This window comes from Rhinopithecus roxellana, chromosome 7 (assembly GCF_007565055.1).
Source record: "Rhinopithecus roxellana isolate Shanxi Qingling chromosome 7, ASM756505v1, whole genome shotgun sequence".
Taxonomy (NCBI): domain Eukaryota; kingdom Metazoa; phylum Chordata; class Mammalia; order Primates; family Cercopithecidae; genus Rhinopithecus; species Rhinopithecus roxellana.
In genome coordinates this window covers 138105675-138177763 of record NC_044555.1, presented here as the reverse complement: position 1 = coordinate 138177763, position 72089 = coordinate 138105675, and the positions used below count along the sequence as shown (strand labels likewise).

At 42.4% G+C, this 72089-nt stretch overlaps 1 protein-coding gene across 1 annotated transcript; it reads left to right on the top strand.

Moving 5' to 3' along the window:
* Positions 1 to 40960: 40960 nt before the first annotated feature.
* On the top strand, positions 40961 to 62370 carry GABRE (gamma-aminobutyric acid type A receptor epsilon subunit). Its single transcript, XM_010364285.2, has 9 exons — positions 40961 to 41075; positions 45220 to 45437; positions 45887 to 45954; positions 52921 to 53141; positions 54200 to 54282; positions 55545 to 55682; positions 59632 to 59784; positions 59928 to 60127; positions 60411 to 62370. The coding sequence occupies exons 1-9, from the start codon at positions 41020 to 41022 to the stop codon at positions 60792 to 60794; spliced, it is 1521 nt and encodes a 506-aa protein (XP_010362587.1). The 5' UTR covers positions 40961 to 41019; the 3' UTR covers positions 60795 to 62370.
* Positions 62371 to 72089: the final 9719 nt, after the last annotated feature.

Below are 72089 nucleotides of genomic sequence, written 5' to 3'. Positions count from 1 at the left end.
CTTGGAGAAGTCCCATGAGTGCACATACACACTTCTTACTGCCGTTTTTAAAGCTTACCCAGGTACACCACAGGGCAAGCTGATGCCTCAGGGAAAAGCTGCTCTTTGCTGCAGACTTGATGAGCCAAGATTCAGCCATTCTGGTCATAGGGCCAGCCCTGAGGCGATCACCAGTCATCCAAGTGTGGTTCTGCCTGGCAAGGCTCTACCTCTGCCAATTCTGTAGCAGCTGTAGCACCAAGGGAGGCAGACATTCTAACACTCACATAATGCTTCCCACTCAACAACACCTTCTGAGTGGGTGCTAAGTTACCTACAGGAACCCTACAAAACTGGAGAAGGAAGGTCTCTGATCTTGGTACAGTCCTTAATGTCATGAAATCCCTCATCTTTTTCTCCTTTGGCACTCTGGGCTGATGTTAAAGTCGATGCAACCTTATAGAAAGCTTGGGATGCCACTATGGGCCTCAACTGACTCTGGTTCACAGGTAGCCTGCAACATTACTTGTGCCTGGCTTCACTCTCATAAATAGTGACTATACTTCCTACTTCACTCAGAAGAATAGAAGTAATCAGAAGAGAATTTCTATATACTACCCTTATTATATCTACTCCCTACAACTAACTACCTATATATCCTGTCTTATGCCTATTACTATAAACTAACTCCCCATGATTATACCTAAAGTCTATCTTTGTACTTCCACAGTAGATCAATTTCTCTCTCTTGTACACCATAAAATCTTCACTCTTAACCTCTTCTTTCCCACCAATATACAAACATGCGGTTATTTTTCCCAGATCAACAAAACATTCTCTTCACCCACTTCCCCTGCCAGGTACTGCCTCACTTCTATACCATCTATAGTGTCTGTACTCATTGTCTACACCATCTAAATTTCCTCATCTCCAATTTTCTCTTGCATCTACTCCAATCAGTCCTTGATCCCTCCTCACCACAGCTCTCTCTCTCTCTCTCTCTTGCTCTCTCTCTCTTTCTCTCTCTCTCTCCATTGGAACTGCCCTTGAAGAGGTCAGTAATAACCTTTATGTAACTATAACTATTAAGTCTCAGTATTTATCTTACATGGCCTATTAAAAAGCATTTGGCACTGTCAATCATAGCCTCCTTCTTGAAATACTTTTGTAACTTGGTTTCCAAGTTAACATGCAATCTTGGTTTTCCTACTACCACAGCGATGGCTCAGGCTCCTTTTTTTTTTTTATACTTTATGTTCTAGGGTACATGTGCACAACGTGCGGGTTTGTTACATATGTATACATGTGCCATGTTGGTGTGCTGCACCCATTAACTCGTCATTTACATTAGGTATATCTCCTAATGCTATCCCTCCCCCTCCCTCCATCCCACAACAGGCCCCGGTGTGTGATGTTCCCCTTCCTGTGTCCAAGTGATCTCATTGTTCAATTCCCACCTATGAGTGAGAACATGAGGTGTTTGATTTTCTGTTCTTGCGATAGTTTGCTGAGAATGATGGTTTCCAGCTGCATCCATGTCCCTACAAAGGACAGGAACTCATCCTTTTTTAAGGGTGCATAGTATTCTATGGTGTATATGTGCCACATTTTCTTAATCCAGTCTGTCATTGATGGACATTTGGGTTGGTTCCAAGTCTTTACTCTTGTGAATAGTGCCACAATAAACATACGTGTGCATGTGTCTTTATAGCAGCTACCAATGACTTTCTTCACAGAATTGGAAAAAACTACTTTAAAGTTCATATGGAACCAAAAAAGAACCCGCATCGCCAAGACAATCCTAAGTCAAAAGAACAAAGCATTTCAAAGTCCAAGTTGCCCAAGACAAAGACCTTAGCATTATGCTTGCTCTTTGGCTTTCAATATAATCTATCAAGAAATGCTATTGCAAATGACTTTAAAATATATCCAGAATCCAGTGATTTCTCAACATATATATTGCTACCATCCTGGACCAAACCATTATCATCCCTCCTTACTGTTCTCTCTGATGCCACTCTGTCCTCCTATAGTACATGATAGCAGCCAGAATGATCTTCTGAAAAACTAAGTTGTAGCTTTCAGTTGTAATAGAGTAACTGGTACTAGACAGGCAGTTCAGTTACTAACAACCATAAAACAGTACAAAATATATAAGACAATTGTTTTCAGGCACTAGAAAACAGGAAGCATATGACTCTGACTAAGAAAACGCACAAGGTATGCCTCAGATTCACTTCCTTGAGTGAGGCCTACTCTAATCCCACCAAAATCAACTCTCAAACTAAACCTTGATGAGTTCTAGAGGTTAGAAAGTGTTTGAAGACTGAGTTCTAAGTGAGATGGGCATGTGAAACACCTTTGGCTTTCACAGATCCCCCTAAACACAGAATAAAGCCGAGCCCAAATAAGTTCAAGGCGATCAAGCAGATCATACAAAACAAAAATTAACTCTCTTCAGAGAAACATAACAGAATTTAGAGACTCAAAAATGTGTCATTCACAATGCTTATTATGCAATCAAAATTTACCAGATATAAAAAGTAAATGGGAAAATATGACCCATAATCAAGAGAAAAGCAATCAATACAAAATTATCAGACAGTTCAGAAATTGGATTTAACAGATAGCATTAAAACAGTAATTAAAAATCTATTCAAATAATTAAAGAAAATGAGGTCTTAAGCAGTGAACAAATAGAAAATATAAGCATAAAAATAAGAAAAAGGAAAAGAAATAAAAGAAAATTCTAGAACTGAAAAGTACAATGATTGAAATATATAATATATAGGTAAAGTATCTCTAATCAAAAAATCTGAAATCCAAAATGCTCCCAAATCCAAAACACTTTTAGCACCAACATGACGCTCAAAATTCAGATTTGGGATTTTCCTATTAGGGATGCTCAACTGATAAGAATAATGCGAATATTTCAACTTTTTTTTTTTTTTAAATTGAAAATCCAAAACACTTCTAGTCCCAAGCATTTCAGATAAGAAATACAAAATCTGTGTTATGTATAATATATACATGTAAGTATAAATTTACTTTATTTTTTTATTTATACAAACTTATGGGGCACGTGTGAAATATTATTACATGTATATAATGCGTAATGATAAATCAGGGTATTTAGGGTGTCCATTACCCAAATACAATACATTTTTTTAAGCATAGTCACCCTACTTTGCTATCTAACATTGAATTTTTTCCTTCAGTCTTTATCTTTCTACCCGTTAAACCCACTTCTCTTCATCCTTCCCCTACCCACCTTTCCCAGTCTCTGTTTTCTACCTTTCCACTTTCTACCTCCATGCCATTAAGCTTTTCAGTTCTCACATATAAGTGAAAACATGAAATATTTGTCTTTCTCTGCTTGGCTTATTGGTCTTAAGATAACGACCTCCAGTTCCATCTATGTTGCTGCGAATGGTAAACTTTCATTCTTTATATGCCAAATAGTATTCCATTATGTATATGTATGCCACATTTTCTTTATCCTTTCATTCATTGATGGACATATAGATTTATTTTGTATCTTTTTTATTGTAAATAATGCTGCAATAGACATGCGAGGGCAGGTATCCCTTGATACAATGATTTATTTTCTTTGGGGTAGATACCTAACAGTGGGATTGCTGGATCCAATAATAATTTTACTTTTAGTTCTTTGAGAAAAAATAAAAGCCTTCTGTACCACAAAAGAAATATTCCACTACTAGGTATCTAGAAGTTGTACTAATTTACATTCTCACCAACAGTGTATAAGCATTCCCTTTACTTAATGACCTTGCCAACATGTTATTTTTTGTAATTTTAATAGTAGCCATTCTGACTGTGATAAGATGATATCTCATTGTGGTTTTGATTTTCATTTCTCTGATGATTAGTGTTGCTGAGCACTTTTTAATATACTTGTTGATCATTACATGTCTTTTTTAAAGAAATGCCTATTAATGTCCTTTGTCCACTACTTATTGGAATTATTTGTTTTTATTCCATTTAAGTGTTTGAGTTCTTTGTATATTTAGGATATTAGTCTTTTGTCATATGAATAGTTTGGAAATGTTTTGTCTCATTCAACAAGTTGTCTCTTCACTTTATTGATTATTTCTTTTGTGGTACAGAAGCTATTTAGTTTATTTAATTCACATTTGTCTATTCTTGTTTTGTTGCCTGTGCTTTTGAGGTCTTAGTTACAAATTCATTGCCTAGACCAATGTCCAGGAAAGTTTTCCCTAAGTTTTCTTCTAGTATTTTTATAGTTTCAGGTCTTATGTTGAGGTCTTTAAGCCCTTCTGTGTTGATTTTTATATACAGTGAGAAAAGAGAGCCCTGTTTTTTTCTTCTGCATGTGGCTATCAAATTTTTCCCAGTACTATTCTTTTTTTTTTTTTTAAGTGTCCTTTCCCCAGTGCAAGTTCTTGTCATCATTTTGCTATAAATATGTGTCTTTATTCCTGGATTCTCTGTTTTGTTTTATTGATCTATTTTATACCAATGCCACGCTATTTAGGTCACTATATCCTTGTAATATATTTTAAAGTCAGGTAATGTGATGCTTCCAGGTTTGTTCATTCTGTTAAGAATTGCTTTGGCTATTTGGACTTTTTTTTTGTACTACATGAATTTTAGGATTATTTTTTCCAAGTTTGTGAAGAATGTCATTGGTATTTTGATAAGGATTGCATTGAATCTGTAGATTGTTTTGGGCTATATGGTCATCTTATCCATACTAATTTTTGTGATCCATGAGTATAGGCTGTTTTTCCATTTGTTTATGTCATCTTCAGTTTATTTCATCAGTGCTTTGTAGTTTTCCTTGTAGAGATCCTGTTCTCCTTGGTTAGATTTACTCCTAAGTATGTTATGTTTTGTAGCCATTGTAAATGGAATGGCTTTCTCAATTTCTTTCTCAGCTAGATCACTACTGGTGTATAGAAATGCTACTGATTTTGTATGTTGATTTTGTATCCTGCAACTCGACGTAATTCATTGATCAAAACTAAGAGTGTTTCTGCAGAGTCTTTAGGTTTTTTAGATATCAGATCATGCCATCAGCAAAGAAGGATATTTTGACTTTCTATTTTCTCATTTGGGTGTCTTTTATTATTATTTTTTCTCTTGCCTGATTGCTCTGGCTAGGAATTCTAGTACTATGTAAAATAGGAGTAGGCATCCTTGACTTTTTTCAGTTTTTAGAGGAAGGGCTTTCAAATTTTCCCCATTCAGTATAATGTTAGCTGTGGGTTTGTCATATATGGCCATCATTCTTTTGAGGTATGTTTCTTTCATGCCTAGCTTGTTGAGAGTTTTTGTCATAAAGGGATGATGAATTTTATCAAGAGCTTTTCTTCATCTATTGAGATGATCATGTAGGTTTTGTCCTTCATTTGGTTGATGTGATGTAGCACATTTATTGATTTGCATATTCTGGACCATCCTTGCATCCCTGATCTATCTCACTTGACTGTGGTATATTACCTTTTTGACGTACTGTTGTATTCAGTTTGTTAATATTTTGTTGAGGATGTTTGCATCTATGTTAATCAGGGAAATTAGCCTATAGTTTTCTTTTTCCATTGTGTCCTTGTCTGGTTTGGGTATCGGTGGGATGTTGGCCTTTCTTCAAGAATGCAATAGAAATAATTCCCTCCTCTCTGATTTTTTTAAATCAAAGAGGATTGGTATAGTACTTCTTTGTATATTTAGTAAAATTTGGCTTTAATACATCTGATCCTGGGTGTTTCTTTCTTGGGAGACTTTTTATTACTGATTCAATCTTGCTACTTGCTACTGGTGTATTCAAGTTTTATATTTCTTCTTAATTCAGTCTTGGTAAGTTTTGTTTCCAGGAATTTATCCATTTCCTCTAGGTTTTCCAGTTTGTTTGTATATAGTCGTACATGATAGTCTCTGATGATACTTTTGCATTTCTGAAGTATCAATTATAATATCTCCTTGTTTTTTTATGATTTTTCTTATTTGGGTCTTCTCTCTTCGTGGCTAGTCTAGCTAGTGGTTTATCAATTTTGTTTATCTTTTAGAAGAATCCACTTTTATGTCATGTATCATTAGTATTGTTTTTTAGTCTCTACTTCATTTAGTTTTGCTCTGATTTTTGTTATTTCTTTTCTTCTGCTGATTTGCAGTATTGTTTGTTCTTACTTTGGGACTTCCTTAAAGTACATTGTTAGATTGTTGATTTGTAATCTTTCTACCTTTTTATATAGGCATGTATTGTTATAAATGTCCTTCTTAGCACTTTGCTATTTCCTACAAGTTTTGATATTTTGTATTTCCATTTTCATTTGTTTTTGTATTTTTGTATTTCCATTTTCATTTGTTTCAAGAAATGTTTGATTTTCATCTTAGTATCTTCATTGATCCAGTGCTCATTCAGGAACATTTGTTTAATTTCCATGTGTTTGTATAGTTATTCTTGATATTGATTTTTTGTTTTATTCCATTGTGGTCTGAAAAGATACTTGACAGTATTTTGCTTTTTAAAAATATGTTGAGAAATGTTTGGTGGTTTAACATATGGTCTATAATGGAGAATGTTCCATGCGCTGGTGCAAAGAATGTACACTCTGTAGTCATTGAATAAAATGTTCTGTAAATGTCTATTAGGTCCATTTAGTCTAAAGTCCAGGCTAAAACTTATTTTAAAAATGTATTTTCTGTCTAGATGATATGTCTAATGCTGCAGATGGGGAGGAGGGACCCCATTCTCTACACATAAGCCCAAGCACAGAGGCTGTTCTACAAATGGAAGAGGATTTTGTTCTCCTTGCAAAGCTGAGCACAGTGTTTGTTTCACTGCTGAGGCAGCATCACGTCTCATGCCCCTCAACAAGGAGCTCTCAGGGTGTGAAAAGTTAATGCTTTGGATTCTTTTGTCCCAGGGGTTCTGTTTTTGTTGCACTGCACTCTCCTTTCCCCAGGGAGTAGTACTCCTTGTGGGCTAAAGTACTGGGCACTCCCGGAACTTTTGGGTACAGCTAGCACTGTGTCACTGCAGCCCTTCAGGTAGATAATAGAGGACGTTAGTGGTTAGAGGTTAACACAATTGAAAAATTCAAAGTAAGACTAATTAAGGAAAAAGAGAAAATATAAAATTTTAATAATAATAATGAAAAGAGGTTCTCACCAAAATTTCAACATATTTTAAAAGGATAATAAGTAAATATTATAAACAAATATATGCCAATTAATTTTATAACATAGATCAAATGGAAACATTTCTGGAAAACAAAATTTACCAAAACTGACTTAAGAGGGTATATACAATCTTAACAACACATGTCTCTTAGACAATTTTAGTTTATATATTTTTTAAACTGCTCACAAATTAAAATACAGGGTTAAATAATTTTGATGGTATATTCTTTCAAACTTTAGATAAATAAAACCAATCATATACAAATCATTTCAGAAAACAGGAGGTGGAACACTTCCTAAGTCATTTTGTAAGGCCAGCAAAAATTTTTTAGAAATAAAAAATTATAGACCAACATTCTTCATGATTATGAATGCAAAAAATCCTCAATAAAATACTAGCAAATTGAATCCAACAATATATTAAATGTTAACACACCATGCCCAAGTAAAGTTTATAATATGAATGCAAGGCTGATTTAACATTCAAAAAGCAATCATTATATTTTACCAAGTTAAAAGAATAAAGAAGAAAATTCATATGGTTATCTCAATAGAATTTTAAAAAGCATTTGACAAAAATCAGCATTCATTCATAATAAAGGCTTCTAGGAAACAAAGAATACAAACATTCTCAATCTGATAAAACATATGAATGTTTTCCCCCTAAGATCAGGAACAAGGCAAGGATATTCACTCGTACCATTTCCACTCAACGTTGTACTGGAGGTCATAGCCAGAGAAATAAAACAAGAAGAGATTAAAAGCATACAGGCTAGAAAGGAAAATGGAAAATTGTCTTTATTCACAGAGAATATAACTCCCCAAAGAAGAATTCAACACACACACACACACACACACACACACACACACACGTCCTAACAGAATTTGTAAATAGGTAAATAAATTTAACAAAATGCCATGATGCAAGGTCAATGTGCAAATAGCAATTATATTTCTATATTCCAGCAATAAACAATTAGAAATAAATAACAAATATCTTTAACAATAGCATCACAATATAAACCACCTAGGAGTAAATGTAATAAAAGTTATGATAAACTCCCACACCAAAAACACTTCTAAGAGAAATTTAAGATTAAAAACAGAGAAATACTATACTCCTGGAATGGAAATACAATATTGCTAAGATGTCCATTCCCCCAAATTGATCTCTACATTTAATTCAATTCCAATCAAAATTACACTAGGGAAAAAAAAAAACAAAACAGAAATCCGTTCCAAAATCTTTGTGGAAATGTAAAGATACTAGAATAGTTAAAAACCTTTTGTAAAAGTAGAACAGAGTAAAGGACTTCCACTACCTGATTTTGAGATTTAAGATAAAGTTGCAGCAAAGCAGCAGTGTGGCATTGTGTAATACTTACACATAAAAATCATTGGAACAGAAAAGAGAGTTCAGAAAGAAACTTGTGCATATAAATTTACTTGACATTAGACCAATGTCTTAGTCCATTTGGGCTGCTATAACAAAATGCCATAAACAGAGTAGTTTATAAAAGACAGAAGTTTATTTCTCACGGGAGGCTGAGCAGTCCAAGAACATGGAGCAGGCAGGTTTGGTGCCTGGTGAAGGCTTGTTCCTCATAGATGGCACCTTCTTGCTGCATCCTTACATGGTAGAAGGGGCAAGGCAGTTTTCTGGAACCTCTTTTTTAAGGACACTAATCCCACTTATGCGGTCTTCATGTTCACGATCTAATCACCTCCCGAGTGCCCCACAACCTAATACCTCCTTGAAGGTTAGGCATCAACACATTAATTTTGGGGAGCATACAAACATTCAGACTATTACAACCAAGGTGTAAAGTCAATTCAACGATGAAAGAAAGTCTTTTTCTTTTATTATTATACTTTAAATTCTAGAGTACATGTGTACAACATGCAGGTTTGTTACATATGTATACTTGTGCCATGTTGGTGTGCTGCACCCATCAACTCGTCAGCACCCAACTCGTCATTTACATCAGTTATAACTCCCAATGCCATTCCTCCCCCATCTCCCCTCCCCATAATAGGCCCCGGTGTGTGATGTTCCCCTTTCCATGTCTAAGTGATCTCATTGTTCAATTCCCACCTTTAAGTGAGAACATGCAGTGTTTGGCTTTCTGTTCTTGCGAAAGTTTGCTGAGAATGATGGTTTCCAGCTGCACCCATGTCCCTACAAAGGACACGAACTCATCCTTTTTCACGGCTGCATAGTATTCCATGGTGTATATGTGCCACATTTTCTTAATCCAGTCTGTCACTGATGGACATTTGGGTTGATTCCAAGTCTTTGCTATTGTGAATAGTGCTGCAATAAACATACGTGTGCATGTGTCTTTATAGCAGCATGATTTATAATCCTTTGGGTATATACCCAGTAATGCGATGGCTTGGTCATACAGTATTTCTAGTTCTAGATCCTTGAGGAATCGCCACGCTGTTTTCTACAATGGTTGGACTAGTTTACAATCCCACCAACAGTGTAAAAGTGTTTCTATGTCTCCACATCCTCTCCAGCACCTGTTGTTTCCTGACTTTTTTTTTTTTTTTTACACATATATAAGGGGAGTTTATTAAGTATTAAGTCACATGATCACAAGGTCCCACAATAGGCCATCTGGAGGCTGAGGAGCAAGGAGAGCCAGTCCGAGTTCCAAAACTGAAGAAATTAGAGTCCGATGTTCAAGAGCAGGAAGCATCCAGCATGGGAGAAAGATGTTGGGTGAAAGGCTAGGCCAGTCTCTCTTTTCACATTTGTCTACCTGTATATATTCTAGCTGCACAGGCAGCTGATTAGATTGTGCCCACCCAGATTAAGGGTGGGTCTGCCTTTCCCAGGACACTGACTCAAATGTTAATCTCCTTCAGCAACACCCTCACAGACACACCCAGGATCAATACTTTGTATCCTTCAATCCAATCAAGTTGACACTCAGTATTAACTATCACAAGTTCACCCCTTGTCAACTTGAACCCATACACATCTCCTGAGATCATATATAATTTTCAAATAAAGATGATAATAAGGTCATAACTATGCCTAATGTAATATAACTATTCTTCATACAACCCGAAACACACCAATCCCCAACCCGAATACTATTACATAAAGTTAACAATACTTGAATGCTGATGTGAAGCCAATAAATCTTATATCACATGATAAAGGAGAAAGGAAATAAAATGAAGATATTTTCTTAGTACATGTGTATACATGCAGAAACATGTTTTTAACAAAAGAAGAGGAAGTACTCATGACAATTACAGTCCTCTTTCTGCAGCTGGTCATGTGGTCATAGCTGGTATTAATGACTACATTATTCCAATACTCATTCTGTATTCCCTTTGCCTTCAACAAGCACCTAAGCAGGTTGTGGTTTTTTTCCTGGTAGAGTGACCCAAACCTTCATTCCTGAAGGGTCTGGGCCATTTGTAGTCCATCCTGGATTGGGGTGCTGTAGTTTCCCATTGATCTTAATCACAGGGCATGGTAATACTAAGAGACGCCCTAATGGATCTCCTGTATTCTGTGCATACTCTTCCTTACCTCCATTGTGGAGTAGTAGACTGATTTCATCTTGATAATCTGGGTCAGTCACCCCAGCCAACACTGTAACTCCCTTCTTAGCCTGTTGACTTAAAGGTCAGAGGATCCCAAAGTGTCCAGGTGCCAATCTTAACTTCCAGTTGAATGGAATCGTGTCTCCTGGTGGCAGCGTTCCTCCCTCCAGAACTAAGACGTCTAGGCCAGCAGAGCATAGTATAACAGAAACAGGAAGCAAAAATTGTGCTAGTGGATCACTAGGGGTGATGGTGAGTGGTGCCACTTCCATTTTCACCCCTTGATTCCTGGACCCATGAATCCTGGCTATGGGAGAAACAGTACCATATATTGGATGCTGATTCAGAGCATACATGGCCTTCTAGAGAACTTTGCCCCAGCCCTGCAAAGTATTGTCACCTAGTTGACATTGTAATTGTGACTTCAAAAGGCCGTTCCACTGCTCTATCAATCTAGCTGCTTCAGGATGATGGGGAACATGAGAGGACCAGTGAATTCCATGAGCATGAGCCCACTGCCACACTTCTTTAGCCATAAAGTGAGTGCCTTGGTCAGAGGAAATGCTGTGTGGAATACCATGATGGTGGATAAGGCATTCTGCGAGTCCATGGATGGTAGTTTTGACAGAAGCATTGTGAGCAGGATAGGAAAACCCATATCCATATCCGGGAGTAGTGTTTATTCTAGTGGGGAGAAACCTCTGCCCTTTCCATGATGGAAGCGGTCCAATATAACCAACCTGTCATCAGGTAGCTGGCTGATCACCCGGAGGAATGGTGCCATATTGAGGGCTCGGTGTTGGTCTCTGCTGCTGGCAAATTGGGCACTCAGCAGTGGCTGTAGCCAGATCAGCCTTGGTGAGTGGAAGTCCATGTTGCTGAGCCCATGTGTAACCTCCATCCCTGCCACCATGGCCACTTTGTTCATGGGCCCACTGGGCAGTGACAGAGGTGGCTGGAGAAAGAGGCTGAGTGGTATCCACAGAATAGGTCATCCTATCCACTTGATTAATAAAATCCTCTTCTGCTGAGGTCACCCATTGATAAGCACTCACATGGGATACAAATACCTTTACTTTTTGACTACTCAGAGAGGTCCATCAACATACCTCTTCCCCAATTTTCCAAACATGCTTCTTCCAAGTCCCTGACCATCCAGCCAAACCTTTAGCTACAGCTCATTAATCAGTATATAATTGCATATCTGGCCATTTCTCCTTCCATGCAAAGCGCACAACCAGGTGCACTGCTCGAAGTTCTGCCCACTGGGAAGATTTCTCTTCACTGCTGTCCTTCAGGGATGTCCTAGAAAGGGGCTATAGTAGTGTAGCTGTCCGCTTTTGGGTGGTGCTTGCATATTGTGCAGACCCATCTGAGAACCAGGGCATAATCTTCTGTTCCTCTGTCAACTGATCATAGGGAACTCCCTCTGAGGCCATTGGTGTAGGCTGGGAAAGAGCAGACAGGGTGGCAGAAATGGAGACCATGGGAATTTGAGCCAATTCCTCATGTAACTTACTTGTGCCTTCATGACCTGCTCTAGCCCGATCACGAATATACCACTTCCATTTGATGATGGAAAGCTACTGTGCATGACACACTTTATGGCTAGATGGGTCAGAAGGCGCCCAGTTCATGATAGGCAGTTCAGGTTATATGGTGACTTGATGACCCATAGTCAAATGTTGTTTCCATCAAAGCCCAGTAACAGGCCAAGAGCTGTCTCTCAAAAAGAGAGTAGTTATCTGCAGAAGATGGCAGGGCCTTGTTCCAAAATCCTAGAAGGCTCTGCTGTGATTCACCTATGGGGGCCTGCCAAAGACTCCAGACAGCATCCCTACCTGTCAGACACCTCAAGCACCATTGGATCTGTTGGGTCATATGGCCCAAGTGGCAAAGCAGCTTGCACACCAGCCTGGACCTGTTGGCCTTCTCTTGTTCTGGACCCAACTCAAAACTGGCAGCCTTTGGGTCACTCGATAAATGGGCCAGAGTGATACACCCAATTGAGGAATGCGTTGCCTCCAAAATCCAAATAGGATCACTGGGCATTGTGCTTCTTTCTTGGTTGCAGGACGGGCCAAATACAGCAATTTATCCTTCATCCTAGAGGGGATATCTCAACAGGCCCCACACTACTGGACCCCTAGAAATTTTACTGAGGTAGAAGTTGCCTGAATTTTAGTCCCATCCTGTGGCATGCAAATGTCTCACCAATAAGTTCAGTGTATTTGCTACTACTTATTCACTGGATCCAATCAGCATAATGTCATCAATGTAATGGTCCACTGTGATATCCTGCAGAAGCAAAAAGAGATCAAGGTCTCTCTGAATAAGATTATGACACAAAGCCAGGGAGTTGATATACCCTTGAGGTAGGACAGTAAAGGTATATTGCTGGCCTTGCGAGCTGAAGACAAATTGCTTCTGGTGGGCCTTGTAAACAGAAACGGAGAAAAAGGCATTTGTCAAGTCAATGGCTGCATACCAGATACCAGGAGATGTGTTAATTTGCTCAAGCAGTGAAATCACATCTGGCACAGCAGCTGCAATCAGAGTCGCCAGTTGGTTAAGCTTACAATAATCCACTGTCATTCTCCAAGATCCATCTGTCTTCTGCACAGGCCAAATGGGAGAGTTGAATGGGGTTGTGGTGAGAATCACCACCTCTGTGTCTTTCAAGTCCTTGATGGTGGCACTAATCTCTGCAATCCCTCCAGGATGCAATATTGTTTTGGATTTACTATTTTTCTAGGTAGAGGCAGCTCTAATGGCTTCCATTTGACCTTTCTTACCACAATAGACCTCACCCTACCAGACAGGGAGCCAATGTGGCAGTTCTGCCAATTGCTAAGTGTGTTTGTGCCAATTATGCATTCTGCCACTGGGGAAATGATGACAGGATAAGTCCAGGGACCCAGTGAACCCACTGTAAGTCGGACCTGAGCTAAAACTCCATTAATTACCTAAGCTCCATAAGCCCCTACTTTATTTTTTTATTTTTTTATTTTTTTTATTTTTTTTTTATTATACTTTAAGTTCTAGGGTACATGTGCATAACGTGCAGGTTTGTTACATATGTATACTTGTGCCATGTTGGTGTGCTGCACCCATCAACTCATCAGCACCCATCAATTCATCATTTATATCAGGCATAACTCCCAATGCAATCCCTCCCCCCTCCCCCCTCCCCATGATAGGCCCCGATGTGTGATGTTCCCCTTCCCGAGTCCAAGTAATCTCATTGTTCAGTTCCCACCTATGAGTGAGAACATGCGGTGTTTGGTTTTCTCTTCTTGTGATAGTTTGCTAAGAATGATGGTTTCCAGCTGCATCCATGTCCCTACAAAGGACGCAAACTCATCCTTTTTTATGGCTGCATAGTATTCCATGGTGTATATGTGCCACATTTTCTTAATCCAGTCTGTCACTGATGGATATTTGGGTTGATTCCAAGTCTTTGCTATTGTGAATAGTGCCGCAATAAACATACGTGTGCATGTGTCTTTATAGCAGCATGATTTAAAATCCTTTGGGTATATACCCAGTAGTGGGATGGCTGGGTCATATGGAACATCTAGTTCTAGATCCTTGAGGAATTGCCATACTGTTTTCCATAATGGTTGAACTAGTTTACAATCCCACCAACAGTGTAAAAGTGTTCCTATTTCTCCACATCCTCTCCAGCACCTGTTGTTTCCTGACTTTTTTATGATTGCCATTCTAACTGGTGTGAGATGGTATCTCATTGTGGTTTTGATTTGCATTTCTCTGATGGCTAGTGATGATGAGCATTTTTTCATGTGTCTGTTGGCTGTATGAATGTCTTCTTTTGAGAAATGTCTGTTCATATCCTTTGCCCACTTTTTGATGGGGTTGTTTGTTTTTTTCTTGTAAATTTGTTTGAGTTCTTTGTAGGTTCTGGATATTAGCCCTTTGTCAGATGAGTAGATTGCAAAGTCTTTTTAATAAATGGTGATGGAAAAACTGGATATCTTTGGGGGGGGGGGCGGGAAATGAATCCTAATCCTTACTTCACACCATACACAACATTTTAATTTAAAATTGAACATAAACCTAAATGTAGAAGCCAAAACTAAAAAACTTCTATATAGAAATGGAGAAAATTCCCATAATCTTGGGGTAGAAAAATATTTATTCACCAGGTATAAAAACCATAAAAGGAGAAAAATGATAAATTGTGCTTTCTTAAAATCAAAAGCCCCCACAAAGAATAAAGTTGGAGGTCTTATACTACTAGATTTCAAGATCTACTTTTTAATCAAGACAGTGTAGAAATGCCATAAGGATAGACACATAGATCAGTGGAACAGAATTGAGAAGCCAGAAATAGACTCATGCACAGTCATTTGATTTTCGCAAAGGTTTCCAAGCAATACAAGGGACAACAGAAAAAGTTTGAACATATGGTGCTGGAAAAACTGGGTAGCTATATTGAAAAACATACACCTCCAATTTACCACACACCATAAATATTAGTTCAAGATAAATCACACACCTAAATGTAAAAGCTTACAATCCTAAAGCTTTTAAAGAAAAATGAAGAATGTCTTTGAGAACTGGAGGTAAGCAAACGTTTCTTAAGTCACAGAAAGCACTACTCATAAATAAAAAATAAAGTGAACTTAAAATCAAAATTTCTGTTTAATAAGACACTTATTTCTGTTCATAATTAATAAAATGAATGGCGAATCATAGATTGGAAGAGAGTATTCCCAACAGATATCTTACAAAATACTGTTTTTCAGAATATATATATGCGCTCTCCTGCAGCTCAGTAAGAAAAAGACAAAATAAAAACACGTTAAAAGTTGGCAAAATATGTGAACAAACCATTCACAAGAGGCTGGGCATGATGACTCCTGCCTGTAATCCCAGCATTTTGGGAGGCCAAGGTAAGAACATGGCTTGAGCTCAGGAGCTCGATACCAGCCTGGGCAACATAATGAGATCTCCTTTCTACTAAAATTAAAAAGCAAAATTAGCCAGTCATTGTGGCATGTGCCTATAGTCCCAGCTACTTGGGGGACTGAGGTGGGAGGATTGCTTGAGCCTAGGAGGTCAAGGCAGCAGTCAGCCCTAATCGTGTCACTGTACTCCAGCCTAGGTGACAGAGTGAGACCCTGTCTCAAAAAACAAAAACTCACAAGAGAAATATATAAATGGCCAAAAACATATGAAAAAGTATTTAACATCAGTAGCTATCAGGAAAATGCAAAATTAAACCAAAAGGAAATACCTCTACACACACACCAGAATGGTTAAAATTTTAAAAGACTAGGGCAAAACTAGTGCTATTACACATTGTTGGTTAAAATATAAAATGCTACAAGCACTTTGGGACAGGTCTAGAAGTTTCTTATAACTAAACATTTTCCTACCATATGACCCAGTCATTTTACTTCTAAGTATTTATCCAAGAGAAATGAAAAAACAATGGTTCACAAAAAAACTTGTAGAAGAATGTTTGTAACAGCTTTATTCATAATAGCCAAACACAAGAAAAAAAAAAAAAGTCCTTCAGTACAGGGGTCCCCATTACAGGGTACCGGTCTGTGACCTTTAGGAACCAGGCCGCACAGCAGGAGGTGAGTGGTAAGCCAGCTAGCTTCATCTGTATTTACAGTCACTCCCTCATCACTCACATTACTGCCTGAGCTCCACCTCTCCTGTCAGATGTCAGATCAATGGTGGCATTAGATTCTTTTTCTTTTTTTATTTTTTTCCTCACTCTGTCGTCTGGGCTTGAGTGCAGTGGTGTGATCTTGGCTCAATGCAACCTCCACCTCCCGAGTTCAAGCGATTCTCCTGCCTCAGCCTCCCTCGTAGCTGGGATTACAGGTGCGTGCCACCACGCCTGGCCAATTTTTGTCTTTTTAGTAGAGACAGGGTTTCAACATGTTGGCCAGGCTTGTCTCGAACTCCTGACCTCAAGTGATCTGCCCATCTGGTCTCCCAAAGTGCTGGGATTACAAGCATGAGCCACTGTGCATGGCCGATATTAGCTTCTTAGAGGAGTGGAACCCTATTTTGAACCACACATGCAAGGATTCTAGGTTGTGCACTCCTTATGAGAATATAATGCCTGATGATCTGAGGTGGACCAGTTTCATCCCAAAACCATTCCCCACTGTCTGTGGAAAAATTGTCTTCTATGAAACTGGTCCGAGGTGCCAAAAAGGTTGGGAACTTCTGCTTCAATGGGAGAACAGATAAACAAAATGTGGTATATTCATACAATGGAAGTGACTCAGCATTAAAAAGGAAGACACTATTGATACACACAAAAACATTAATTCATATCTCAAAAATAGATCAAAGAAGAGCAATCTGAAACTGAGTAAAAGAAGACATAGATAACAGAGTACATACTGTATGTCTTCATTTATATGAAGTTCTAGAGCAAGCAAAGTAATCCTTAAAAATGCTAGAGCAATGGTTGTTTCCAGAGGATGGTATAGACAGAGTTTGACTGTGAGGATCATGAGTTAATGGTAAATGGCTATGGTAATGGTCTACATCTTTCCAAGGACGTGGCTTACTTAGGTTTGGAATTTGTCACAACTCAAGGGATATACTCTTTAGATTTGTGCATTTCATTGCATGTAAATTTTAAATTAAAAGAAAAGGCGGCAGACAAATATTGAATTCTAGTTGATGACATGTCTAATTAAATATTTATAAGGAAAATAACTTATATCTGTAATTAGCTTGAAAATACACAAAATTAGATATTTGATGGAGGATGGATACGTGTGATATAGCAAATACGTAGAATAATGGTAGGATCAGCCAGGTGCAGTGTCTCACGCCTGTAATCCCAGGACTTTGGAGGGCAGATCATGAGGTCAGGAGTTTGAGACCAGCCTAGCCCATATGGTGAAACCCCATCTCTACTAAAAGTACAAAAATTAGCTAGGTGTGGTGGCATGTGCCTGTAGTCCCAGCTACTCAAGAGGCTGAGGCAGAAGAATTGCTTGAACCCAGGAGGCAGAGGCTGCAGTGAGCTGAGATTGTGCCACTGCACTCCAGCCTGGGCATCAGAGCATGACTCCATCTCAAAACAAACAATGGTAGTATCTAGATAGTAGTATAAACTGTCTACTTTGCTATGTATGTCAACGGTTTTATAATAATATGTGGAAAAAAAATAATTCTGTTCTTCCAAAGACAGAAAATGAGGAGAGAGAGAAACAGAAAATCAGGAGGACAGAAAATGAGAAAACGAGGAGACAAATCACTATGAGAAAATATTCCCACCACATATATCTGATAAACAACTTATGTTTGTAACATATAAAGAATTATTTCAGGTTAAAAATAATTTTAAAAAACAGCCTGATTTTTTAAGTGGTCAAAATAAATGAGTTGATGTATCTTAAAAAAAATATACACAAATGACCAACAAAAACATTAAAAGGTGCTCAAATAACAGTATTAATCAGAAAATTGCAAATTAAAACCACAATGAGATAGCAATATACACCATTGGAATGGCTAAAATTAAAATTTAAAAGACTGATAATACCAAGTGCTAGCAAGCACAGGGAGCAACTGAAACTCACCTACACTATTTGTGGGAATGTAAAATGACACAACCAATTTGTAAAGCAGTTTGGCAATTTCTTACGAATTAGACATGCACTTACTATATAACCCAGCCATTTCACTATTAGATATTTACCTACAAGAATTGAAAACATATGTCCACACAAATATTTACCAAATTCTCATTGCATATTTATTTATGTTTGACAAAAACTAAGAATGATATGAATATCTATCAAAAAGTGAATGGATTAACAAACTGTTAGATCTGTACAATGGAATACTACACAGCACTAAAAAGGAATGAACTATTCCTACACACAACATCAATGAATTTCATAGACATAATATTTAGCAAAAGAAGGCAGCAATAAAAGAGTCTATTCTATATAATTGCTCTTTTGTGAATTCTAGACTAGACAAAGCTAATGCATTGTCATTGAAATTGGAGCAATGGCGTTACGTGAGACAGGAGGCAGGACTGGGAGACTGACTTCCTAACAGCATTTATAACCTTCTTAAGGTGATGCAAACATTCAGTATCCTGATTGTGGTGGTGATGACAAGCTGTGCATATTCTAAAACTGTTATGCAACTGTAGTACAATTCAACTTGGTGTATTTCTTGTACATTAAAAAAAAGTTTCAACGAAGTAGATTTTTAAAATACCTAATCCAGATCATGACACTTCCCTATCATACAATGCTTTCCCCATTTTCACTCATAGTAAAAGCTAGAATCCTTCCAGTAGCCTTAAAGTCCCTAATAATCTGTTCCCCCTCCTGTTTCTGACCTCAACTTTTAATACTCGTTGCCTTACTTACTCCATGTTTGCCACACTTGGCCTTCTTACTTTTCCTGGAACATGCCAAGCATGCAATCACTGTGGGGACTTTGAACTGATTTCTTCTCTCTGTCTGGAATGCTGTTTTTCCAGATATCCATAATGTAGCTCACCCTCCACCTCTTTTGGGTCTTTGTCAGATGTTAAAATATCACCTTCTAAATGAAGGACCATCTATTTAAAAGTGCATTGTGCGCACACACACACCTACCTTACTCTTCTTTTCTGCCTGTTTAGCACATCAATCTTTAGTGTGTTTTGTTTACTGCTGTATTGCCAGAGTCTGCTACCATACATGGAACATAACAGGCTCTCTATAAAAATTGTGTTGAATAAAGAAATAATACTCAGGCTAAGATGAGTATCTTCTTGGAGGGGGAAATGCGAGAGGGGACAATTAGCAAGCCAACCCCTCAGACATGTTATGTGTGACACTAGTTGGGCTTCTGTATGATTACCTTGTAGCTTCAAACAAGCTCCAAAGGCTTTTGCCATAAGCAAATTGTGTATTATTCATGGGGATGAATAGAAGAGCCTCTAATTCCCCAGAGCTGGTATATGGGGCTTGAGGGGCTATATTTACTCTGAAGCCCATCTTTGGGGCTAATTCCTTAAAATATAGTCAGATGGCAAGTTTGAAAAAAGATGATTAGCAGGGAGGATCCCTAGGTCTGAAGATGGAAAGAGACCCTTCTCAAGAAATAGTCTGGGCTTTAAGCCAAGCCTCCCAGGTTTTTCTGATCTCAGTAAATTAGTGTGCATCACTAGACCTGGTGATTCTGAGGACAGGAGTCCTGTCCAGGGCAGTGTGCTCTGATGGATAGAAGGAAGGAGAGGTGTGGGTGATGGCACCCTGTTCAGGGAGGACAGCCTGGCTGATGGAGGAGGAAAACAGAGCTCTGGACTGGGCTTTGGATAATGAGAGGGGGATTGGCAGCCTCTTATTCTGAGAGTTGGCCTTTGCTTCACATTCTCTCTTGCCAAGGATATGTACCTCTGAGTCTAACTTTTCAAAGTCCTATTTCACTTACTTGATGGATTGGAATAAATGGCAAAGTCTCCAGTGACCTTTTGCAGTTGGGTAACATCAGAAGCTCAATGCCTCCTGACTGAACAGGTCAGAGGTTGGAGGAACAGAACACTCTTTAAGCTAGAATCTGAAGATAAGGCTTTGAATCACAGCCTGGCAACTCTGATTTGAAGCCTTGGTCAAGACACTTTCCTTCACCGAGTCCTTCATCTGTAAAATGAGATGCTCAAGCCAGCATGCCAGCCCTACCCCGTGGATAACATGAAAATCAAATGAATGTGTTCCTGGGGGGCATTTCAGAAACTTCAAAGGTTTGTACAGGTATCAGAGGCTATTGTTGTGAGGTTATTTCAGGTAGCATGCTGACCTGGGACTAGCTGGCCAACTGGAGTTACGGGGTACATTTGAAGATGGAAAGAAGAACCTTCGGCCGGGTGCGGTGGCTCACGCCTGTAACCCCAGCACTTTGGGAGGCCGAGGCGGGCAGATCATGAGGTCAGGAGATCAAGACCGTCCTGGCTAACATGGTGAAACCCCATCTCTACGAAAAATACAAAAAAAACTAGCCAGACGTGGTGGCAGGTGCCTGTAGTCCCAGCTACTCAGGAGGCTGAGGCAGGAGAATGGCGTGAACCTGGGAGGCAGAGCTTGCAGTGAGCTGAGATCACGCCACTGCACTCCATCCTGGGCGACAGAGCAAGACCCAGTCAAAAAAAAAAGAAGAAGAAGAAGGAAAGAGAACCTTCCAGCTCACTTGACTCTGGGTCAGGTGAGTCTCTGGTGTAACTGAGACCAATTATCAACATGTATTTTTTTCTTGAGCTGTCAGCAGCAGAATCTCCTTGCCCAAGCCTATTGTATCAAAACATCTAGAGCAGGGCCCAGGAATCAGTCTTATAACAAGTTCACCAAGTGTTTCTGATGACCATGGAAGTTCAAGTACCGCTTCATATGTCTGCCTACATATGGAATTTCCCTAGTCTTTAAGTTTATTTCTCTCCAATACTTAGCTCTGCGGATGGTCTTACTTACTAAAAAGAACACTTATTTCTGGAGGGGTGGAGGGGGCCCCACCTCCACAAAGCCATCTTGAACTGTCACTCACATCATCTTGCCTATAGCTGAGGATATGAAAACTGCATTATTAATCATATATAGTTCAACTGATTGCTATCCAATCTGTTTACCAGGTCACAGCACTAGTTAAAACTATTTGGAACTGCTCACCAGACATTGCTGAATCACCTGCATGATCTTTGCCATGTATCCCATTAGAATGTCATGGTTGTTGAGAGATTCCAGCCTTTGAGTTTTGCTGAGTTCCTGCTGGGGTGGGAGGGGAGTTAGAGACAGACAAACAAAGAAATGTTCTCTGTCCTTCAAATACAGTGTCAACTCACACCTCCCACATATACAGGTTCAATGCCCATGAGGTTGGGGGAGCAGGAGGGGACACAGATGGTGAGAGGCACTAGGTACAGTGCTTCCATGGTGCTTTTGTAGAAGGAGGATGACCACCAATTTTGACTCATAAGGTTAGTGGAATGGAACCAAAATCATTCTCATGTGCACCTCCTTAGCACAGGCCCTATTGGTTAGAGGTAGTTTCATGGTCTTTGCTTAGCAACTCTTTTAGGTTTCCCAGGCAGCAATAATTAGATAGAAAAAAAATTGTGCAAAATACATAGACATAATTAGTAATTTCCAGAGAGTTAGATTTTCTGTTTTGTCTGGGCTAGGACACTAATTAGATAAGAACGTAGTCAACATTAGGTCTTTTCCCAACTCCACCATTGACATGCTGGGTTACCCTAGGCAAGTTCCTTGCCCTCTCTGACAATTACTCTCTATGTTGTAACATCAGCAGTTTTGGATTTTGAGCCCTTTCTGTCAGCAGTGGAATTCTGGAATTCCCTCAGTGAGCTACTGACTCAGGAGCAAGTCTGGTCCAATCTTCAGCGTCCACTTTCTAAAAATATCAAATAACCCTTATAACTTGACCTCACTATTCCCTAAGAAAGCTCACTGGGTATTTGTTTTGTTTCTTTTCTCACTCCCCAAAAGTTCTTCAAATTAAGCATGATTTTATTTGAAAGTATAAAGCAGCCTAAAAAATTTGGAGATAACCTTTACCCTTGGGCCTTCCTGCTACCAAAGAGTTCTTTCCATATGAGTGAGTGAGTATGCTTTCCTTACTTCAAAGTCTGAGCCAACCTGGACATAGAATGTAGAGCAAGCTTGTCCGACCTATGGCCCATGGGCTACATGTGGCCCAGGATAGCTTTGAATGTGGCCCAACACAAATTTGTAAACTTTCTTAAAACGTTATGAGATTTTTAGTGATTTTTTTTTAGCTCATCATCTATCATTAGTGTTAGTGTATTTTATGCATGGCCCGAGATAATTCTTCTTCTTCCAATGTGATCCAGGGAAGCCAAAAGATTGGACACCCCTGTTGTAGAGGATACAAAGTCTTTAGCAACCTATTGGGACTCTAGAGAGCCAGACGTCTAGAAAACACTTTTGAGGTTTTCAGCTTGTGCCATAATCTCAGAGCCAGACCTCAGTCCTTTCTGCCCAGTATTGTTCTCCATCCCTGGGGCCCTCCTATATGAGTGACTTCTCCTGAAGGCCAACTGCCAATTATTGGCATGACAGGATGTGCCACATGTAGGCACTTTCTTCTGAGTGAGGCCAGGTAACAAGGTGATGACCATAAATCCTGATGTGATTGGTGGATTCTTCCTTGGGCTTGGTTAACTGTCAGCTTCCAAATTGCAGATTTTCAGTTGAAGAGGGAGCACAAAAATGAAGTCCTATTTCTTGTATTATTTATGGTAAATCTAAGCTACTAAAAACATAACTAATAACAGAGCAGATTAAGGTGTGAATATGCATATATGTTTACACATGAAGAATATATATTTGTATTTCTCTTTCATGTAACATTCCCCTGTGAATGATCCAATGCTGCATAACAAGGTCATTCTGGGACTCGGTTTCTTCCCTTCCAAGTCATTGCTCTCCCATTTCTTCTATCCCTTAAGACATGAAATCTTCTACATAATTCAAACCCAGTGACTACCACCAAAGGGTTTCAACCAGCAAGAATGGAGAAGAGAACGCCCACTCTCTTAGGGCCCTGGCTTAGAATGAGCCCACATCACTTCTACTTGTAATTTACTGGCAAGAATCTAGTTATACATTTATACCCAACTGCAGAGAGTGTTGGAAAATGTAGTCACCATGAGCAGCCATGTGTTCTCTAACAATTATATTATATTGCAATAAATGCCAAGTGGGTTTTGGTGGGCACAATCCACCTACCTGTCCACCTCAATATTTGTGTGCACCCTTATTTGCACACACACACATACACACAAAACAGTCTTTACAAGGGAAACAACCCACAGCCTCATCCAATTACTGCAGATACCCATTCTCCAAAATCTCCAGGTGACACAATATTGGAGAATATATTTTTCTTAGGGGCTGATTTGGGGCTTAAACAATCAAGAAATTTGGCGGACCAGGTGTGTGTGTGTGTAAAACAGTTCTAGTGAGATATAATTTATACACCACACATTCACCACTTAAAGTTTTTAATATTCTTTAATGTATTCATGGAGTTGTGCAATCAGCATGAGTCCATTTTATAACATTTTATTACCCCCAAAAATACTCCATACCCTTTAGCTATCACTTACCACCACTCCCTTTGTCTCCTTCAGTCCGAGGCAACCACTATCTGTTTTACGTCTCTACAATTTAGCCTATTCTGGACATTTCATGTAAATGAAATCATATAATATGTGACCTTTTGTGACTGTCTTTTTTCACTTAACATATTATTTTCAAGGTTCGTACATGTTGCAGCAAGAATCAGAACTTCAATGTTCTTTATGGTTGAGTAGTATTCCACTGTACACATATGTCACAGTTTGTGCATTTGTCAGTTGATGGAAACTGGGTAGTTTTGATTTCTTTAGCCATAAGTTTCTCTTAAATTGTGTAAATATGTTCATGGATTGGAAAACTCAATATTCTAATGAAGCCAGCTCTCCCAAAATTGATTTATAGATTTAGCACAATTCTCAAATTTCCAGGAGGCTTGAGTGTGTTTGTGTGTGTATATGCGTATATATAAATTAACAAAATGATTCTAATGTTTATATGAAAATGCAGAGGTCCAAGAAGAGCCATGGCAATCTGGAAGAAGAAGGAAGTCAGAGGGATAACACTACCAGACATCAGACCTATTATAAAGCCATAATAATTAAGACCAACGTAATAACATAGACAGACCAGGAAAATGCACATAAACATTGTCATTTAGTTTATAACAAAAGTGCCACAGCAATGGGGGATTAATTCGATATCTATTTGGGAGAAAATGAATTGACCCGCATATCACACTATAGATATAAATTCCATAAGATTACACATCTAAGTGTGAGAGATAAAATGCTAAAGCTCCCAGAAAATGATATAGGAGCTCATCTACATAGCATTGGGACAGGAAAAAACATATTTAAAAGGCTATAAAAATCTCATATAATGGGAGAAGGTATTTAAAATATCATCAACAAAGTCTCATATACAGACTATATAAAGAACTTTTAAAAATCGATAATAAAAATGTAGAAAACCCAGGGAAACGTGGACAAAAGGAACTTAACAAACAAAAGAAAAATATTCAAATGGTCAAAAGAAAAGATGCCGAACAACATCAGGAAAATGCAAATTATAACCACAATTACATACTGCTGCACCCCCAACAATGTGGCTAAAATGAAAAAGCCTCACTATGCTATGTGTTCATGAGGATGTAGAGCAAAAGAAACTCTCATATACTGCTGGCAGGAATGTAAATTGGTGCAGTCATTTCAGAAAAGTGTTTAGCCATACTTATTAAAGCTGAAAATATGCAAGCCCTTTGACCCAGCAATTCTAGTTCTTGGAATATAACTAAAAGAAATACATTCATTTACCAATATGTAAAAATTTTAACAGCAGGCTTATTCATAATAACCCCCAAACTTTGAAACATCCTAAATGTCTAATAAAAGTAGAATGGATATTTTAAAATAGAGTATATGATGGAATATTACATAACAACAAAAAGAAGTAACTACTGATACACACCGCAACATGGGAGAACCTCAGTGGACATTCTAGTTAGCAATAACAGCTGGATACAAAAGAATACAAACTATATATTCCATTTATACAAAAGTCAAAACAAACACAAGTATTCAATGATGATAGAAATCAATATAATGCTGTCATTTGCTTGGGGTGTGTAATTACTGGAAGGAAGCCCAAGAGGTGTTCTGAGGAGTTAATCATGTTCAGTTTTTTGAGATGAGTATGGATTGCAAGAATATGTTTATTAAGTTGTGCCCCTAAGGACTATGTTCATCTCTCTCTCTCTCTCTCTCTCTCTCTCTCTCTCTCTCTCTCTCTCTCTCTCTCTCTCTCTCTCTCTCTCTCTGTGTGTGTGTGTGTGTGTGTGTGTGTGTGTGTGTGTGTGTGTCTGTCTGTCTGTCTTCAATAAAAAGTTAATTTAAAAAAATGACACTTGTTAGTATTCCCAGGGAAGCAAGAGGTCAGGGGATAAGTGGGGGTATGGATGAATTTAAATTTACCATGAGGTGATAATTGTTGAAGCTGGGCTAAAAAATGGGTACTTGGGAGTTCACCATGCTATTCTCTCTACAGTTTACCCCAGTGAAAATTTCTGTAACAATTTTTAACATGAAATTTGGTAGACTTCCTGTACATTTGCTTCCAGTCAATTTTATATCTTAGTCTGTAGACACAGCTCTTAAACTCACTTTATTTCTTTACTTCTTTGGTTCATAATTCTCTGCACCATTTTAAGGGTGGCTCCCTGATATAAGCTGAAAACAATGGGTTTAGGCATTAAGACAATCCCTTACCCTAATCTTTTTCAACAGTCTCCTTTCTTTCTCTCTCTCTTTCTCTCTTTTTCTTTCTCTTTCCTTCTTTCTTTCTTTCTTTCTTTCTTTCTTTCTTTCTTTCTTTCTTTCTTTCTTTATTTCTTTTCTTTCTGTCTTTCTTTCTTTATCTTTCTCTCTCTGTCTCTCTCTCTCTCTCTGTCTCCTCTCTCTATCTCTCGTCTCTTTTTGATTGACTTAAAAGTTCTATTGTAACTTTGAGAATGCTGGTCTTCTTTCTAGCCACTTAAAATTATTTAAGTAGTTGCCTTTCCCAAACCCAAGGATCCCACACCTTTGACTGCCTCTATTTCCTTCCATCTCAGATTGCAGGTCAGGAAAATTCTTGTCTGAGATCACTTCTTCTTAATGCTCTTCTAAAAGCATCAAGAAACAGTCAACACAGACACTGACTCCAATCACTTTCTCTAGATTTATAGTCTCAGTAGGCATCAGACTGCATTCAAAGTTATTTCAGTTGACAGTTTTGCCATGCTATCATGCTTTTCATGCTTTGTCATGACATGAAAAGAGTTACCAGCTTTCAAGCCTATAATATTAATATTGTCCCTGCAACCTACCTGCTGAGATTTTGTTGCAATAGTACCCTACTTGAAGACACATTTCGATTTTAGTTAGGGTAAAGGCAAATTGTTGTAACAGAAACTCACCAAAGGGATTACTGAGATAACAAAGCAGATATTTATCTCTCACTTAAGAGTTCTGATGTGAAGGAATCTGATTGGCAAGTGACTCATCCCCTTTGAAGTCATTTAGGAACCCATGTTCCTTCCAAGTTGTTGCTTGGCTATCCATTACAACACTGGCATCATCTACCTAGTTAAGTATGGGTGGTCACCATATAAGGGTTCCAGCTGGTAGGAAGGGAGAAGAGTACAAGCAGTAGATATATTGTGTTCATAAGATTCAGGCCAGGAAGTGACATATAATTACTTCTGCTTACATTCTATTACTGATAAGATAGTCGTATGACAGTATGTAACTGCAGGAGATTCTTGGAAATGTGGTCTTGCTGGATGGCCATATGCCTAGCTGCAATTTTATTTTATGGAAGAAAATGAAACTAGATTCAAGTACACAGCTAGCAGTTTCGGTCACACCAATTTCGTCTTGCTTCCTTCACACCTACAAGCTAGGCTTAACCTTTCACTTGCATTTATACCTAGAGGCCTCTATACAACTTAGTAAATCTTCTTCAGCCTTTGTCATACTTGGCCTTAACAACAGTACTGTGAGGCAGGCAAGGTGTAAATTTGTGGCTCCAATGGAAAAAGAAATATATCAAGGCTCAAATTATCTCCCACACGAGTGGCAAGCCTGAGGTTAGTACTCCAGTCACCTAACTCCAAGCACGTGCGTTTTTTTACTATCCTATGTTCCATCTTTCCTGCTTTCTAAGAGTCATCTGCATATAGTTCTTAGTTCAGTTCACCTCTATTGTTGCCCTGCTTACTGCCTTCACACTTCCCAGGACATAACACAGCCTCACATGAACAACACTCTCTTTATCTTGCCAGTTTGATGGTATGTATTCCCAATGAGGATTCCTAGGCCTTGAAAGACCAAGGTATTTTCTGTCCTTTGCATCATTGATTTAAATAGGTTCTCAGTCCCATTGTACATCACTAATTCCCTGGCATACCCTCCCTTTCGTTCTCTTTCAGCCTATATTCATCAACTCCTTCAACTCGGAGTCCAACACACACTTTTGAACAACTTTCACTGTGCTCCCTCAATATTCATATCCACAGATCATTTATGTGGCTGCCCTTGTGTCTCAATAGTTCATTCTTTACACTGGAGCCAGAATGCTGTTTGGAAGTTAAGTCTGATCATGCCACTTGTATTAGTCTGCTAGGGCTGCCATAACAAAATACCTCAGACTGGGTGGCTTAAACAACAGAAATGCATTGTCTCATACTTCTGGAGGCTGGACATCACAGACAAAGGTGTAGGTAGGGTTAATTTCTCCTGAGGCTTCTCTCCTTGGCTTGTAGATGGTGTCTTCTCCCTGTGTCTTCACATGGTCTTCCTTCTGGGTGTGTCTGTGTCCTAATCACTTTTTCTTTATAAGGACACCAGTCACATTGTATAAGTGCACACTCTAATGACCTCATTTTACCTTAATTACCACTTTAAACACCCTATCTCCAAATGCAGTCACACTCGGAGATAGTCAGGGTGAGGACTTCAACTTAAGAATTTGTAGAGGGTCCACAATTCAGCCCAAAAATCTACTCCTCTGCTCAAAAGTTCTTTAATGGTCCTCCCATCTCATTCAGAGTGAAAACTAGTGTCCTTCCAATAGCTCTGAAGACATTTCAGGATCCGGCTCCTGCCACCTATCTGACCTTATCTCCTACCACTCTCCTCTTTGCCCACTCTGCTTAGCTACACTTGCCCCATTGCTATTTCTTTGACACACTGGGCATGCGCTCACCCACCTCGGGGCCCTTGTCTTTCTCCTCCCTCTCTCTGGAATGTTTTCCCCTCAGATATCCACATGGCTCATTCCCTCCATCCAATTCCCTTATCAATCATGAAATCCTAGTACAAATAATGACCTGAACCATCAGCACTATATCACCCCCTCCTCTACTTCATCTATCTTCCTAGCATTTTACATCTTCAAATATATAGTGTCATGGATTTATTTTCAAAACATTTCCTCCCACAACATGAAAGCCTCGTGAGGTCAAGGATCCTTCTTGCTTTGCTTGCTTCTGTATCCCCAAGCTTCAAAAGAATCCCTGACATACTGGAAGTGCTCAGAAAATATTTGCTGAAAGAATGAATAAGGTACACTTACTGAGAACACAACTGAGAGAGAGAGGGGGAGAAAAAAAAGGAAAGCCCCCAGAGCAATTGAAATCGTAACCATGAATCCCAAGCTCCATATCACATGCACTTTCTTCAGAGGGGGCCCCCTCGAGATTTCACTTAAAGCCCACAAACTTTAGTTAACATAAAATTCTATGAAATTTAGGCATCTAAATGCCAATCCCAAAGTAAAGAAGAAATAGCGAGAAAAAGTGGATTCATGCAAGCAGCAAGCTCACTGATGATCATAAGAAGTGGCAGTTGACAGATTGACAGCAAAGAAAGAGAAAAAAACCTGTAAAAAGAGAGACACGACAAAAACCACATCCATTTAGGGCCATTTTCCATAGGAATAAAGTGGCTTTGTCTAAGTAGCAACTGAGACAACTACTGTCACGGCCAAGGACAGGAAGAGAAGTTTACAATAAGAACCAGGAGTCATTGGGAACAGGTTACATATGTCTGGTGTGCTTCCTTTCCCTAGGGGAGAAAAATAAGCCTTATCTAGGAGATGAGTTTCCCTCATAATGTGGTTTAAATAATACTTTTCAAAAGCCTTGATGCTAAAAGTGGTGAACTTCCTTTCAATACTCTTGTGTAGATCCCTCACTCTCCAGGCTGGAAAATGTGATATGAGAAGTATGGTTGTCCTCAGTGCAGTTCTCCTGCTCACTGCTTCCTGCTGAGGACCCAAAGAAATGGTATCTCGTTTCCCTGAAGGCAGAAGCCAGAGCTTCCATTGTCTTCCTTGGTACCCTCTTTCCTCCAACTCTCCCTGATTTGACTGATGTTTGCCTTATAGACTTTTTTATACTGCCTCTCCACAAGGACCACCTAATGAATTGCTCTCCAGTCTGCAAAGCCCTCATTTCTGTTGAAGATGTCTGTGAACTTTCACTGGGTCATGTTTGCCAATCAGGTAAATCGCAGCCATTCTTCAGTGACCTACTGCTAAGAAAACAGACCTGAGAGGGGATGAAGAAATGTGACTGAATTCCTGTGACACAGCAGGCAGCCTAGGCCCTGGACAGAATCCAGAACCGAACCAGGGAGGCTCAGGGTGGATCCAGTGAGTCAAAAATCTAGGGACACGGCCAAGGTTCAGAACTACAAGGCACAATGTACAGAACTGTGATCCAAACTGCAAGCCAGAACCCAGTGACTCCAGCAGGAGCAAAGGGAGGAGAGAGCTAGAGTAGGTGTGGGAGGAGAGTTTGGAAAGGCAAAGTTGCAGCATCCCCAAGGTCAAGAGACTAGGCAAGGTCCAAAGGCAAGTGGAATAATAACTTTGTCCCATCAATCAGAATTCTGCAGGCCCAGCTGCAGGCAGCTTACGTCTACTTTCACAAAAGCTCCAGGGCTCCATCCTCTGCCCAGCTCTCTTCTGGCTCTTCATAAGCTTTCCCAGAGAACTCAGCAATTGCCACAGCTTTTATCATGATCTTGCTGCAGCTGACATTGCTGTCTGAAGAACAGTGGGGAACATGTGGCACTCAGCATTGAGGGACCTGCATTCTAGCCCCAGGTCTGTTACTTTTTGACTGTGTAATCTTAGGCAAGTCATCTACTTTCTCTGAGACACAGTTATTTCAGCTGGGAAGCAGGAAAGATAATATCTACCTCATAGAGTTTGGGTAAGAGCTAAATAAAATCCTGAAGATGGAGCTGCTCTGTAAATCACATAGTTCTGTACAATACTATTCCTAATATTAACAAGTCAATCTATAACCTAAATATCTGTCCTATGCTCCAGCCTGATATATTCAACCACCTCCTGGAAACTTCCACTTGGACACTTGTACTCAGAGTCAACATATCCCAAATTTTCAAAACCCCCATCTTCTAGCACATGGCTTCCTGTCTTCTCTGTGCAGCCTATTTCAGTGAAGGGCACCAGAGACACTTGGGGTGTCAGGGTGTGGAACCTGAAACCTAATGGTCTCCTCCAGTGGAACCTTCCTTTCCCAGCTTACATATAATCTGTCAACAACGACCAGGTTGAGGTGAATATCTGACAGACTTTCAGTCCTTTTTCTCCTTCCCCTCTGCCCTGACCTAGGTCAAATTCTCAATATTTCTGTCCCAGAATTTTGTAACAGAGTCTTAAGAGACCTAGTTACCGCTGGTCTCACACCCATTTCCTCAAATCCAGACTTGCCATCACAGCCAGGTTAACCTTACAAAACACAAATCTGACTAAACTGCTTTCCTTAAATCCTTGAAGGGCCCCTTGTACACCTAAAGGAGAAAACGTATGCCAGTTTCACTTCTCACTCTATCCCTTAAAGTATCCACTGTTCTCATCTCTCCCGATGAGAAACATCCTGAACAGACCAAGTCCTCGCCAACCTCTTTGGCTTCTTTCCATTCTGATATACAGAGGTAGTGAACTCCTCATCTCTGGCTCAAACTGAGTTTGAATGCCCTACTTGTGAGGAAGACTTCTATTCCAGGAAGAAGTTAAGACTGATGTCATCAAGTCGTTTATAGTCTCTTTCCAATCCTGATTTCTCTTACAGCCCTCTTAGAGGAAGAAAAATATTCTCTGTTGTTGTTCCTGTCAAAGCTGTCCATAGAAACAGGTGGACTCAAAGTGATCTAGCTCACCACTGAGCCCTTTCTATGTCATACAAGAGCACCAGTAATAAAAATGCTGGAACTGAGGCCCAACCAGTGATATCATTGATGATGCATCAGAAAAGAGAGAACACCTGCTCTTTACAAAGACCTTTTTACACTTACTTCCTTGATGAGTTCACTACCCAATCTGTTGGAACAAATCCTTTTGTAGGACACGCTGCCACACACCATAAATTTAATGGCAGCTCTCCCATCCAAGGAGTCTCTTGGGGCAGTTGACCAATCTCAACATTCCCAATTGTTCTAACTGATTGGCAAGCATTATGAACTCAACAATTGGTTTTCCACAGCTTTGGGAGGAGAAATGTCTTTCATTAGTAGGCTACATTTCACCAGGGTGCCAGGGAAAAGGTGATACTTCCGGAAATGTCAGAAAGAGACTCCCTCTTTTCCTCCCTAACCTACAGCAGGGCAAGCAAGCATGGGTGTTAAGGGAGGGTAAGAAAAACACAAAGACTCTGGGCCAGGTGCGGCAGCTCAAGCCTGTAATCCCAGCACTTTGGGAAGCCAAGGCTGGCAGATCACGAGGTCAGGAGATGGAGACCATCCTGGCTAACACAGTGAAACCCCGTCTCTACTAAAAATACAAAAAAATAGCCAGGTGTGGTGGCACGTGCCTGTAGTCCCAGCTACTCAAGAGGCTAAGGCAGGAGAATTGCTTGAACCCGGGAGGCAGAGGTTGCAGTGAGTCAAGATCGTGTCACTGCACTTCAGCCTGGGCGACAGAGCAAGACTGTCTCAAGAAAAAAAAAAAAAAAAAAGATTTTTCAATGTAGCTGCTTGGCTCCATCTTCACCAGGAAGCTTCCCTGCTCCAAACCATTGCCGAAGCATCCATTTGTTCCCTTGAGACCTTTTGGGAAAGTCTTTCTTAGGGTTGGGGTAAGGAAATATGACTCCTCAGGATTATTCAAGCTCAGAAGCCCTGTCCCCCTGACTTCAAGCTCAGAAAAACAGGCAAGCCACTAAACTATCCAGACTGTTTGGTGCAAAGTCCTGCAGCTCTGAAGGATGAGTCATCTGCTTTTACCGCCACTTGAAATAAACGATAATGGCTTGGCAGCCTTTCGTATATTAATAGCCTTGTCATTTTACCTTCCTCCCGCTCCCTTTATTCCACATTGGAATTAGAAGTGGCAAAAGGTAGTTTCTTTTGCTGTGCAGAAGCTCTTTAGTTTAATTAGATCCCATTTGTCAATTTTGGCTTTTGCTGCCATTGCTTTTGGTGTTTTAGACATGAAGTCCTTGCCCATGCCTATGTCCTGAATGGTACTACCTAGATTTTCTTCTAGGGTTTTTATGGTATTAGGTCTAACATTTAAGTCTCTAATCCATCTTGAATTAATCTTCGTATAAGGAGTAAAGAAAGGATCCAGTTTCAGCTTTCTACTTATGGCTAGCCAATTTTCCCAGCACCATTTATTAAATAGGGAATCCTTTCCCCATTTCTTGTTTCTCTCAGGTTTGTCAAAGATCAGATGGCTGTAGATGTGTGGTATTATTTCTGAGGACTCTGTTCTGTTCCATTGGTCTATATCTCTGTTTTGGGAACTGAACAATGAGATCACTTGGACTCGGGAAGGGGAACATCACACACTGGGGCCTATCATGGGGAGGGGGGAGGGGGGAGGGATTGCATTGGGGAGTTATACATCATATAAATGATGAATTGATGGGTGCTGACGAGTTGATGGGTGCAGCACACCAACATGGCACAAGTATACATGTGTAACAAACCTGCACATTATGCACATGTACCCTAGAACTTAAAGTATAATAAAAATAAATAAATAAATAAATAAATAAATAAATAAATAAATAAAAAAGAAGTGGCAAAAGGGCCTTCAGAGCTGATTACCCTATGGTTCCAAGCTTCCCAGAGAGCCCAAGAGGAGACCAAGACGTTCCCTGCACCCTGGGCAGATTGAGAGTCCCCGCCAGTCATTATCCTGTAGTCATTCTTCATGGCATTTCATACTGGAAATTATCAGATTTATTTCCTTGTCTGCTGATTGCCTGTTTCCCTGCATAAACAGGTAGACTTCATGAAGGCAAAGACTTATTCTGCTTTGTCACTGCATCCTCAACACCCACAACAGCATCTGTGAGAGAGAAGGGAGGAGCTGGAAGTGTTACCCCTCTTACAAAGAATAAGAATACACAAAGGAGGCAGGGCTGTACATTGGGGAAAGGGCTTTATGAAGATGAGAACTGTAGGGGATGTGGGGGAAGTATCCACATTTCTATATCTCTCTGACCCCAATGTCTTTTGTATTAATTACTCTGAATTTCCAGGGGAGGGGAGAGGGTGCAGTTAATCATCTCCCTCAAACCTCAGCAAGACCCACCTCAGCCCTCCACTGTGCTCTATAGTACTACTCTGCATTTCTTCAACTTCCACGGAACCTCTGAGAATTCCTGTGCCCCCTCCACATCTTCAAACCCTCCCACTGGCCCACCAGCACCTTACTCTAGGAGAAAAATGCCTCCCCCTCTCCCATCTCATCTCTGAATACTACTACCTCTTTGTCCAAATCCAACTACAGTTCCTTTATGCCTGGAGAATGTAGCTTCCCCTGCAGGGCTCTCAACTATTCACTCAGTCCTTAACCCAATCAATACATTGTGATTAGGTACCAGTTCCTGGGAGCAAGTGAAGAGACTCATTCTCCACACTCCATGTTTCTCAGAGTCTGGAGGTAGGGTAGTCACCTCCTCTAATTCTGCTTCCAAAGGGTTGTATCTCATCCCTTCTTGCTGACTCAGTGACATCAGAGCACTCCTCTTCCCTACCCTGTAGTATAAAGGGTTGACTCTGCACTTAGGCATTCCCCTCGGCATACACACATGCTGTTATTTTCCCCATGTAACCTTCTCTAGAGTCTCTTTCCTTCTTCAACAACTGCCCTATTTTGCTGCCGTCTTCTGCAGCAAAGAGGTGTCTTCTGCACCTCCAAGAAGGTGTCTAAGCTCATTATCTCTAATTCCTAGTCTTTTGTGAACCCGTTTGAGCAGTCTTTTACCTTTCCTGCCCACCCTTCCCAACACGCGCACGGGCACACACACACACACACCATAGAAATTTTTCTTCTCAAGGACACTAATGACTTATATGTTGCTAACCCCATGGTCAATTCTTAGTCTTACTCCTCTGGACCTGCTGGCATCATTTGACAGTTGATCTCTCCCTCCTTGACTTGCAGGATGTTTCACTCTCTTGATTGTCTTCCTACCTCACTGGTCACATTTCTCAGTCTTTTTCCCTGGCTCCTTCTCGTCTTCCCACCCTCTTCATCTCGGGGTTCAGTCCTCGTCTCACTTCCGTTCTCCAACTACATTCACTCTCATGTTCATCTCATCCAGTTTCAAGGCTTTAAGTGCCATCTCTATACTGATGATTCCCAAATGTATGTATCCAGGCTACACTTTTCTCCCACCCAAATTTCAGACTCAGGAACACACCTGAATTTGGAAGTCTAATAGACACCTCAAATCACCATGTGACCTATCTTCCAACAAAACCAACCAAAATTCCAGGAAAACCAAACTCCCACAAAACAAAACTAACAGCAGAAACAAACAAACAAACAAACAAACAAAAACCTGTTCTATCCATAGCCTTCCCCATTTCAGCTGTTGGTAGTTCTACCATTCTGGAGCCATTCTTGACTTCTATCTGTCTTTCACACTTCATATAATTTGGCAGGAAATCCTATTGACTCCATTTTAAAAATATACCCAGAGTCTGAACACCTCTCACTATCTCCACTGTGACCGTCACCTCTTCTGCAATTGCTGCAGTTGCCCCTTAGTTAGCCCCTCTGTTTTTATCTTCACCATCATCAATTTATTCTAAGGGCAGTGGTCCTTTAAAAAAGTAATTCAAATTGTGTCACTCCTCTTCTCATAACCCTCCCAGTGACTCCCACTTTCAATCAGAAAAAAAGTTAATCTTCTTCCAATGCTACATGACACTCCATGATTTGTCAGCTCAATCTTGTTTTCTCTCTAACCTCATCTCCTGCTACTTCCTCTTTCTTCACTCTATTCCAGCCACACTGACTTTCTTGTTGGGCCTGGAACATGTTAATAATTTTCACTTTTTCTTCATTCTTACTAGAACACTCTTTCCCCAAATATCACCTTCTCAGTGATGCTCTGCCTGAGCACCCTATTTAAAATTATCCCCCCATAGCACTCCGAATCTTACTTACCAGATTCTGCTTATTTTTCCCCAAACCATTTATTACCTTCTAATGTGCTGTATAAATATAAGTAACTTGCCCGTTACTTGTATTTATTATTTGAGGCCTGTCTCATTTCTCTGGGATGTATGCCTCACAAGAACAAGGATTTCAATGTGCTTTTCTCATCACTATGATCTTTAGCACCTAGGCTAGTACCTGGCACATAGTAACATATATTAGTTGAATGAATGAATGAGTCCGTTTGTGTCCTCTCCTCTCCTTCTGTCCTTCACTCCTCTGAGGAAGAAGCGTTCATCCTCCACTAGCAGCCAATTCTCCCCACTGGGCTCTGACCATACACAACTGCTTCATGAAGGCTTTCCACCCTCTACCCCTCAATTGGCTTCTCCCTCTCAGCCTATAAACATGTTTCTGTCTCATGCATCTGTAAAACACAAAAATCAAAATGCTTCAAATATTTGCCTCCCTCTAGCTGTTGCACTGTGTCTTCCTTCATGTTGAGCTTCCTGAGGAGTTGTCTATACCTGCTGACTTCACATCCTCCTCACACATTCACCCCTCAGAGCAGACACTTTCCAGATCTCAAGATTCTCAACCAACAGCATTTGCCAGCATTATCGGCATTCTCCTTAAATCTCTTTCTCTCCTTCTCTAAAACCCTTGGGCCCAGAGCAGAATCAGACGTGGTCCCTGCACTAAGCCTCTCTCCCTGTATTTGGTGTGGGAGACAGTCACAGTTCTCACTGCTTTCAAGCCACTTCTCAAGCAAGCTGTATACAGTCATACACTCTTTTCTCTTACCTGTCCATCTCACACACCCCTCAACTCTGTGTTGAGGATCAGCCCCTGCCCAAAGCTTACCAATGACCTCCTTGTTGAGTCATCCACTGGACACCATTCAGTCCTTGACATATTAACACATGGTTAAAACCACCAGTCTACAAGAAATGCCCTCCCTTGTGTTGGCTTCTCTGACACCCCTCTCAGGACTCAAGCTTAAGCCTGTTTATCTCTCCCTGGGTGATTGCATCCAGTTCTATGGTTTTGAATGCCACCCATGTGCCAGTCAATCTCCACCCCCAGTCATGCCTCTCTCCTCCCTTATAGCCTGGTGCCACCAGCCTGCGGTGCTCACAGTGGTCCAGTTTCCTGAGGTCTAGAATCCTGTTTTGTCCACAGCATTTCAACCGCCTTGGGACATGAGCCCTTTTTCTGCAGTGTATGCCTAGGGCTGAGGTCTTGCTCTTTGGCCAGATACTTCCTGGTGTTATTCAAGACCTCAAGGATACCAAGTACGCCTGCATGGTCATTTATCAGTTATTAGATAATTACAATAATGTTGAGAATGGCAGGTAAGCTTTGTTGAGTACTGACCGTGTGCCAGACATGGTGCTAACTGCTTTACCTGGTCTTTGCCATTGAATCATCACAGGTGCCACGTAAGGTGGGAAGTATTATAATTTCCATTTTACAAATGAGTAATATGAGGTTCATGGGCTTTAAGGAACTTGCTCCTAGTCATTTAGCCAGTAGTTAGAGGATGATCTGAAATTCAAACTGTGCTCTGTGTGCAGTGGAGCACAGAGGTCTGGTCATTACCTTGTACTGCCTCTGCCTCCACTGTTAGTCTATCTGCTTTGAAGCCTGGTTGTCCCCTGCTTGCTCCTTCATCCACTTCTGCACTTGGCTTAGCCCTGTACATAATTCTTTCTCTAGTTGCCTCCCCCAGTGTCCCTGGCATCTCAGTCTTGCTGCGAGCCCAGGAACTTAACAAGCTAAGAGTCATGTAAGCTTTGTCTGGGCTGGTATTTTTTCCTTGACCTAATAAGAAAAGCATGTGTGCATGTGCTACAGTTTAGGCCATGCTAGGGCACGAACACACAGACTTTATGACCAGTAACTCTGGTTTTGTCCCTAAATCACATATATAGCAGGTCACATGGTGGTTTGATGCTGGTTATTTAATTTGATAATTCACAACTGTCAAGGGGCTTGCTCACTGCTATTCTGGTCAATAGGTAGTTGGTTTAGCTATGAAAATACAGCTATTAACAGTTTTGTTTATATTCAGCTTCAATATCTAGTTGAAGAGAAGCACATCTGAAGTACCAACAGCCAAGGAGAGGGGTGTGCTTGCACATACATGCACATACACACATACAGGTACCTAGACACTAAATGAGAATGTTTATTTCTAATGGAACTTTAGAAAGTGAAATGCAAAATGCAGGGAGCTGCTATCATGGCTATAACTAAAAGCTCTTTCTCCTCCTCCTGCCTTCATTATTTCTGTTCTGCCACCCTGGTCACCTGGGAAGACCCTGTGAGCCTTCTCCAACAATCCTCCCTCCTTTGCCTCCTCCCCAACTCCATCTGTCAGTTCCACATCTTAGATGTTGCTCCCTCCTGTGGCTCCTCTTCTGGCCATCCCTGTGGCTCTGATCCTGTTTGCTGGGAGAAAAGAGGCTCCAACTCTCCATCCTGCAAACTCTCCTGCCTATCACAACCAGAGGGATCTTTTGAAACAGCATTTGGACATACAATATCCCCTTTTGGTACTCGTCTGCAACTCCCCTCTTGCCCACAGATAAAGTGCAATTGCTTGTCCAACCTCCCCCTCCAGCTTTATCTCCAAAAATTTCTCTTTACAAATGCCTCAGGCAATCTCCTCCTTGTTTTCTGTCAAACACCACACATACCTGGTTTCAACACCCTGGCTGGCTCTCAACTTGGAATGTCCATCTCTGCACCTCTGCTGCCTGTAACACCCTCCTCTTGCTTTGAGAGGCTCGGGACCATGTAAATGTTTTCCTGGGAACTCTGGGGCCCTCATGACTTTGTACCTTGAGTTAGTAATTTTTTACTAATTTTACCACAAGTTCCCACTCCTCTCTTGAAAAACACATGTAACGGCCAAGACATCATCTGAGTCCTTGCTGTATATTCCTCTATCATAAAGTCGATGGCCTGATCTAGACAAGCATGTGGCAAATACTTGGGAAACTACAAAATAATAATAACATTCTGTAGCTTCCACAAATCCTCACAGCTATCCTATGGATGAGCTATCCCTTTGATGAGGTTTATAAGGAAGATGGCAAAGTATGATTAATATCAACCTGTAAGAGAAAAGTGCCTGGGATTCTCTGATGAGGGAGCTGTAATCACTTGCTTCCTTTGTCTGCCTGGGATTCAGTCGCTCATTCAGCAAATGTAATTAATGCCTACTGGTCATTGGGCACTGTGCTCAACCCAGGGGAATACAGGTAAATCAGAAAAACCTTCATTTCCCGGACTTCCAATGTCAGTGGAGGAAGAGACATGCATATAGGACACTAAAAATCCCAGGCTGGCTACAGTAAGGGCAGACATGCTCCTTTCCATAGCAGTCTGGTGTTGGACAGGACTGGCAGCCTTCTCTTCCTCATGGGCTCAGCAAAGCCGCCTGTTTGCCTGTTCCCTGCTCTGCAGCATTTTTCCCTAGGCAAAACTGGCTACATAATTTGCAGGGCCCAGGAAAAAATAAAAATGCAGGGCCACTTGTTCAAAAGTTATTAAAAATTTCAGCAGCAACACAGGAAAGAAAGTATGGGGCTCTTCCGTGCGCGTCAGGGAGCTGGGGTGAGGAGCTGTGCAAGCCTAAACATGTCCTGCAGTCTCTTCTTCTCTCTTGCACCATAGTCTGAAGGCAGCCCCAGGTCCTAGTGGACTGACTCATTGGTAGTAGGACACACACAGCTGCACATAAATCAGTGACATATTTGGTTGAGTGCCTATTGTGTGCCCAGAGCTCTGCTAAGTCTTAGGGATAGTGAAGACCCCAACAAGACATATTTTGTGTGTATGCATGTGTGTGTTTGTCACTGAGCTTACTTCAGTAGGAGAGATCCACTGTAAACAAGCTCATAAAAAAATGCCCAAGAAAATCATCAATGAGTGAGCAGTGTTGTGAAGAGCACAAAGCAGTGTGATATGCTTGGGAGGTGGAGTGGTGAAGAGGGTGTTTTAGATAAGTGTGGTAGAGCTAAGCCTCTTCAAGGATGCACACAGCCCTTTCTAGAGCAACAGGTGAGGATGCTGCTAGTGTCTGGCATCAGCTTGGTACACAAATCTTTGTCATTCCTTCTCTTTCTGAAGCAAATCAGAAGGATCTAGGTAAAGAAGACGAAGTCCAAGTACGCTTGAGACTCTTGACATGTCTCCCCTGAAGAGGGGCACTGCCCCTTCCCTCTCTGTGCCTTCTCATGTCTTCTTCTGCTATCACCTGGTGCCAAGTCTCCAGAAAGATTCAGCCATCCAGTCTTAAGGAGGTTTCCAAAGCCTCCTCTATTCCAGGTGGTCCCTCTCACACTCAGCGTCTGGGGCCAAAGCGGGAGGCACATTGTGGCAGTGTCCCCTTGGGGTTCAGAGAAAATTCTCCAGTGAATGTCTCTGCCTGGTCCTCTGTTGGCGGGTCCTCCCTGCCCCCAAATACCTGGGAATTTGCCCTGTGGAGTACCTCATATCAGAGCTTGCTGGGGAGACCCCTGTCTCTCTTCTTCCGTATGCCAAGGAAGGTGCTGAGTTACCTGGCTTCCTTCATACGACAAGACTTGTATTTCGAAAGACTGAAGATTGTGGGCTGAGAGCTGGGAAAACCAGAGAGGCAGCTAGGTTGAAGCCAGGAGACTTGGGGAAGCAACGGGGTGCAACAAGGGCGGGGAGGAAGCCACGGCTGGAGAGCACAGTTTGACCCCGCGGCACGCCAACGGGCGGGGGGGGGGGGTCGCCTCTGGGGCGTAAGCACATCCAGCCCCGCATCTTGTCCCTGAAGCAGCTCCCTGCCGGCCACAGCGTGGGGCCGCGAGTTTCCTCCGCCCAGGCCGTGCGCAGCTGGCTGGCCGCCTCCTCCCTCCCCCTCCCCCGCCCCTGGCTGTCTGGCAGTGCTGCAGTGGCGGCGGGGGGACTGGGGGCCTCAGCAACAGGGCTCCCGCCTCCTACCAGCGCCCGCGCGAGCCTCCCCCGCTCCCCACGGCAGCAGCCGTCACGTCGTCGGAGATTTCCATCGGGGCTGGGGGCGGGCCTGGGGCGGGGAGCGCGGGGCGGGGAGCGCGGGACGGGGCGGGGCGAGTGGGAGGAGTGAAAGTTGGAGCCCAGCAAAACCGTCCACACCGCGCTCAGTGCGTCCAGACCGTGAACCGCGACCTCCGCACAGGTGGTCGCGCCGGTCTCCGCGGAAATGTTGTCCAAAGTTCTTCCAGTCCTCCTAGGCATCTTATTGATCCTTCAGTCGAGGTGAGTCTCCATCCCGGGACCCGGGAGCCCTTCGCGCCCAGCTGCCTCTCCCTGGGAGCAGGGACGGCTCCCGGGATCCCTGCGGCCCCGCGTTCCTCGAGCCCCGCGCCCGCCTTGCCCCGGCCCTAGCGCGGGCTGGCTGAGTACTGCGTGCCCTCGATGCGCGCCAGCCTCCGCCCGGTTCACTGTAGGATGGATTCCCGGGGTCCTTGAAGGGGATCTCCAAAAGGAAGACAGGACGCCAAAAGGAAGATGGGACCCCAGTTCTTGGATTCCCGCTCTCAGAAGCACTGCGATGGCCTGGTGACAAGCACTCCTTCTCGGAGTCTTGCGCAGGAACAGGGGAGCAGCCCCGGGGGTGACCGGCCAGGGCAGGCTTCAGCTACTGGGGGGTCGGGGGTGCATTTTGAGAAGGCGGTGCGCGGGCTGAGGGAGCTTAACTGCGCCAAAAATGTGTGCGTGTTGCCTCGTCTGTTCTCTGCTGCTCACATTTTTTTAAGAGTGCCTACTGAGTTCCAGGCACTGCGCCAGGCAACTCTGACTTTCCTTGCTTCCCATGCCGCTGCTCCTGTTGGTGCCAGTCTCAGGCAGGAGCTTTGGTTTAGTCTAAGGGCTCCCGCAGCAGCTATACCCCCTCCCCACTGCTGACAGCCTCCCCCTTCCTTAACTCATCCCTAGACACCCTGCTGGGCCTTGGATAGACTGGAGCCAGAGGCCAGGAATATTATTCTCCTCTGAAGTCTGTGGTTTGGGTCCTAGATTTCAATCCCCTTCTCCCTTTTCAGGTTTCCCTTGAACAACCATCTTCCCTCACACCTTCTCCTCGCCCTCAGACTTGGCTAGGAAGGTTGTCCCCTAGATTTCTCGCTTTTTGGGGTGGAAGATGACTGCTTCGTTTCTTTTTTGTTGTTGTTGTTTTTTGAGATGGTTCCTGCTGGGTGTGAAGTGTCACAAGTTTGCGAGCTTCCTGATCTGTGGAGCTTTCTTGAAGTTTCCATGGCACTGGGCTTGTGTCTTGTTTATCTGTTGTGGGGAGCTAGGGTGACTTCTTTCCCTACCCCAGATTGCGTTAGCTCTTCAGAGAGGGGGATGTGTGGCTCCCTGCTGGCTCACTGGTGCCCTGGAGTGGGGCTAGCCTCAGCAAGGGCTTGGTAAATGTTTTTCTATGCGTGCTAGCAATTTCCAGTCATCCACATCCCTCCAAATGGAATTTGGACTAGTTGAGAAAGCTGACATGGTGACTGGCTAGGGCAAAAGATGGCTCTGGGATGGGGGAAATAAGAAGTGGGGGAGGTCAGAGAGGAAAACAGCAGGGAAACGAGGCTGGGGAAATGGAAACTACTCTTCAAGCATAGCAACCTGTGGTGCTAGGAAAGAGCTGGGAGGTGACAATGGGGTGTACTGGGCCACAGTGAACCACAAGACCTCTGTCTGGTCCAGGCTTAGCCTCAAATTATTTGTGTGACTTGGAGTACAGTCCTTCCTCTATCTGGGCCTCAGTTGGTCCATCTGTATAATGAAAAAGAGATCTGATTTAGAAAAAAATCCAACATCTTTTCTTATGCCCCCCACCCCCCACCCCACTTCTCACGCCACCAGCAGTCGACTGTTTGGGAGGGGGTAGTGCAGAGATTCAACTTCATGCTGGACCATTGTGTCTGGAGACATGTGAATGCCTGAAAAACTCCCCTGGAAAATCCCACTATTCCAGTGTATGAGTGTTTTTCAAGTTTTTATTCTTTCTAGCCTCAAAAGTGAGCTTAATGGCTGCCTGGGGAAAGGTATGCATTGTCAGCAGCTCTTTAACCCCAAGGACCTCAGGACGAGGTTTTATTTTGTTTGTTTGTTTGTTTGTTTTTAACTGGCAAAAGCCAATTTTAGGATTAAAGCCACCTTATGACCCTCTGCTATCATTTTCATTGCAGACCTAGTCTAGGGGCAGGAGGGCTTTGGTGGTCTGGGTGCTTTCGGGTTTATCTGTTTGCCTCTGCACTTTTAAACATGGGGCAGCTGGGAGGATCTTGTCCATGGATTTCAGACATCTGGGAGGGGCTGCTTCAGGCTTTTAGGTGGTCCTGTCTGGCAGTGCTCAGTCTACCACTGGCTGTCGGTTCTGATTGTGCCACGTTTCCAGCCACATCACTTATTTTGCAGGGTCTCAGGTCTCCATTTTCCCTCCTCTCTTCCCATAGTCACTGGCCCTTATCTTTTGAGATGGCTGGGAATTTGGCCTCAGGGAGAGAAGACATCTTCTAAATATGGCATTTGAAAGTAGAAACTGTATTTTCCAAGTCCAGTTCTTCCCTAGCCCACAATGGAAAGTAGCCACTTCAGACATGAGAAATGGTGTGGATTTGGCACATCTGTATGCCACTTAAGCAATTCTAACAGCTTGAAATACTGCAGAAAAATGCATTTTGCTGCCCAAGTTGGCAGTCCCTTGGTCTGCAATACAGGGGTCATGCCAATGTCTCTTGCCCTGTTTACCCCTTATTTTAGGAAACAAATTGCCTTATGGCTTAAAAAAAAAATCATTTTGGAAGTGTGACATGCCAGTATAAAAGCACAGACATCATGAGTGAACAGCTCAGTGGATTTTCACAAAGTAAACAGGCCCATGTAACCAACACCTAGATCAGGAAATACAGCATTGCAACCCCCTTACCACACCCCACCCCCCCACACACACGCATCTCCAAAATGCTTGTCCCTGTACACTTTCCTCCCCAAAGGAAACCGCTCTCCTGCCTTCCAATATCACAGATTAATATGGGATGATGGCTTTTTAAAAGACTTAATTATATATTTTTTAAAGACATATAAAAATAGAGGGAACAGTACACGGAATCTCCATGTAGCCATCCCCACCCCCACTGTTTGTGAATTCATGGCCACTCTTATTTTCTTTTACCCCACCCACTCTCCAATTCCGACTTAGATTGTCTTGAAGCATATCTCAGACATCATATCATTTTATATGTAATTGTTTTAGTATGTATTTCTAATCATTAAAGATTTCACAAGCATAAGAAACTACCATAATTACACCAAAAATTTAAGAATAATTTATTCATGCCTCAACTATCCACTCAGTGTTCAAATCTCTCCTATTATGTCATAAATGATTTCTGTTTGTTTTTTAAGAGTTTGCTTTTAAATAAAATGAGATCCAGATATTAGCAGGTGGGGCATTTTGATTTTTTGCAACACGTTTTTATGGAATTAGAACATGTATACAGAAAAGTGCTCAAATCATAAGTGTACAGCTGATGAGTTGTCAGAATATGACCACAGCGGTGTAAAGAAAGCCAAATCAAGAACCCGAACGTGAGCAGGACCTAAGAAGCCCCCTTTGTCACTGCCTCCCAGCAAAGGCAGCACTATCCGGACTTCTAACACCATCGGTGAGTTTCATACTTTGGCAGATGGCCTTTAACATTTTTGTTTAATTCAATTATTCTTACTAATCTTCTTCTTTTTCTTGGCTGTGGTGCATGGCTGTGGAGCTCAGGGTGGACTCCTGTTGGGCAGTCAGTTCCTGGATGGCTGTCTGTGGGTGGAGGACTCCTGCCTTTCCTGTTTAGACACCCACAAAGGCTGCTCTTTAGCCTCCTTCTCTTCATCTCCTTCCCCTGCCCCCAGTGCAACGAGTATTACACAACCAACAAAACTGCAAAATATTCCCACAATTTTCTGGTCCTCTCTGGGAGAGGCCACTCTGGCTTTCGCAAGAATTCCTCTCAGCCCTGGCCCTCTGCCTGCTCCTCACTCCCAGTTGGTGCTGGTCAGGCTGACTAGAGGCCAAGGCTAGTCGCAGTGGGCCAGTGCTCAGACATAAATGCCCTCTTCATTTCACGTGGAACATTCTTTTAAAATCTAGGTCTTGCTTTTGTTGATTTTTTTTTTTTAAATAAAAGAGTTATCATAAAAGAGGGACAGCATAGAAAGTCCCCAAAAAGCAGCAAGATTTAAAAGAAATTCACAAGCCTAATCTGTCACTGTCTTATAATTTGCTGTTACCAGTCACAATTTAACTAAGTTCTGTGTTGAAAACTTGTTTCGGTTTGCTTCTGTCCCAAGAAGCACTAGCTGGGGCCCCTACAGACTGCAGGGCAGAGCTTCATTTTTTGTTTGAATGTTCTAGGGTCGAGGGACCTCAGACTGAATCAAAGAATGAAGCCTCTGCCTATGATGTCGTCTATGGACCCCCGCCCCAGCCTCTGGAAAATAAGCTCCTCTCTGAGGAAACAAAGTCAACTAAGACCGAGACTGGGCGCAGAGCTGGCAAACTGCCAGAAGCCTCTCGCATCCTGAACACTATCCTGAGTAATTATGACCACAAACTGCGCCCTGGCATTGGAGGTAAGTGGCAGAAAAAAGTTCTTCCCCTCCTTAGAGGGTCCAGGGGTTGAGGGTATAAGGCACGGAGAATGGACCTGAGCAGTAACAGAGGGTGCCATGCACATGGACAAGAACATCTCTTGTTGACCTGTCAGGTAAGAGATATTAACTCTATTCTCAGCAGTGTCATTGACCTTGATCAAGACTTTTCCCTCTCTTGCCCTCAGTTTTTCCAATGGTAAAATGAGAGGACTAAACTAGATTTTTGATCTTCAAGATGTATGTCCAATTCTTAACAGTCTATGAGCTTGGTTTTGCCATGAAAGAACAAATAAAGAAATCGGATTAGCTGCTGAAATTGTGTGGTCCAACACTTACTTGACTCCCCTTTCATCCCCTCTGACTACTGCCTCCCCTGTCCCATGCCCCTGTTTGACACTTACCCTTTGCTGCTTCTGCTTATCTTACAGAGAAGCCCACTGTGGTCACTGTTGAGATCTCCGTCAACAGCCTTGGTCCTCTCTCTATCCTGGACATGGTGAGTACTAAGCTTTTCTTATGGTATTTCCTAGAAGCCCAGGGGCTGCCCTATAGGGCCTTCCACAGACTTCTGCTTTCTGCACTGTATTTCTGTTAACAACTCCAATAATTTATTTCTGGAGAGAGGAAGGGATTTTTTTGACCACTGGCTTGAGAATGAGACTGGAAAAGGTAAGTCCCTTGCTACTTGAAGAGGATCTTCAGAATCATGACCATATCTTCCAGTTTTTTCATTCAAAATAAAAATAATAAAGCAATTTTAAACACCACAATGGAATGCCTCTTTTCTTCTGATAATTATTTGTATGGACATAAGTCTAAAGTTACTAGCTCTTGCTCTAAGACTGTTTCTATATTTTTGTTCTACTTCCTTCTTTCCTTTTCCACTCATATAATCATAGTGTCAGCACTGCCCCCATTTAGCTTTCATCATCTCCCACCTAGAAAACACCTACTCCACCTACTAAGTTGGCCTCCCAAGTGATGCTCCTCCTGCAGTCCCAGCACTGCTTATTACATGCAGTTCACGGCCCTCCATGGTTGTATTCCTCTTCACCCTTTTAGAGACCATGTGCTTTGGTCACACTAGAATATTGGCATTCCCAGACCACCTTGTACCTCTGAGCTTTCATTCAAGTGATTTTCTATTTGGTATGCCATTGTTCCACTTTCTTACTTGTCAGCTGCCTTCTTTTTCAGTATCTAACTCAGACTGCATCTCATTCACAGCATCTCCCCTGACCTCCACACCTATTAATTGCTCCTTTCTTTCTCACACCACATTCCTGTCTTTGGCAGTTACATCTTTCCAGCTTCTATCACAGTTGTTTACCTGATCTTCCCTACATCATTTCATTGTAATTATCTGTGGTATGTTGGCCTTGCTGTCTCCTCCATGAGCTCCTTGATGTCAAGGGCTCAGTATATGTTAGCTAAGCAAATGAGTGATGAAAGATGCTCTGCAAGAATCACTTGCATCTGCAGAGCCTGACACTGAGGAAGGCTGTGGTAAGAAACTCCATCACAGCCACAGATCGCTTGGCCCAGGGCAAACAAAGTTTTAGCATACTCACAGGTACCCAAAAAGTGCCATGTGACTGGGTGAGCTTAGAGCCTTGGCTCTGAGATGGGCCTTGCAAATAGACCCTCAAAGCTAAGTTAACCTTCATGGAAAATCAAGGTGTTTACATAGGCTAAGTGGAAGAGCAAGGTTCCCCACCCCCCAACCATGAGACTTTGGCTGCCTGATTCTTCAGGCACACTACTTATGCCTTACTATGTGACAAATTATCCCCAAAACATAGTGTCTTAAAACAACAATCATTATCTCACTGTCTGTGTGGGTCAGGAATCCAGGCATGGCTTAGCTGGGTTCTCTGTTTCAGGGTCTCTCACAAACCTGTAATCAAGGTGTCAGCTAGGGCTGGAGTCTCATCTGAAGGCTCAACTGAGGGAGGATCCATTTCCAAGACCACTCACAGGATTGGCAGGATTCTGTTCTTCTCTGGCTGTGGTCTGGAGGTCTCCCTCCATCCTTGCCATGGGCACCTATCCACAGGGTAGCTCACAATATGGTAGCTGGCTTCCTTCAGAGTGAGGAAGAGTATGAGAGAAGGTGCTCAAGATGGAAATCACAGACTTTTTATAATCTAATTTTAGAAGTGACATCCCATTGCTTCTGTGGTGTTCTTATCAGACACAAATCATGAGGCCCATCCCAGAGTCAAGTGGAGGGGATTACAGAAGGGCACAAACACCAGAAAGTGAAGAACATTGGAGGACATCTAAGAGTCTGCCTGCTACACATGATCATGATGTTCTTCTTTTGAGTAACTCCTAGAATTGAGTTGCTGAGAACTAACAAGGAATAACAGAAGCATAGAGCAGATAGATGTTTTTGAGTTTCTGTTTACATTTTAAAATTGGTGGGTTTTTTTTTTTTTTTTTTGACTCTTCCCTGGATAATCAGATTTACTTTTTGCTGTTACCAGTGTGTTTACCACTATGAGAATTGTAGTCTCCTTTTTGTGTTGCAGTTTACCTTTTTAAAAATGGGTATGAATTTAGCAATTAGTTTTGCTAGCATTGTTTATAAACTAAGAAACACTAAGTTCTGTGCAAGAACCAGAGGTTGAGGGCTTGTGGTCCCACCATTGTTGTCATTGTTGACCCTTTCAAGTCATTGGTGTAGGAGTGAGAAAGTGGCTCAGGATGCTATTCTAGCTGGGCAGACAGCCTCCTGCAGCAGTCTCTGCTTCTCCTCTTTAGCATGCCAAAAGCCAAATATAGTGCTCAGTCCACAGTAACCTCATGGCTCCCAGAAATTGCATAGCTGTTTATTTGTTCGTTTCTTCTAGTTCTCTGTTCCTTTGGCTTGACTTTAAGGCACTGCCAACCTTATTTGGAAGCAACCAGTCTAATTTCCAACAAGCTGGCTTGCTCCTTCTTCTCTAACATGTCAATCTCCACCCAATTGGTGGTGGCTAAATTTCCTTAGGTGGAGTGGAGAGAACACACACATTGACAAATGGAGAAGAGGGCGCTAAGTTGCCTTGGTTTGCTTTCTGGGTGAGATAGAGCATCCTGTAAAATTGAAGAGTAGTGGAGAATTTGTGACTAAAATCTCCTTGCTGTTTGGGAAACCAATTTCTATCTACAAGAGCCCTTGTAGCAGAGCAGTAGCCCCACTCACAGTAGCTGAATGCCCTGTCTCTTCTTGCTCCATGGCTATTCATGCTGCCAGCAGTGGCCTCACCTGACAATGCTTGAAGGACATAGTCTAATAACCCAGCAGTCACCAAACCTAGCATGGAACACAGGACTCGTTCAGAAAAGAGCCAACAACTTTATTTTCTTTGGCCAGTAAGGTGGCACTTTAGCCTGAGCCAAGTGTCTTGAAAATTCCAAACCCTCACATGTGGTGTTAAATTGTCCTGAAATGTCTTGCATTCTACATGGTTCCAAATAGTTCTGTAAAGCTGTGGGAGGTCCCTGTTCTGTGGTGTACTTGGTAAGGAGGGGACGCATGTCTCTGCCACACAGTCACAGAACAGGCCAGTACCCAGTACATGCTTATCTCCTTGGATCCTCATGACAACCTGCATGGAAGCCAAAGCTGCCATTAGGACATGGATCCCTGTTTTACATTTGAGGAAACTGAGCCTTCTCAGAAATGTGAGTCCCAGCATTGGGTACATAGTTGGTGTAGCTGCTTGAGGGGAGTTTCAACACCTTTCAGTCAGATGTTGTGTAGAAAGCAGGCCTTGTCCTCCAGGAAGGAAACCTGAGCGCACGGTTTTGTAACACCCAGTCTGAGATTAAAAGGCAATGAACAATCTGGGAATCACTGAGCATTGTAGCATTACTAGTTACTAACGCTTTTTCTTGCTGTGGTAATTATCGCAGTTGATTCTAGTTCCAAAACACTGAACTTCTAGAGTTTCGGCTGACCTAAAAGAGATGTACATCGTAAGCTCGTTTGTCAAACTGGGGAAAAAGTGAAGTGTTAGTTATCAATTGATATGTAATGAACTCACAATTGTCAAATAGAAATAAATGCTCATTTGAAACACTTCATAACATAGAGCATAAGCACAGTGTGAGTGCAGAGGGAAAGGCTTCCCACTGGCTACCAAGCAGTTCACAAGGCCTGGGAATGAAGGAGGCTCTGCTGGCCAAGTTTAAACTGCCAGCCACTTGGGACCGTAGAAACACTTGGAAGGCTATTTGTGGAGGCAGGTGGGGCAGGGTGGGGTCAGAGGCTCTCATACAAATGGGAGCCAGGTTCTGCCAGCTCTTTTCTGTCTGCTTCTCTGGCCTACTCCAGGGAACATTCTCAGTCTTCCCTTCCATGGTTGGCTCCCAGCAGTTTGGTGGCTGCTTTTACAATCTTTGGTCCTGGGCAGCAAAGGCAATCAGGGATTTTCTTGATTTCTTCCCCGAAGGTCGTGCCCGCCTCCATGGTTGTGGGTATGCATTGTTTGATGCAGAAGAACTCAGCAGAAAGACCTAGGGATTCTGCAGAGAAAATTGGACCTTGGTACCTAAAGAGATTGTTGGTGCAAGTGAAAGCAATCCCAGGGCCAGGCTGCCATTGACTATTTGTGTGACTTTGGATAGCCCCCTTTCTCATAGAGCCTTAGTTTCCTTATCTCTAAAATAACTCAGAGTTCTGCCTTGGTCTACTTGTGGTACTTGCTGTTCGAGCTACTTGGAGTTCTATTGCAGTAGGGTTTTTTCCTCCCTTCAACACCAGTGGTGCAAATTTCTAGCTTCTTCCTATTAAATATCATTGTTGATGTTTAACAGATATTTTAGGGGACAGACAATATCTGGAGACCAAATAATCATGGATATATCTATGCACACGCACACACCACACATTCAAAGGTTACAGGCACTTATTTGAAAGTAAAAAATAAAAATAAAAAAAAAAAATAAGTGAAAGAAAAAAAAGATTCTCTTTGTTTAAAGAACATGAGACTAAATAGATGTTTCTCTTGTGACTTAAAGCACTTCTTTCTTCTTTTTTTTCCCCCGAGATGGAGTCTCACTCCATCACCCAGGCTGGAGTAGAGTGGCGTGATCTCTGCTCACGTCAACCTCCGCCTCCCAGGTTCGAGCAATTCTCCTGCCTCAGCCTCCCAAGTAGCTGCGACTACAGGCACCTGTTTCCACACCCTGCTAATTTTTGTATTTTTAGTAGAGACAGGGTTTCACCATGTTGGCCAGGCTGGTCTTGAACTCCTGACCTCATGATCTGTCCTCCCAGAAGTGGCCTCCCAAAGTGCTGGGATTACAGGCTTGAGCCATGGCGCCTGGCCTGCAAAACACTTCATTTTTATTGTAATTCTGGAGAATGAAGGATTGGGGTTAATTAACATTTGTGCTCCCCAAATAAAATCTGAAAGGGGAAACTTCACTGTATGCTGTCAACGGTGTGTGTGCTTGTAAATTTTTAAAACAATTTTGAGCTGGGATGTTTGATTTACTGTGGAAATGTGGGGACTGAGAGGGTGTTGACCTGGCTGGAGTAGCATCACAGCCTACACAGGAGCAATAAGATGAAGAGCCCAGCCCATGGAATTAAGCCACCATTGCCTGTCTGTTTCTAGATGAAATCTATCCTCTGAGACTGTGACCTAGTTGGGAATTATATTTTATTTTGGAACACCTGGAAATAGAAAACTCCTACAGCCAAACTCATGCCGCTTTCCTCTGTACAAACCTAAGTGGATTCCAAAGGGTCCATCTACTTGATAAGCCCATCACAGAATGGCATGGAGCCTTTGCCCACTGGTAAAGGGACAGTCTCAATGTAACCTCTGGAAACAGGGCAGTTTTTTTTGAGGTGGGGGGCATTTACAAATTATGTATAGTCTCCCATCTAACAAAGAGGATAACAGGGAAAGATGCAAGTTTTAGCCAAGGTCACAAGAACATTTATTTAAGACTTTGATTATAAATGGAAACAATTCTACAGAAAAAAAAAAGTGAGACTGTCACTAGAGTCTAACAGTTCTCCTTGGCCTCCACATTACCTTGAAATCATTTATTTGTAGGGCACATTCAGTTTTCTGTAGTGTCAGTCAGTGTCTTCTGGGTATTTTCTAATCTTTTTTATTTTGACATAATTCCATGTTTATATTTCCAAGTGTGGGCATAGTGTACAGACATGTCATTTTTAGTGATCCAGTCCTATGTTGTCTTATTGTTTACCTAAGTGAAATGTTCTCTTACTCTCACTTATAAGGAAACATAAAAACAACTGGATAGTTGTAGTGACACATAAACCTTAAACATGTGCTAATGAAAATCCTCAGAATCTATAACATCAGAGCTAACAGTACCTTTAAAGATTACCAAATCTCACCTATCCCATTGTTATGTTCACGTTGATCATGTATACCTAGTGACCATAGGCTTCCTTAATTCAACTGCATTAATCCAGTAGTCTTGACTATGGTGTGACCAGCAAGGTGCTCTAGATTTCAGTTTTATCCAGTAGTGTCTTTCAATTTGCTCCATGTCAGTAAGATTTGCATGGACCATAGTCACATTTGCCATTCTGTTGGGCAACACTTTCCCAAAGTGTGGAATCATTTTAAAATGTGTGGTTGACCTTGTAGGATAAACACAGCACAAAGTGAGTAGTAGTGCTATGGACCAAGTACTAACAAGTACTACCACACTTTGGTGAAAAGAGTTTCCTATGAGTAGACTGTCAGTTGACTGTGCAATCCTTGCAGATCTATTGGTAAAACCAGTGGTTGGGTTGTTGAAGCCGAAAACTTTTAGTCATGAATGTCTACCCCACAGAAAAGACTCAGGAGGGCAAGACTGCAACCTTCAGGTGCCTTTCCTTGATTCAATGTTGGCTCTGATTTAAGATCACAACCAATTTAAGCTACTGTCAAGAAAAAATAAGAAATGCTCCATTAAAGATATGTGTTAATTGTAAGATGCACCATGACTTCAGAAATGTGGGAAAAAGACAGATTCAATGTCATACCATTTCTGGAGATCTCTCCTCTGGAATTGAAACTAGACCTGCTCTATGTGTTACCTGAGAACAGAATGGGGATTGTAAGAGAAAGTAGTAGGAAGCTTTGTTTAGGGCAAACTTTTCTATTGTCCTGAGTTGTGTGAGTATTGTGTTAACTGCTGCATGACATGAGGACCTAGCTCCCCTTGCTCACAGTAATCAAGCAGGGTATGACTGACTTCTCATTTGGGATCATTAGGCTTGGTAACCTCTGAATTCTCTTCTAGTTCTGACATTGGAAGAGTCTTTGAGCAGAGAAAAGGGACCTGATCCCACTCCTGCTTCCTGGTCTAGTGCTCAATACATTCCACCACATCGCCTTCAGGATTCTAGGTTAGGAAGTGGCAAACAATATGTTTGCATGTGAATGTCCTTTTTCTGTTCATACCCAAGTATGTGCTTTTCTGTCCTTCCCACCAGGAATACACCATTGACATCATCTTCTCCCAGACCTGGTACGACAAACGCCTCTGTTACAACGACACCTTTGAGTCTCTTGTTTTGAACGGCAATGTGGTGAGCCAGCTGTGGATCCCGGACACCTTTTTTAGGAATTCTAAGAGGACCCACGAGCATGAGATCACCATGCCCAACCAGATGGTCCGCATCTACAAGGATGGCAAGGTGTTGTACACAATTAGGTATGTGAAGCCTCTGGAGTCTCAGCTCCTGGAATTCCCTCTCCCCTTCTGATAATTTTAGCTAAAGATCTATGGGGAGAGATCTCATCCTGAATGATACCTCTAAGGGCCTGCCCAGCTTTCCTAGACCATGAGCCCAGCCCCCTTATGTAACAGATATAGAGGCCTCAAAATAGAAAGATATTGCTTAAAACCACACACCAAGTTTGTGGCAGAGCTGGAACTGGTACCCAGTTACTTGGCTCTGAGTCCAGAGCTCCCCCAACTAGGATGTGCCAGTACGACTGCATTACCTAGACAATTCCATCCTAAGTGGGTACTGGATATAAAGATACGTCCACAGTGGTGAAATTGTTCAGGCAGAGCAGCAGCACGGTAGTAGCAAAGGTACCTAAGACCAGGTTGGATACTTGAATGCCCAGCAGGGGAAGATTGCATGTGGGGGCAGGAAGGTAGGGGAGAGTAGGGAGGATGTTGGCAGGTCTTGGAAACTAGGCTGGGCGAGAAAACAAAAACCGATCGAAGTTGGTCCATACGTTTCTCTAATGATGGAGCCCAGAGTAGCCAGATAGTTCTAAGCTGTTTGTTTGTTTGCTTGTTTGTTTTGTTTTGTTTTCTCTCTTGTTATCTCTCCTTTGAGCTTTTTGTCTTAAATTCTACTGAGGGCCAAGCACGGTGGCTCACACCTGTGATCCCAGCACTTTGTGAACCTGAGGCAGGCAGATCACTTGAGGCCAGGAGTTCGAGACCAGCCTGGCAATCATGGGAAAACCCTGTCTCTACTAAAAATGCAAAAATTAGCGGGGTGTGCTGGTGCTAATTCCAGCTACTCAGGAGGCTGGGGCATGAGAATCGCTTGAGCCTGGTAGGCAAGAGGCTGCAGTGAGCTGAGATCATGCCACTGCACTCTAGCCTGGGTGACAGAGTGAAACTCCGTCTCAAACAAACAAACAAAAAAATTGACTCCGGCCATTCATTGGTGGTAGTCCTTAGACCAAAGTTGGGTGGATACGGAAGTGCTTAGGGCCAGCCTAATGAGGCTCCTTTCTCCCTTCCAGGATGACCATTGATGCTGGATGCTCACTCCACATGCTCAGATTTCCAATGGATTCTCACTCTTGCCCTCTATCTTTCTCTAGCTGTGAGTACCTTCTTAGGTTTCTGGGGCCCCAGAAATATGCTGGGCTCCTTCTTTCTCTCATCCTTGCCATTTACATTTTTCTGCCTCTGCTTTTCTCCTAAAATGCTGCCAAGTTGTGCAGGGCTTCCATCGTCCACCCTCATTTCCTTTCCTGCCACCAATATTGTGTTGTGTCCCTTCCACGTGCCTCTGAAGTGTATCTCAAGTATGGCTGCTCCTCTCCATCTCCACTAGCACTACCTTGGTTTAGGCCTTTGTTATCTTCCACTTGAACTTTTGCCACATCTTCACTTTGAAACTGCAATGTCCAAAACGAAATTCATTGTCTCCTCCAAACCTCTACCACCAAAACAAGTGTGTTGCTTCTGGGTTCCCATCTGTCTCATTGAAGAGGACCATCACTCACCCAGTTGTCCAAATCAAGAACTTTGATATTCCCTCTCCCTCATCTCCTGCATCTAATCAATCAGCACATCCTGTTGGTGTTTCCTCCCAGTCTCTATCGATGCTGTCTATTTCTCTGCACCCTGTCACAGCTTCACCTGCATTAATTTAATTCTGTCTGGATTGCTACACCAACCTCCTTGTCAGCATGCTGTCCTCACAGAAGGATCAGAGGGACCTAGCTGAAGGGTCACCTAGATTGAGTCACTTCTTAGTCTCAAATCTGCTGTTAACTCTCATGGATCAATTTGAAATTCCTTAGAATGAACCTCAAGGCCATTCATGAACTGGACCCTGCCGCCCAATCGTGTGCACCTCATCCACTGTGAGCTAGCCATCCTGAACTTTTGGCCTTTCCACAATACACCAGGTGGTTCACCTTTCTATGCTGCCCCTTAACCCCTTTAAACTCATTCTTATTGAGAATATTTACTTGAGTTTCAAGATTTAATGGGAATATCACCTGCCTTGTGAAGTCTTTTCTGCGTATGTCCCCAAGTGATCTTTATCTACTTTGTTTCCCCTATGTTCCGTGGACATAGGTTTTTCAGAGGTCCTCCAAAAATCACAATAGTATACTCACTGTCTTATAAAATTAAATGTGATTGCTTAAGGGTAGGGTTCATGCCTTGCTCATCTCTGTATTTCCAGCCCAGGGCCTGATACTGAGGAATGCTCAGTAAACACACTCATTGAATGGACTTCAACAAGGCCAGAAACAGGACTCCAAGGCATTGTGCAGACTGACTCCATGCTATTGGAGACCTCAGGTGGGCTTCCGAGTCTCATACGACCCTCTTTCTCACATTGCTTTCCAGTTTCCTATCCTGAGAATGAGATGATCTACAAGTGGGAAAATTTCAAGCTTGAAATCAATGAGAAGAATTCCTGGAAGCTCTTCCAATTTGATTTTACAGGAGTGAGCAACAAAACTGAAATAATCACAACCCCAGTTGGTAAGTGTGCCAGGGCTTGGCAGAAATCCAGGAAGGTGGTAGGGATGATTGGAGATGGCCATCCATACGAATGCTTCGCAGTCATCCCATGGAAATACTGTAAGATATGGCTCCTGCCTTATAATTGCTAAGCACTTACAACTGTTTGCAGAGGAAACTGAGACTTTGTAACTATGTCTCAGTCTCATCTGCAAAGAAGTAAGTGCCTTGCCAAGCTCCTTGAGAGGTTAGGTAAGTAGATAAAGTTCTGCTGCTGTCAGAATGTGCAACTGGCTTTTTCATGCAGACCCTTCAGTTTCAAGGTTACAATACTGACCTCCTTGGATGACTTTGGGGAATGGAGCTCTTATGAGTTCTCCACACCCAGAACCAATCCAATCTGGTTGAATGGGAAGCAAAGTCCATTGTAGTGGGAGGTGGAGGCTAGAGTTCTAATGTCACCTAGTTTAAGGCTGGGAAAGTCTGGAGGAAGTTACAGCAGCTACAGTGGCTGCTGCATTGACATTTGTCTTAAAGGAACAAGTCTAAAAAGCACAGATTCTTGTCAAAGGCTTCATGGTGGATTCAACATAGACATAGTGACCACTGGTTTTCTGACCTTTTCTCTAACAAAGACTAAAGGGGAAGGTCCTGGGTATCTTACACTTCAGTTCCCAATTAGATGTGAGCATCTTCACTTATGTTCCTAGGTGATCTGAATGAGGAGCCAAGGGACCTCCCCAGGGTAGCTCCCAGAGCAGCCCTGGAAACAGTCTTCACACATCCTGACCAAGTTCAGGGCAGTGAAGGTACTGCCCTCATCGTTTCCAGAATGTGGATGGAGCCAGTCACTCAACCAGCCATTTGTCATGAGAGGCATCTTGTTCTGCTACCATGTGACTAGGCAGAAAATCTGCTTTTTTTTCATTTGTTGAATCAGTCTCTGGTTGAGGGAAAGCTCATGCTCATGTGGCTAGAACTTTGCTTGCACAGTATTAGACAGGGGCAAAGCGCTGGGCTACCTTACAAATACTTGCCTTTTTTCTTGGGGATTCTGGGGAAGCAGTTTTACTACCTTGCTCTTCTGCCAGCTAACCATGGGCCCCCTCTTGGCTTTCTGCACTTCAGCTTTTCCCAGATTGGTGGGTACCCATCATCAAAAGTGACAGAGAAGATAAGGCCCAGGGGCTTTCAAGTCACTAGTGGTTCCGTTTAGTAGATGATTGTGCATTGTTTCAAAATGGTGCCCTAGTGACTACAAAGCCCCAGAGGCAGCATCATCATCAAAGCGATGACAGTGGGTAAGCACCAGACCTCCTTGGGAGTGAGGAGGATTCTTGAGGAGAAAAGAAGTCTTCTTTCTCCTCTGCTGGAGACTAGTTGATCTTGAGACATGGTTCCTTCAATGTCAGAGTTATCTTTGGGACTGGTCTCAAATTCTTCCAGTTGGACCCTGGGGCAGGTCTCTCCACCTGGAGCATACTTATGTGCTCAACTCCTAAGGGTTCAGAATGCAGTGGTAGCCTGCTACTCTGGCCATCTTGGACCTTGATCCAGAGAATCTCTGCTTCAGGAGGTTCTAAGAGAGTCCAGCCCTGCCACCAGGGAGTGGCTTGTCCTTCACTGATGGCTGTGGAGCCTCTGATGGAATATTATTGCTGGTCAGGAATCCACTATCTTACAAGGAGGTTTCCTTCTTCTCTAGACAGTTCTGTTCATTAGAAAACTCATCTGAAATTTGAGTCTCTGGAAGTTCCACACATTAGGCTTAGTTCTTTTTCCTTGGAACTATCCAGCTTATGTTAGTTCAGCCACTGTTTCACAGGGCTGAGATTAAAGGATCGGCATTATCATTCCCGGCATGGATCATAGTCTGTTGTAGTCTACATAGCCCTAGTTTATTTTTCTTCCCTTATTCTTCAAAGCTTTGGGTCCATTCATTCTTCTAGTCCCAGTCCTCTGGACATGGTCTTTCTAATTGTGTCCCTCTGACACTGCAGTGACCAACCATTATCTGATCAGAGGATAAGAGTTCAAGCAGAAAACCAACTTTAGCATATATTTTTTTGCTTTGGTTCCTCAGCCCCAGATATATTGTTTTCCCTACCCGTGCTTCTCTCACTCCTGAAGAAGAAGAAAATGTGTGTTAGCATCTTTCTCGTCCTTCAAGACAAATTGGCATCTCTTGACGAGCCGCGAAGGTTCTTTTTTGGCCAGAATAAATAAAATTAAAATAGAATCATCCAACAGAATAATGAATCTTCTTGCAACAAGAATATATTATATAAACCCAGCAATATTGCAGGGCTTGGGTATAACTAATTAGAAGTGTCTTAAATTGCAGTCAAGATCCCACGGCAAGAGGACTTTTGATAAATACATTCTGGCCAGTAGGCAAGTGCGAGGGTGGTCCGTGCAGCAGCCCTGGAGGAGTTCTATCCCAAAAGTGTGCTCAACACACAGGTTTCCCACTGACAACAGGTTGCTCCCTTGCCTTTTTCCAGAAGAATCTGAGAAGCCTTGCTCCTTGAGTTTCAGTGCTGCCAAGGTGAGTAGGAAAGGCTACTCTTCTCATTCGGCTCCAGCCCACCCAGACCTGCTGGGCAGTTGATCCACTTTCCAAAATAGGAGGACACACGGACAGGTTAGTGCTCTGGTCTGCTTCACAAAGCTGTTGCCTGACAGGAGCAAGAGTTACTGAGTATCTGCTGGGTTCCAGGCTGTTCTGAGCTTGGATGGGCAGGGGCTAAGCCACAGGGCCTGCATGAGCCCTGCCTTGAAGGGACTTAAAAGCCCACCTAATTATAGGCCTAGGAATTCTATAGTATTGCAACTCCAATGTGATGCTGAAAGTGGAAAATGATGTCCTGGGCTCCGAGAAAAGCCCACACAAGCCCAGGAGTCATGATAGCATGCAGAGTGCTTGGGGAGGGTGTATCAGAGCATAAAGCAGCATGAATGGTACAAAAGAAGATGCCAACTAGAGATATAGGTTGTCATCAGGTCCTGGAGGAACCATGACCATCTAACTGAGAGTCATGACCAAGGACACAATGTCCAAGTGACTGTGAGGACCTCAGTCTGCCCTTGGATGTGTACGCCACAGAATGGATATCTGGAGGGCTGACTTAAATGTTCATTTTAAGCTTATTCTTCTCTTTTCCTGAAACACTCAATTTGGGTTAGGGGTCATAGACTAAGACAAGAGAGTCCAAGGATAGAATATTGGTGTAAAATTGCAGGCTATCTCAGGAAATCTGTGAGCAGATGGGATTGGCTTTGGGTAAGGTGTGTGTGTAAAATGTCAGTTGGAGCTGGGTCATAGTGGGCCTTTTACATCAGATTCCAGAGTGTGGATTGAGTCTATATAGCTCATGTGAAACAGGGAGCCATCAAAAGCTTGGGGAGCAGGCCATTGCCGGTTTTGACCATCTGTGGAGCAGTGCTCACTCACTAAGGCATTTTGCCATCGTATGAATGTGTAGAAAGGAGGCCGAAAGCATTCTGTGCTTCTCCGCCACAGCACAGACTTCCCTAGTCTCATTTGCTGAGAGTAGACATTCTGAGGGCCAGCAGCGCAGGTGTGATGTGCCTCAGTGGATATGAAGCCCTCAGTCAGCCATCTGGATATCAGCTGCGTGGGCATGATATCTAGAAGGCTAACTGATTTTTTGCTTTCACCTGACTCTCTTGCCAACCTACAGAGACAGACAGTGGGTGCGGGACAGTGAACTGAGAAAGAAGCTATTAAAATTCTGGCCTTGGCTTAGCTCTCAACTGGTCATTGGTCTTGCAGTAAGTCTTTTTTCTGGGCTTCTTCTGGTCCTATTTGTATGTATTGCATTGTAACATCATGCCTCTATCCTAGGGAATACTATGAGCTGGACAGTGAGACCCTTACTGTGCATGTCCTGTTAAGGGGGACCCTCATGTCAGCACTGTAATGCAGTGATGATTTTGTGTCTTTCAGGTGACTTCATGGTCATGACGATTTTCTTCAATGTGAGCAGGCGGTTTGGCTATGTTGCCTTTCAAAACTATGTCCCTTCTTCCGTGACCACGATGCTCTCTTGGGTTTCCTTTTGGATCAAGACAGAGTCTGCTCCAGCCCGGACCTCTCTAGGTAAGAGGAGAAAGAAGTATACGCATAGGCACATACCTGGGAATTGGCTGGGCCAGGGCAGAGTTGCCTTGTCATGGAGTCCTTCAACCTATGTCGTATATAGGTCAGGAACTGAGCCCACCTCCACTCTTGTGCTCTTGCAGGGATCACCTCTGTCCTAACCATGACCACGTTGGGCACCTTTTCTCGTAAGAATTTCCCACGTGTCTCCTATATCACAGCCTTGGATTTCTATATTGCCATCTGCTTCGTCTTCTGCTTCTGTGCTCTGTTGGAGTTTGCTGTGCTCAACTTCCTGATCTACAACCAGACAAAAGCCCATGCTTCTCCGAAACTCCGCCATGTATGAGCTGGGTATGGGAGTGGTGGCAAGGCTTTGGAGTGTGGAGACATGCTAGCAGGGGTACTGGGGTTATGGCACATGGATGGTCAGTTTGCTGAGTAATGGAATGTTACCCAGGGTGGTGGGGGAGTTGAATCAACTTCCTGATGTAATGGTGAGAAGTTCGAGGAGAAAAGCCAAGATATGGTGTGCCAAAGACAGTTTCCAGAAAATCCGGAGGCAGCACTTATACTTGGGTTCTCTTCCCTTGACTTTTCCCCACTTCTTTCCTTGTCCATTTTAGCCTCGTATCGATAGCCGTGCCCATGCCCGTACCCGTGCACGTTCCCGAGCCTGTGCCCGCCAACATCAGGAAGCTTTTGTGTGCCAGATTGTCACCACTGAGGGAAGTGATGGAGAGGACCGCCCGTCTTGCTCAGCCCAGCAGCCCCCTAGCCCAGGTAGCCCTGAGGGTCCCCAGAGTCTCTGCTCCAAGCTGGCCTGCTGTGAGTGGTACAAGGGTTTTAAGAAGTACTTCTGCATGGTCCCCGATTGTGAGGGCAGTACCTGGCAGCAGGGCCGCCTCTGCATCCATGTCTACCGCCTGGATAACTACTCACGAGTTGTTTTCCCAGTGACCTTCTTCTTCTTCAATGTGCTCTACTGGCTTGTTTGCCTTAACTTGTAGGTACCAGCTGGTACCCTGTGGGGCAACCTACCCAGTTCCCCAGGAGATCCAAGCTCCTTGCCGAGGCAGTTGGAGGAAAGCAGCAGCAGCAGCAGGAGCAACTAGAGTTTTTCCTGCCCCGTTCTCCAAATAAAAGCCTGCAGAGGGTTTGTCTTTGCTGCCCCTCTCCCTGACCTGGCCCATTCACTGAGTCTTCTTAGCAGCCCATTTCAAATTATTAAAAATGGGCCACCTTCCTCTTCTTCAAGGAGCATCCATGATGCTCATTGCTAAAAATCGTAGCCATCTAGTGATCAGCTCCCTAAAACCATGCCTAAGTACAGGCAGATTAGCTATCTTCCAACAATGCTGACAACCAGACAATTACTGCATTTTTCCAGAAGCCCACTATTGCCTTTGTAGTGCTTTTGGCCTACAGTTCTGGCCTCAGTCTCAAAGTGTACCGACTAGTTGCTTGCCTATACCTGACACCTCATTAAGATGCTAGGCAGCAGTATAACAGGAGGAAGGGATCCCTCTCCTTTGGTCAGATTAGTATGTTCTCAGTTCTCTCTCCCTGCTACCCCTTTCTCTGCAGATATATAGGCACTGGCATTATCCCTTTAGGAAGAGTGGGGGCAGCAAGAGAGCCTATTTGGGACAGCATTCCTCTCTCTCTGCTGCTGTGACATCTCCCTCTCCTCACTGGCTCCATCTTTCATCTGCACTACCAATTCAATGCCCTTCATCCAATGGGTATCTATTTTTGTGTGTGATGATACTAACTACTCCCTGCTTTATATGCCACCTTCTTCCTTCTCTTTCACCCCTGTGACTTTTTCTGTAACCTCCCCAGTGACTTTGCCTAGCCCTGACCCAGACACTAGGCCTTGGTGAGGCTTCCTGGGGCCAAGAAACTAAGGAAACTTGGCTTTGCAGCAGGCATTACTCGCCATTGATTGGTGCCCACCTAGGGCACACCATAGGAGTTCTATCACTTGCTTGACCCCTGGACCCATAAACCAGTCCACTGTTATACCTGGGGCACTCTAATGATCACAATCAATCAATCGAATTTCCTTAAATTTGTATGGCACTGGAACTTTGGCAAAGCACTTTTGACAAATTGTGTCAATTTGGAGCTTCATGATAGCCCTGTGACATCTTTAGGGCAGGATTCTTATCCCCATTGTGCAGATGGAAACCCTGAGGCACAGATTTCTATGAGACTGTGGATCTCACTGGAAGCTATCCAAGAGCCCACTGTTGCCTACTAGACCACATGACAGGGCTAAGCAACTCAGTTCACCATGGTTCTATTCTGTCACCTCTGCTGGCACACCAGTGGCAGGGCCCAGAATGGTGACCTCTCTTTAGCTCAATTTCTGGGCCTGAGGTGCTCAGACTGCCCCCAGGATCAAATCTCTCCTGGCTCTAGTAACCCAGTGGAATGAATCTGGACATGCCCCAATGCTTCTATATGCTAAGTGAAATCTGTGTCTGTAATTTATTAGGGGGTGGATAGGGTGGGGTCTCCATCTACTTTTTATCACCATCATCTGAAATGGGGAAATCTGTAAATAAATATATCAGCAAAACATTCAAGGTGTGGCTGGTTTCTCTGGCGTTCAAGTTTGTTCTCAGCCCACGTTTTAAACCTGAAATCCATGACCCGAATCTTTGCTCCCCTCTCCCATCCATAATTTCCAGACCTGCCAGGCATGGACCATGTACCCTTCTCTCATTAGTAAGGAACGGGAATGAAGGGAGAAGTGCGCCTGGGTATGTGGCACCCTTTTCAGATTCCTTTAATTGCTCCTATGCCCCTGCAGGCTCCGTGTCCCTTTTGCATTGGCTATCATTCTAGCCCCCCTTATCAGAACTAGACGGTTCCTAGGGACCACCAGACTCAAACAATTCCCCTCCTCTACCATGTAAAGATGAGGATTCTGAGGCACAGAAAACAGGAGAAATTTGTCTCCTGTCAGGCAAGGACTTAATAGTAGAGTGGGACTGGACCTTAGAAATGCTAATACCTTGGCTTGGCTTGGAGCAAGCCTGGACACCTTGGGTGATTCACCTTTCAAAATGAGAGACTCTAAAGGTATGTTAGGAAGTGTGGCCCTGGCATCCTGTGATACTTCCATCTCTAAAGGAACTCAGAAACAGTAATGAGAACCAAAGAGGAGACAAAAAGGCTATATCTGAATAGCCATTTTTACCATACAGTCTTTAGAATGATGCTCAAACACTTTGCATGCAAGAAACTCACAGAAAATACAAGGAATAATTTTATAACTAGGAAAATAGTTCCTCACTAAAGATATAGGGAAGAAAAAAGGCAGTGTGGCTCCTGGGCAATGTAGACATGCAAATTTGTAAGCAGTCATATTTAAATGGATTTTGAAACATAGAAATAGTGCAAACCAGATTTTTTAATCGCACTATAATAAACCTACAAATACATAAAATCCCTACATTGGTAAATTTTTAGAAGCTCACATAAACAGTTATTTTAAAAGGAAAAACTTAAAATCATAATTAAGTGAATAATATCTAAAAAATAAAATTAGTGAATGACATGCAGCCAATACTGCACTTAGAGAAAGATTCATAATTTAAACATTTCAATTACTAAACACAATGGAAGAAAACTGAGTTAGGCATTGATAACTAGAAATTGGAAAAAGGATAAAAACACATTATACATTAGAAAAATTTGGAGCACTAAATGAATTTTAAAAATAAATAGTACAGGGAACCAATTAAGCATTTGAAAAACAAGATATAAAGCTAGGTCCCTATGTCTCTCCTCATCCAAATTACAGATGAATCAAACATTTAAAAACTTTTTAAAAGGAAACCATAAAGGCACTATAAGACAATATGGGTGAATATGTTTATATTCCTGGAATGGGAAAAGCACTTCCAAGCATGACATAAAATATCAGAAAGAAGAAAGGAAAAGATTGAAAACAGTGTTCATATTAACAAATAATAAAAAAAGGAAAAAAAAGGTAGAGTAAAACACACTTTCACCACACTTTCACATTTTCATAGGTCAGGTTTTCTGGGAAGCAGTCTTTGAGACCAAGATTAGAATGCAGGAAGTTGGTTGGGGAGAGCTCTTTGGATCCCTGCCTTTGGGAAGAGTGCAGGGAGCAAGGTCAGGTGGAGAAGAAATTGGGCTATGATGCACTGGCTGTTAAGAACCTCAGATTAACAAATTAGAAGTTCTCAAGCTGGGATGGTCCTTCTGAATGGTCACAAATCAAGGCAAGGGGGATGGGCCCTTATACTCTCTCACTGAATGTGAGCATGAGCATGGGTATGCCTGAGAGGGTCTCAGTTAAAGGCTATCAGCCTACAACAATTTCAGCAGTTGGAGAAGTAAGAGCTGTGCCCAAGGGGCAGTGGTGGGGGAAGGACTTGGTGGAATACTACAGCATCCACGATAATTCATCCCTTACCTTGCTGAGGCTCATTTACATCATACGAATACACACCAGAGTATCTTCCCATGGTTATGTTGAGCTGCTTTTCCTTAGAGGATTTACAAGACCAATGAAACACACTACACATCTGTTGTGGGAGCTGGTTTTGGGGCCATAACTGATACTCATCACCTTTCTCCTGTACCACTCATTTCAGAATTTCTCTCACCCTTAGCTAGTATCTGCTTATCTAGGTAGCTTACCTCATGGACTGACTGAAACCTTCACCTCCAGAGGATCTGAGCCTCTGGACACCATGTCATTCTCAGGCCATGACTGATGGACTTGTTTACCATTTCTAAGGGATATCTAAGTGGGTCCCCTGGATGCCAAACTTATTCTTGCCTGCCCCAACTGTATAGAAATGGCATGATCTCCTCATGGTAATTAGAATCAATTACCCCTGTCAGGATGGTGACTTGTTTTCTTTTGGCTGGTGCCAAACATGACCAAGCAGTGGCCATGGATAAAATTTGATGGAACTCTTGTGCTCCCTGGTAAAGGCGTTGACAATCTGGACGCCAAGAAGCCAAGAGCTCTAAACCTGTAGGACCCAGAATTATGAAAACTGGAGCCACAGATTCCCCTAAGTGGGTCACCAGGAGTGGATAAGCAAAACAACTTCTACTTCTACTCCTCTGTTCCCAAACCTGTACATTCTATCCCATAGGGTGCAAAATGCTTGCTGGTGGGTGGAACCTCATCCTCTTAGAGTATCATCCCTAAGCTTGCACTTCAGCTCTGTCTTTAACACACAATTTCATCACCCCATCTGGCTAGCAGTTTCAGGGTAGTATGGCATGTAATCGAATTCCAGATCATGTGCCCAATGTTGCACTCCTTTTCTGGAAAGGGAACCTCTAGGTCCAATCCAATGTTATATCAAATCTTGTCTCTGTGGATCGAACACTATATTCTTGACTAACAACTGGCTGAGGACCTCCAGGAAAATAATCATATCTAGAATTTGTGTCAATTGCAGTCAAACTGAATTATTGCTCCATCCAGTTTTGAAGAGACTCCATATTTGCCCCCAAGTTGCTTATTGGTTTCCTTCAAGAATGGTGACATATTGGGGACTCACCATTGGCATATTTTATAGGCAAGGACAATAGCTAAATGAGCCTTAATGTGTAGGTAACCATAGATTTGGCAAATAAAATATAGGATTTCCAGTTACATTTGAATTTCTGATAAATGACAAATTTCAGCATAAATATGCTTCATGTGAGGTCATGCTGTTCTTGGGCTACTCCTAGCCCAGGACTGAATATAACAGGGGTACTAGAGCATGGATATGTCTACCAATTGCAATAATACAAGAAAACATGCAATTAAAGGGGGTTCTCAGACTGGATTACTCACCACCATCTTGAGTAGTATGTGGGGTATAGATAGTACCTGGCACGCTGTGACAGTCCAGATGCTGAAAATTTCACTGATGGTTACCTGGGAAAACATCACAGTGTGGGCAAAACCCCATTGCTGATTCAGGCATTTGAAGGCTGTGAGGGGAACATTGTATATATAACAAGGGTAGAGTTGGCCAGTTATTACTAGATTGTACTGATGCTCTACAGAGAAATAAGGAGAAACTGAGGATATAGTCAACAACAGTTAAAATTTAAGGAAGAGAGTGAGAGGGCCATTTGGGAAACTTACAAAGAAGACTTTGTCTCCTTCAGTGGGAAATCAGGCGTAGATGAGGATCAAATGCAGAACTTGAGAGTTAGATTTGCAAATTCCCAGATATGACTAGATGTCCAACCAAGCCCTATCTATTAGGCTAAAATGAGGGCCCTGTTTTGAAAAGCCTGGAACTCCAAAACATTGGGTGAGGTCATCTGGATGTGTGCTATCAAGGATTGAGGCTTTGTAGACTTCCCTGAACCCTTTCAAAGCCTGTAGAGGTAGTCCACCCCTCCCTATAAGAGTTAGCACTTCTCAGTAATGGAAGACCTTTTGGAGACAATTCTCCATCAGGATAACAGGTGTTTGCTTCAAGAGCAGCCCAACTTCCTTTCCTGGCTGTTAAGCCAATAATCGGAATCAAATCCAGACATAATCCATTAGGACACTCCTAGGTCTTATTAAAAGATAAGTAGTTGTTCTCTGCAGGCCAGGACTGACCATAGCAGAAATATTACCTTGGATGGTGTCTTTGTCTGTTTGCACTGCTAAAACAAAATGCCATGAATTGGGTAGCATATAAACAACAACAAAAAAGTATTTATCAAAGTTCTGGAGGATTGGACCTCCATAATTAAGGCCCTGGCAGATTCTGTGTCTAGTGAGAGCCTGCTTCCTGGTTTATAGACAGTCATCTCACTGTGTCCTGACATGGCTGGAGAAGTGAGGGAGCTCTCTGGAGTCTCTTTTATAAGGACACTGATTCCATCCATAACCTAATCACTTCCCAAAGGCCCCACTTCCGAATATTATCACATTAAGGGCTGTGATTTCAACATAAGAATCTGAGGGAAACAATCATTCAGTCTACAGTAGACGGCTAATAGCAATGGGGATGATAGCGCCCTGAAGGAATAGAGACCAAGTAGCAGTGCTTAACCACTAGAAACCAGGTTATATTATGTTAACTAGCAAAGCTAGAAGGGCATCCACAGAAACTTGACCTACAGGAAGTTGTAGAGATGGTCAACAAAGCAGGTAAGAATAGATGAATAGTAAACAAAGGTGTTGCTTAAAATCTACACTCAAAAGGCAAGGATGCAGGATCCGAAAGCTAAGGCTGATTTCTCAAATTAGAAAGGCATGATGCTTTGCTCAGTTATTGCACCTGAGACAATTTTCAGACCGGTAACCTATTGACAGAACAAGCGGCTAGGTCTAAAGGAGGAAGTACTCTGCAACACCATGGCATGTATATACTGTGATTATATCCCCACTCCTTTTCCAATGGGTTTCCCATCTATTTACTTAGGTGATTGTACACTTGGGAGAGGAGGGAACACCCAGACATTTCAAGGACTATTGGATATAGGTCTAAATTAACATGGATACCAGAAGACCAAAGCATTATTAGGCTTATCTGTTAGAGTTGCAGGCTTATGGAAACCAATAAATAAATTGAGTCCTGGCTGGAGTACAGTTCTTAGTGGGCCATTCAGATTCACAGACACATCCAATCATCTTCCCAGTTCTGGAATGCATAATTGGATTCGCTATACCTGGAAGCTGGAGTAACCCTCACATCGAGTTTCTGATCTGTTATAAGAGCTTCTGTAGTGGGAAAGGACAAGTGGAAACCTCTGAAAACACCTTCCTCCTGCCAAGATAGTAAATCAAACACAATTTTGCAAACCAAACACAGGAAATTAATGCTACCCTTAAATGTCCTAAAGATGTTCCTATTTTATCTCCATGTAATTCTGGTCCCTGTAGAAACTGGACAGATCCTGGCTAATGACTTAGTGAAGCCTGGGGCTGCTGTGATTGTTGCTAGCAAATATTGTCACTAGAGTAGGTACATGGTATACAACAGATTTGGCAAATGTGTGTTTTTCCATTCCAATTAGAAGAGAGGATCAAAAACAGTGAGCAAGAACATTTACTTACAGTTTTTCTAAAAGCTATGTTAATTCTCACACCTCCAGTCATAATATTGTCATACAAGATCTAGGCTGTCAGGATATCATGAAAAACATCACTTTGATCCGTTACACTGACACCATCATTCTAATTGGACAGGAGAGGTAAGAGGCAGCCTGCACACTGGAGGCCTCAGTAAGACATATGCACACCAGAGGATTAGAAGATAAAGGCCATGGGGATTCAGAGTTCTACATCAGTGAAGTTTTTAAGGGTCCAGTCATCAGAGGCATGCCAGGATGTCCACTCCAAAGGAAAAGACAAATCACTGCCTCTTGAATCTCCCACTGCAAAGAAGAAAGTAGTGCAACTGGTAGACTTCTTTGGGTTTGGGGGAGAAAATATCCCGCCCATAAAATAACTTCTCCAGTTCACACACTGGGTGACACAGAGGGCTGGGAGATTTAAGAGAGGCTGGGAGCAGGAAAGCGATCTGCAGCAGGTCCCGGCTGCAGCGCAAGCAACTCTTGGACCATCTCATCCGGCAGACCCTGCAGTGTCAGAGGTGTCAGTGGTGAGAAAGGAGGCAGGGTAGGGTTTAAGGCCATTCCCCATGGGAGGATCACCACACAGGCCCCTAGGGTTCTGGAGCAGGGCCATGCCATCCGCATAAGACAATTAGCTTCCGTTGTGCTTTTGGGCCCTGATAGAGACAATGCTTGACCACAGCACACCAAGTGACTGTGTCTGCAAGCTAGTTGCTATCAGAACCACCAAGCCATAAAGACATACCCAGTAGTAATCCTTCCTAAATTGAGCCTGAGCATCACCAGAAGGCAAGAGTCAGTGCGCCACAGCAGTAGCCCAGACCCCTGTGTTACAGTTGCCCCACAGTGTGAAGTTACTCATGTTAAAGTCAGTAGAGGGGAAAAAATCTCCCCAATGAATGCAGCTGCAAGCAATGCACCTAGTCACCTGGTCATTAAGTTTGTGTAGAAGGAGACGTGGCCCAGGATGAGAAAAAATACACACACAGACACACACACACACACACACACACACACACACAGCATATATGTATGTTTATGTGTGTGTGTATATATATACACATATATAATAGTACATGTAATGAATAATGTACATATACACAATAAATAGTGTGTCTATGTACACACACACACACATGAATTCATTGAATGGATTCTGAGTTTGAAGAATGGCTCACATCCAGAAACTAGGCATGGAATCATGACTTTTTATTGACGTGTCCCTCATCTGCCTCCTAATTTTCCATATTTGATCTATTTTGGTGGTACAGATGGAGCAACAGCCTTGGTATCTGCCACTAGAAAATTTATTTTCTAATAATTATCTTCATAGCCCTCTTCAAGTCAGACCTCTGGCTGCTACTTTGATGTTGTTACTCATTCTGATAGTTGTGCTTGCCTGCCTTATAATGGTTAATCACCATCATCTGATCTCCATTACTGAAGCATCCTATTATTGTTAATAGGGAACCCAATTCTGTAACAGCATATTTTACTGGCTACCTTGACCTTCAGACACCCATCACTGAACTTCTTCATGTTATTGGTACTTACTTATTTACTTACTGCTATGCTAAACCGAGCATCCTCCTGGCTCTCCCATGGCCATTCAGGTGGGTTTTCTGGTCTGATGCAGGATATCCACTCTTCCACATTGATTTCTCTGAGTGTTTCGATCCCTTCTTCCACTGTTGGTCTTGACAGTTCTGGCATTTTACCTTCACTTACTGTGGCCCATCACTTTCCTCGTGCTTCTAAGAACCATGTAAACAGTACATTAACACTGGTTCCCAGGGGCCTGGCCAGGCTGTTACATCTTTTGTTGCAGGAGAGTACTCCTATGCCTATAATATCTCTCCTATCCAATGTTATGCTCCACCTCCATTGATCCAACATTCTCAGTACCTAGTCCCATGCTTACTGTCACAGCTTGATAGTATATATTTGCTAGATTTTGTAGCTCCTTTGGAAAACAGTTTGTCTCATCTTCTAGCAAGTTTAGCACTTCTCTGACCAGGTTATACAGCAACTTAATGCTAGTTATTACTCTGGTATATGGGAGGGTGAGTGGAAGCAGACCTTGAGAGGGATACATACTGTCTGTAAAGGTCACACGGACTTTAAGCAAGCATGGCGTACTGTTTTTTTAAATGGGAGAAATGGTCCCCTTTGAAAGCCTAGAAGGTTCAGAGAAGTTTGGGCAATCAAGATGCTAGTGTACATCAGCTTAGATGTTTCTCCTTCTTGTCTCGGGGTACCAATCAGGGCACTGACCTTTATGTAGTTGACCTCCAGAAATTTAGAATTTATCCTGCTCTTCTCATAATTAATCCCCAGGTCTCATAGTCAGCATTTCCTGCCTACCTTCTGACTGCAAGTAGAGTTTCTATATGTTGCCAAGGAGGTCTTCTATTTTACATACAACCTGTAATGGGTGACTAATCATCCTCAGCCTTTGATTGCCTTTCTCCAATATTTTTATTGCTCCCAGCACCATTCACCCATTCTATTTTTCTTATATTTAATTCCTCTGAAATTCTCAAATACTTGATACTTTGCACCTGCCATGCATTCTCTACCATCTCAGTTCATCACTGAGTAAATGTTATCATTTGCACTGCTATCTTCCAGGAAGACCAGGTGCAGTTCCAGTCCACGCCGAAAGACTGAAAACCAGAGGAGCCAACGGTGTACATTGCAGTTTGAGTCTGAAGGTCCTAGCTATGCTGCTATAAGTCCTGGTTCAAGTCCAAAGGCCTGAAAACTGGGAGCACCAATGTTTGAGGGCAGAAGATGGATGTCTTAGCTCAGGCAGAGAGAGTGTGCCCTTCCTCTACTTTTTTGTTCTATTTGAGGTCTTAGCCAGATTGGAAAATGCCAGCCCTCATTGGAGAGAGTGATCTTCTTTATTCAGTCTACCTATTCATCTGTTAACCTTTTCTGGAAAAATCCTCACAGACACACCCAGAATAACATTTTACCATCTATCTGGATATCCCTTAGCCCAGTCAAGTTGACACATACAATTAACCATCACAATCTGTTGGTCATTTGTAAGTACTTTGACTATTCCTCTGAGTGTGAAGGCTCTTGATCAGAGAAATGTTCTAATCTGACTTAGTTTTTAAAAGGATCACCCAAGCTACACTGCTAAAATTAGTCTATGATACTATCTCTAAAACTACTGCAAGAGTCTAGGTGAGAGTTCATGATGGCTGAGACCAGGGTAAAGTAGAAAAATAATGGGAATATTGTTAGGGTTTAGTGAATAATATTCCTGTATGAAGTGGATAAAATTCTTGCAAGTGAGACTTTTCTCTCCCTCCAGTGAATTGTTTCAATTCTCAGTCTTTGCACGAAGGAGCACACCTGGAGTTCTAAGTCAGAAAGGGAATCCAAGAGGTTCTGTACCTCTTGATTTATGCATTTTAAAACTGTTTTAATAAGATCTAAGAATGGATACTGAAATTGATGTTTGCTTTATCCTGTGGGGCACATTCAATCTAGTGCAGCTTACACACTCTTAGTTTGAGTTCAATAACCATGTGGCATGTTTAATTCTTTGATACATGCAGTTTTGCCTTGGCCCCAGTGAAGCCGATAGGGACTTGAAGTAAGGTCAGACAAGTAAAATCATCAGACAGAGGATTACTCTAATTCCCACTAGAGTAAATATAAACTCATGAGGGAAAATGCACCATTATGACTTCTCCAAGGTCAAATATACATGTTTCAAGTAAAGGATTTGAAATTTGGGGAAAAAATTCATAAAAGGGACAAAAAGTGTGGTCTGAAGCACATGATAGTCCCATGTAGCATTTCAAAAAAGTTGAAATCAGTCCAGCAAGGACCCAGCACGGTGGTAGTAACACAGTAGATGCTTCGTTAGCCAAAAGGATGGACTTCTAAAAGCTTTATGAGCTAGTCTAAAAGTAAAATAATTGCCTCAAAATTGGAGACCCAGTGTGGTGTGTATTTCAAATCTGTTTTATATTTTAATAACTGAATAATAGCAGCCTACAGGAAGGTCAGTTAGGTGTTTCTTATTTTTATCACCAAGTCTAACTGACAACAAGGGAAATACTAGCAGCCATCCATGTGGTAGTCAAAATTTAAATCCAGTCTGTTAGGGGCAATACAGTATTAATGCCATGCCAGGAAATATTGGCCCTTCATGAGAAAAACAATTATGTTCTATTTTTATACTTAGATTTAGATTAGATCCC

Excerpts from the sequence above, each read along its gene's own strand:
- GABRE (XM_010364285.2), top strand. The coding sequence starts at position 41,020 with ATGTTGTCCAAAGTTCTTCCAGTCCTCCTAGGCATCTTATTGATCCTT. Across the intron at positions 53,142-54,199 it reads AAGGTGTTGTACACAATTAG|GATGACCATTGATGCTGGAT; the intron begins GTATGTGAAGCC and ends TCTCCCTTCCAG. Across the intron at positions 59,785-59,927 it reads TCCAGCCCGGACCTCTCTAG|GGATCACCTCTGTCCTAACC; the intron begins GTAAGAGGAGAA and ends GTGCTCTTGCAG.